This window comes from Anser brachyrhynchus (assembly GCF_964034855.1).
Source record: "Anser brachyrhynchus genome assembly, chromosome: Z".
In the NCBI taxonomy this organism is placed as follows: domain Eukaryota; kingdom Metazoa; phylum Chordata; class Aves; order Anseriformes; family Anatidae; genus Anser; species Anser brachyrhynchus.
Genome location: NC_137697.1, coordinates 36600917 through 36673005, shown reverse-complemented (window position 1 = coordinate 36673005; position 72089 = coordinate 36600917). Strand labels below are relative to the sequence as shown.

Below are 72089 nucleotides of genomic sequence, written 5' to 3'. Positions count from 1 at the left end.
TACAGAGGAAAGCAACTTTCAGCATGGAGGTGGAAAGAGCAATGCTGTGTTTTATATATCATGGTTTGATAATGCTGGCATGGCTGTTGCTGTCTGGACTGGTGTAATTAATACCCTTGTTAGTTTTCCCAATATATATTTGTAATATTTAGATAGAAATACAGAAATACTCAGGGAAGAAATTCTAAAAAAAAAAAAAAAAATGTTTATTTATTTATTCATCTATTTGTCAAAGGTTTCTGTTAAAGTTATCCAGGCTTAAAGTCAGGATCTCTCTTCACAAAGGGATCTACATGTGCACCCAGCCTATGGAGTAAGGAGTGTTTTGTGTGAAGAAGATGGAAGTGCTACCTTGCAAACTGCGCTAATTCAGCTGCAGCTCATTCTATTTTTGCTGGAGGCACAATTTCTCTCTGGCTATGATAATACTTTGCCATAACAAAATGCATACTTCTTCATTCTTTTAACAATCAGTATTTTATGAACTCTGTGCACTAGTCTCAGCAGATGCACAACAGCAACAGTTGAGCTATAGTGATTTACATCAGCTGAGAATCTGTCTTTTTCCCTCTGAGGCTCCTCTGATCATTGTTAAATAAAGACTCAGATAGAAAACCTGTAATATTAACACACTGAAAAGTTTTTGCAAATCTGAACATTACAAATGAGGGAATAGGAGAGAAGAAAGTTTAAAGAATATAGTCAGTATCATGCACCCAGCAAAATTAAGAACCTATGCTTGCTTTCACAATTTTCCCTATTGCAGAGGAAGTTAGTTGGGGTGACTATCCAGAAGAGACACAGGGAACATGAGAAACAAAATAAAAATAAAAGGTGCTGCTTTCACCTAGGTAGAAGCTTGTCGTCTGCATTGTTTTGTTGTAGTTGTTGCATTTTTTGGTTTGTTTGTTTTTTAAATTGGTTTGTCTCCTGTCCTGCCACAATAGAAGAACTCCCTGGTGGCTCTTCTGCTGTTTCTATGGTGTCTCTTTGCTAATAAAAGCTGCTGGGGCAATATATAGAGCCACCACAGAAGTGCACAAATACTTGTTTACATATTGCTTCAGGTTTAAAAAGGAAATAGAGAAATTATTTGCTCCTATTAGCAGTGAATGATGCTACCCCTAGGTTCTCTGGCTATGTTTTTATGGTACAAATGTAATTGGAGTAGAGCATTAAAGAGCTGTTTTTGTTTTTCTTGCTGTCTTTGCCAGAGAGTGTCTCATGCTCCAAAAGAAACTCTGTTACAGACACTTCGATAATAATAGTACAGAACTTCTGTGCTAAAAGAAAAGGTATTATTAAGCACCTAGCAATTTAGCAAAGTAAACTCTCAACTACTAGATAGTGTATCAGTGTTTTGCACAAGAAAAGATTAAGGTTTAAAATTGTGAGAGAATTTTTGTCTCTATCAACCTGCCTGATTCTTGCAAAAGTGTGAAATAAATTAATCTTTGCCTCTTGGAGGCCATGACTAGACAGTATGTATAGTGGGAACAATTCTAAGACTTTAACCTATTGATAAAAGTATATTCCAATGAATTAATGCCGTATCTCCCTCCTTACTAAGTAAAAGTGTTCATAAATATGTGAACATATAGGTACCATTTAAATACAACATATTTTCTCAAATGTCCACCACTAATTTCTCCCTTTGCCTTATAAATGCTTTCAGGTATAGCCTGCTTAAAAAGTAGACATGGTTTTGAAACAGACTTAAACCAGAAGTTTAAATCTATAAACAATCTGCTTGAGAAAAGCTTCAGAGAAAATCTGAAGTTTATATGAAAGGAGGGTATCAACAACCAGGTACTGAAAATCTTCAAAATAATGTTGCTTCCTTGGGTAACCTATGGTTTTGGGTGATGAATTCCCTGGACTCAACTTATTAATTCCTGTATGTATCTTGGTTTCTGGTCTCAGAGTTCTCTGAGAAAAACTGAATCCTTCCACCTAGCTGCTTGGTCCAGTCCGCTGCGAAATACCTTAAAAACAATCAGTAACAATTTTTTCCTCCCAGCACCCTGGTGCACTGGTGATCATGCCATGGTATTGCCTAAGGAGAGCTGAGTTAGGTGGAGCTGCAGTATTCACTTCATACACCTCACCTATGTCGTGGTATCTACCTCCTTCATTCCTCTCAGGCTAGCTGAAGCGAACTATTATTTAGGAGCCCGTAACACCTCATAAATGGCTCATTCAGTAAAAGGCTGAAATATGTTCTTCCAAACAGCTATGGGCAAATCACTACACAGGAGAGAAAGACCAGGACATATTCATGTGTATTTCATTTCAGTAAGAAACACAGGAAGAAAAATTAGGTGAATCCAAGTGGAAAAAGATAATTTAACATAAGAGGACATCTCCTTCTGCATGTCAGACAATATTGCAGGGTAAGAGAAACAAAGACTGTAAAACTATATGTCTTTTTGTACAGATACTGCTTATTTATGCTGTTAGACTACATGTAACTTTGCTAATGGAGAAAACTAGCTAATAGAAATGACTCATAGCAAAATGACAAAAACTTTAGTTTGTATAAGGTCCATTGCAGAGAAAACATTACTTTCCATTTTTAATCACAGAATTCAGGATGAGTCGGAGTTAACTTATACAATGTTAAATACTGTGGAATAGATTAGTTTTACAGAAATATTTCAAGGTAAATGTAACATTTCTTGGAAAAAAGACCTATACAAAATAAATAAATTAATAAATAAATAATTACAGGTACCTATTCTGCCAAAATGTGTTTGCAGGCTTGAGAAAGAAATTTGCATAGTTTACAATAATCGTCTTATAATCTGAATATTTTCAAAAAATAAAAATAAAAAATAACATCTTCCTATGACATCAGTAGCAATCATTATCTTTTTTTATTTACCATAATAAAGCTAGACCTATTTGTTATGTGGCATATAAAGGTGGCCAGCTGGGTCCTTCAGATTACTGATCCTTCAGACAATGTAGAAATTGTGCTCTCAGGATATGTCCAAAGTTTCCCTAAACTGTATCAAAACTCTCATGCTTTCAATAGCAAAACATGAGAAACGGACTGATAAATTTGAGTCTGTGAAAGGGAATATAAGTCTCTAGTGAAATATTTATTTAATTCATTCAATTTTCTTACATTTGCCTATGAGCTATCTTCTGGTCAGGATTGTATCTTTGCTAATTTGAAAACCCAGGAAGAAGGATTTCTTTCTTTTTACACCTGTGCAAACTCCTAAATATTTTGGCATCTATGATTTTCTGAGGTTTTACTGCATCCAAGACAACAGAGTATTGCATTCATCTTGAAGACAAACATCAATGACCTAGAATTTTATTGCTTGTTAGAATTCCTAAATGAAATCTCCATCTCACTGGTTGTGCTTGCCCTTTTTAGTTAGATAATTCTTGGGGACAGTTTTTGGAGGGTGAATTGTGAGCACAAATGCAGATACTGGTCTTGGGTTTTGCATTCCTGACCATACCTTCTGCTGAAACCTCATACGGGGTTAGGTGACTGTTGGATTCTGCTTCCACTCTTCTGGACATTTTCCTCTCTGATAAAACAGATAAAACCTCATGGTTGTATGATGGTAATTTCGTATTCTGGTAATTTCAGATGATAAAATTAACCCTAAAGACAGAAATGATACTGTAATATAATGTTAAGTAGGGTTAACCTATATAAGGATGGAAAGATCACTTTTGCTTCTGAAACCTTACCAAGTGTGCACAGGTACACCCATGTATATTCCAACCCTTTCAGCAGCCATGGCTTTTGTCCCAAGGGCAATGAAAACAGAGGCCCTGGCTGGCACCTAGTGTATGACAAAGAGAACAACTTCCTCTTGTGTCTGCCCCTGCATGAGTGCTGCCCCGAGACCACTGTTCACCTGCTTCCCAACTGTCTGACCCTACAGCCTGTTTCAGTGCCCATACATACTCTGTTCTCCAGACGCCCTTACTTCTCTGAGCCCAGAGAACAAATATCTATTGTATAGTGCAAAACTAAATTCCTGCAGTCAAGCATAAAAATATTTCCTGTTAATGAGTGTAAGCAAACCATCTCACACTCAAAAAGGTGAGATTGGTGATAATGCGTAAGTTACGAAATCCATCCCATGCACTAAAGTACTAGAGAGGCTACTAAACCAGCAGAAAACATGAAATTATATTTAAATTTGATCAATGCTCATCATTTGTAAAGTATGATAAGTTAAGTTCAAACTAATAAAGATGAGAGGTAGATTTCTCACATCTTCTTGTTTACTGAGAAAAAAAGGAGAAAAAAGAGCTTCCCCCAAATATTGTGAATCTTAGTTGCTTTTCTTGTCACTAACATTGTCATTCCCAACACTGTATTTTACATCCACTGATGTTCTTTCTCTGTCCATCATGATCTAATTATTGTCAAGCCAAATGTCTCATGTTGGCCATTGATGAGGTGGAGGGTTTTTATCATCTTTAAATTTTCTCCAGACTTAGAAACCATAGACAAGCTTGGATATCACAGAATCATATGATCATAGAATCATTAAGGTTGGAAGAGACCTTCAAGATCATCTGGTCTAACCATCACCCTACTACCAATGTCACCCTCTAAACCATGTCCCTAAGTGCCAGGTCCAACATTTCCTTGAACACCCACAGGGATGGTGACTCCACCACTTCCCTGGGCAACTTGTTCCAATGCCTGACTGCTCTTTCTGAGAAGAAATGTCTGCATTGTAAATGAGGGATCTGCATGTCTTTTTTGTTTTTAAGTGTTTTTTTTTTTCTTTTTGAGACATATGTGGCATAAACATGTGATTGTAGGCCATGACAAGTAATTTGATAGGCAACGTAAGCTGTAAAACTTAGGATATCCCTGCATTGTACATGATGTAGCTGTGATCCTCTTAGGATTCTGGACATATGCCTCTAAGGTTAATGTAGTAAAGACAACCAAAGGTAGGCCCAGTAATCAGGAGGCTGTAACACACAGGATAACCACGAAAGCAATAGAGATGAATAAAAAGGTATTTCAATATGAACATAAATTCATTTCTACCTAGATCTGTTTGTAAATGAAAAATATGGTGTGGAAAAGATGACTTATGTAATAGTTTACTTTCTGAAGCCATGGAAATAGAGTTGTTTTTATTTCTATGTCACACACACCAGATTAAACCTTCCCTGTCACAGACTGATAAAAAATAGTATGAAGATGGATTACTGACAGCAATGATTGGGATGCACCTGGGCAGACAGAGAGAAATAAAGCATGCAAATTAAAATAAATAAATAAATAAAAATTAATCTCTCTATATGCATATATATTCCAAATACAGAATAAAACTATTCTTCAGGAAATTACCTAACAGAGATGTGAACTCTTTGATTCAGGAGAGAGGAAGAGAAAAGAGGATGGCTCTCTGTAGCCTGGGTCCATAGATGTGTCTGAAGCTTTGGAGTATTCAGGTATTCAGTGCTGTGGGGAATTGCGGATAACTGAGCCAAATTCCTCCCCCTTCATATTCTCAACAAGGGAAGCAAGACTCAGGAACTGGGTGAGTGAAACTACCTGGAGAAAGCTGGATGGATATGAAGGAAAGCTATCATTCTCCATATTCAGAAGATAAATTTGTATCTTTTGATCATAGAGTATAACTTTTGTTCTTTTTTTTTTTTTTCCACAGCAAATATATATACATATATCTATGAAAATCCAAAGCATGCAACTATTTTCAGTGTTCACAGGAGCAAATGTGTGAATTATAGTTTGTATTCTTTCACCATAACCTGGAAAAAGTTGACTTTGGGGGAATATTTTCTCTTTTTATTTTCTCTGGCAAAAACCATTCTAATTATGCTTTTTCTAACTTCCCTGTCTATATAGCTTCATATTCCAGAAAAGCAGTGTTTTGCCTACAGTTTTAAATTGCAGAAAATATGTAGTTTGTTTTTTTTTTTTTTTTTTGACAGAATTGTGGCTTAGAGAATTAAATTACTTTACTAAATTACTTTTCCTAAGGTTACATAAGAAGTCTTTGACAAAACCAGAAACATAAATGACAGTTCATGAGTCTGTTCAGTGTCTCAACCACAGGACAATCCTTCCTGTCCCACATTGCATCTGTTAAAGGTAGTAATTAATTGTAGTATCCTAGCTTACCAAAAGCAGTAAATAAATAAATAAAAAGCATATTTCCTGAATGATTGAAATCCCAACTTTCAGTCTCAGTGGGTAAATATGATGCACATCACCTTACTCTGAGTAGTTTTATCAGGCATGATTGATTTGATAATAGGTGGGTTTCATTTTAATATCAGTGACAATGGAGGTAGAGGGGAATAAGAAAGTGGTACAGTATATCAGGTATTTAACAAAGACAGCCTGAAAATCAATAATAATCCTTCACTGGTGGCTGAAATTTTCAGACAACTTAAGCAGACGAATGGCATATAATGTCACTCAGTAGTATTAGTCTATTCATAGGCTCACTCTTCCAGTAAATGAAAACTGTTGTTGATTAAAAATCCATTCTAGGAATGCCCACCAACATATTAAGTAGTTCTCATCTTCCCAATGGAGTGAAAGCATCCTTTATTATTATTATTATTATTATTATTATTATTATTATTAATCATCATCATCATCATCATCATCATCATCATCATCATCATCCATTATTCTGCACTGTTGATCTCTATACACTTTGCTTTACCTTTCTAACTTCCAAGGATCACTCAGCATGAAATTTTGAATTCTATGTTCCACTGGTCCCACGTGACCATCAGTCTCTGCAGGTGGTGGACTGCTCAGGTGTCAAATCTTCCTCTTATCACAAGCTAGCCTCTACTCTGAGACATTATTTAAGGCATTTAGAGAGCCTCCATTGTAACATTTCATATTCCTGAGTGGAAGTGTTATCTAAGGTATCCAATGAGGTAAAGGACAAATATTTTTCTCCTTTTGCACATGAAAAATTGAGACAAAGAGCTACAGAGGGACTCACTCAAACACTTTTTTGTCTCTTTTTACAATCCCAGTGAAAATGTCTGACACAAGAAAACCAGTGAAATTATATGTTTAAAAAAGGAGACACTTCCATCTAAAATTGAACACAAAGTATCAGAAATCTGTTCTGCTATTCTAGTAATAATTCAGGGTGTTTATAAGCTGCAAGTATGTTTTTAGTGTTTTGTTTTGAATACTGGAATGTGATCATAGAAGATAAAATTTCACAGAAGGAATTCCCAAATTGCGATTGGCTTTACTAATTATAAACAAGTTCTTCACCCAGGTTCAGGATATCCTGGAACTATGAGAGCCATAAGCATTTTACAAGATGAAATTTAATCATTAAGTCCTTTGTCTATCAAGGGCATAAAAGCCATGTGTATTTTCATTAGCTTCATATAGTCTTGTTGATTTCAGTTAGATTGCTTGCACAAATGAAGTTACCCAGAGTTGTAAGTTTTTGATGATCAGGACCACTGGGAAAAGACATGGCATATAGAATGTAATGGGAAACGTAGAATGAGGCAAAGGTGAAGTTGGCAGTGTGTAATGACAATAGATGACAATAGATGTGGTTGTTATGGACAAGTAGGTTGCAAGTTTCATTTTTCTCCAATAAATAAGTATCCATCAATGATTTTTTTCCTAGCAGTCTGGCTGTTATCATTCAGGAACTCATTGAATAAAGTAGGTATTCTTGAGTAGGTTAAAAAAAAAAAAGTAGGTATCATTCATTTATATGAGTGAAGCATAAAACTCTGCAGAGATAGATAAAGAGAAAGAACAAAGTATTATTATGATGTCTGTAAACTGGAATGAAAGCAGGGATTGGGTAATGCAATTTGGATTGTTTCATATTTAATTAACTAACAGTTGATTGAAAAATTATGCCTGAGGTAAAATAGTACCAGGTATTCAACATCTCCAGTACTCTGACTACTTTTAGAATATCCTTATCTGACTGAAGTCAGGAAATAAAAAGCAATGCTTTTGGATTATATTTTTTTCTGACACTCCTTTTTATTGATCATAGTTCATTATGAGATTTTTTTCTATTGTTCAAATTTGCTTGTCCACCTCCAATGTCGATTTGCTAGTTTCCCTTGTGATTTATCGATAGCAGCTGCCAGCCAGGAGGTTATTATAGTTCAAGTGGAATTAATGTGGCGAAGGAGGTCTATGGGCTCAATGAGCAGAAAGATAGGATTGACTTATTACCCAGGAGATGGTGGTCTCACCCCCATGCAATGAATTCAGAATCAAGTTCCTCTGACAGCAAAAGGCCAGATTAGTGCTACCTGTATTTTTCCTACCAGCTCTAAACCTTTCACAAACAATACATTCAGTATTACTGACTCAAGGGGAAAACAAAAAAAAGAGACTTCAGCTGTTCATTGACCTGACCTCATCGTGTATAGAACATGGTAAGAAAAAGACACTTATAACAACAGTATATTAAAAATGAAGTGTGCTGAAGGAAGTGCTGAAACGAGTCAGGTGTTTTGTGAACCACTGGCTTATTTTGTAGTTATATTGGGAGACAGGAGCAAAATCCAGATTGCTCATTAATTTTTATTTATTTATTTATTTATTTACTTATAAATAAACACAACAGGTCAAAATATAGTAAATCAGATTCAAACTGCAAGCAACATCATATGTGGCTTAACTCAACTGAATGTGGTTACCAATGATTTACAAATCTGAAACGTAATAAAAAAAAATGTGTTTCTGATGAGTGTTGGAGACCATGCATGAAACAAAGACAAAACACCACATAAAAAAATAATCAACAGTTTTTAGCCTCTGCACATGGGAAAGAGGTCCATGGCTCTTAAAAAATCTAAAAAGGATAGTTGCTCACATGGGGACAAGTTGTACTCTCACCTCCTTGTGAGAGGGGTGTTCGTAATTTGCATGCTGAAGATCCCAGGTGTCTGTCTTTCCTGCTGTTTAGAGGGAATAATTTCTTCTTGATGGCATTATCTTGCCTCTGTGCCTCTGAATGAACAAGCTTGGTGGTACTCAGGAAAACTGAGAGGTAGAAGGTGATAACCTATATCGTGGTTATGTGTAACTTAGATTCCTACCAACCCTCTGCAATGAGTACAAAACCAGTACTTGGAAAAGGAAACGCTTCTTTTATCTGTTTAGGATGTGTGTGTGCTGCTGGCTGGCCAAATCGAAAGAGAAGGATTTTCCCCCAGGACATGATAGCATCTTTCTCTCTGTCCAGATGCCAATTTTCATGACACCTGTAGGATCAAGTACCTTGATACTCAAACCTGTTGACCAGTTTCAATTATATTTGACAGAAGAATATAAAAGTTATTAGGAAAGAGCAACTAGACAGGAGGACAGAGAGTAAAACTGAAAAATGTGGACTCCTAAAGAATGATACAACTTCTGCTGTAAGCACACATGAATTTTCAGGATATAAAAATAATTAAACAAGGGCATAAATCAATAAGTTGACAATAAATACTGTGGTGGCTCTTTTTCTTTGAGAAATGAGGAATAGATGAGGCAGCATGAGTAGTAGTAGTAATCTACTCTCCTCTAGTTTTTTTCCTAAGAAAGAGATTATACTTCATTATGCAATTTCCAAACCATCACAAGCATAACAAATTACTCTCAGATAAAAATCTTCTCTCTATCATTAGCAGATTGAATCTGGGGAATTAAATTGATGAGCTTAATTGTAATCCACCTATCCCCCATTTCTGGGTCCTGGATAATTGGAATAACAAGGAGTTCAAACTCCTTCCTGTTTTCTCAAAAGCACAGAGAATAGATAGTCAGCAGGAAGGTATTCTGCTGTAAAAATCCAGTCTTAATCATTGAATCTGAATATCCACCCCACATTTTCACATAACAAAAATTAAGGGAAGTAGGAAAAAGTAGATTTTACCATTTCATTAATATTTGAAATGTGTTTATATACTGCTGTATTACCTGAGATGGGCATGGTAAAATAACAGAACAGTTAATTTTAATTTAAAAATAAAAATAAATAAAAAGGGAGGGAATAACATCGGCTTACCCTGGACCTTAAAGTACTGGGAATCTTTCAAAGAATATCTGTTGGTTGCCACTATGTGAGCCGCTCAGCTCAGCTCAGCTCAGCTCAGCTATGTAGCTGTTAAAGTTTGACATGACTTCAGAGGAGTCTCAAGGAATAAGCTGTAGAACCAATTACTGGAAAACAAAAGAAAAGAGATGAAGATGAAAGTGAACTGACAATGATGGTAGTACATGTCACAAGGCATACTGTGAAGAGAAATAAAAGAAACGCTTATTTGAGAAATAATTGAAAGAAGAGTTGTATCAGAGTAAAATGGGGGTTATTTTATGAAGACTAGCAAAATTGTGGTACAACTTCATAAAAAAGTGAGGTGTATCTGCATAACAAATTCTCTTATGTCCTGATTTAGGTAAATGCTAGTTGCAGTTGCAATGAATTAATAGTTAGTTATACGAACAATAAGGTAACAGTCTTTTGGTATTGTGTGTTTCAAAAGAAACACCCTTTACCTCAAGATGGGCTGAAAAATCAGTCCAAGATAGTGGAGGACTTTTATCTGGCTGTTGTCACAAGGACTAATTCTTCACTAATGCATTTCTTGCACCATACATTCCCCAGCGGGCATGCTGTGGTTTCTGTTTACTTGATTCAGAAACAACTTTTATAATCCTACAGTCCTCATACATAATCCTGTTCTCAACTTAAGTGTTTCTTGATTGTATTGGTTGTTATCACATCCTATTGATTGTCTGTGTATGCAGGTATCTCCAGCGGGTGTTCATCTTTTTGTAATTAACAGCTTATTTGGTACAATGGTTAATGGATGTCAGGAGGTGTGGTTTCTTTTGTCATTGGGTTTGGGTGGATTTTTGTCCCATGTAATATCACTCTTTCAATTAGTTCCAGATATTAGTATGTATTAATAATTTTGTCATATTCATCTATATTTCATGTTTGTATTTGATTAACTTTACTTAGGGTTATGATGTTTTTGAGATGTATTTTCTCTTCATTTTGGAAGAGTCATAAACCATTTCACTTATTTGGAGATTCCTGGTTTGTTAAGGAACGCATGTTCTCTATTAGAATTCAATGTAAGATCTCAACCAAATTTCTTAAACTTTGAAAAACAACTAGTTTATTTATTTATTTATTTATTTATTATAGTTATATTTATTTTGAAGCAACTGGTTGGTTATGTTATGGCTGTGTTAACTATGCACCTTCTCATGCTTGCACAGGTCTTGCTTGGGCAAAATTCTCTTGCAGCTGATTTCAGATCCTGCCAATGGTTACAATAAGCTGTATCTACTAAGCTCAAAATACCACAGGCCTATTTTATTTATTTATTTATTTTTGGGTGGAAATATAATGTGCTACCATGCTTTATTCATTAATTGATAAGAAAAATAATGAATATATCCTAAAACACCAAATGTTTTACCTGTAAAAAAAAAAAAAAAGTTAAAAAAAATAAAGACAGAAATGTATTCTTTATTTATTTTTAGTTTTGACTTTTTAGGAAATGCCATCTAATAGAGTTGAAAATAGCTATGTTCTGTGAGAGCTAATATATTCCTTTTTATTATTATTATTATTTTATTACTTTTAATAGAAAATAAAATGTTATTCGGGACTCTCACAATCTCATGGTTTTAGACCTGAAATCTTAAGAAAATTATCAAATATTTCAACACTGACAATAAATTCATGAAATTTGGAAACATTGTGGAAACATACAATGGGCAAATTTTCCATGTTTTATCATCATTTCTACATTTGTTCACTTCTGAACAGCTGCCAGTGTCATAGGCATCGGCATATGTCACGGTCATAGGCAGACAAAGTGCTTTTCTTATTCACACAGGTCAAGTCTATGGCTGGTGCAAATCAAAGTCAGACGAAAGGGCACTTTATACCAGCTATATATTTATTTGCAAATAAATACTGTTGGTATCACTGGCATTGATTTAATTTTCTCAGTATTTACAAGAAAACTTTTGTAAAAATATGGTAAAGTAAAAAATAAAGTTTTAGTCTTAGCTTCTGTAAGTTAAATTTTGAGAGTGCCACAAGAGAATAAATCACATCAGAATAGATTGATTTTCTTTGAAAATATCCCTGCAGAACATCAGGATGGGCCATAACACTGCTTGTATTCAAGTCATTGACATCAGTACGAAAAAGATCTTGTTCAAGAGGTTTTAAATATAATGATCATATTGTCAACTTTTATAATGTAAATTTCATGACAAGTTGAGCTTTGCAGCAAATGCTGTCTTGTCAAATCCATTTCTTGAAATATATGTTAAGGAAATGCATTTTTGTTGTGTAGAAGGAGCATTCCAGGAATTAATGAAACTCTTCTTTCTCTGTTCCTTTTGATTTAAAGCACTAGCCTTTGCTGATGCTGAAATGGTAACTGAAGAGTGTATTGCAGGTAATGGGTTAAATGATATAGGCTAGTAACATCCTGAAAAAGTTTGAATGTTATGATGTTTAACTCAGGAAGGCAAAGCACTGACCTCATGGCTTCATCCATCCACAGCAGCACAGGTTCAGAAATTCCTTTTGGTGAATAGTAAATTATATTCTGTCTAGATCTTGAGCAAGCTGTTAATATTGAAACTCATGACTTGTCATAGGCTTGTGAATACCTCATATGTTCTATTCACTCAGTGCTTCATTTTCTGAGACTGGAGCTAAATGCATCTTTCTCCTAGCTCCTTGTAAACTAGTGTCTGCTAGTTATGTTTGTGGGTTGACCTTTCTTGTTTGGCATGTTTCTCTATATTTGTTTTCCTTATCATATATATATATATATTATTGAATTTGGCCACACTGCTGCTGAATCGTGATTGGTCATACATGGAGGTGTTTCTCTTTTTTAAATATAGAATGGGTTTCACTGACTTGCTTTTTGTCTGTGTGGTTTTTTTTCAGCCCATCTTTCTCTTTCTGTATGTGCTCAAAAGATATGTTTGTTATTACACCACTGCCTTCACAGAGAAGTTGATTTTCCTTTCCCTGATACATGAGAAACCGGGACAGTAACCTGTACTTTGATTTTCCCACATTATCATCTGATCTGCTGACTATATTGTACATCTGCTTACCCTTGGAGGTGGACATCCTTAGGAGCTCATTAGAGCAAGAGGTAACAGAGTTCATGAATCCCACAACATGCAGTGACTGAATAATGTTAATACTTGAAAAACTCTATCTTGTTCTCTAATAAAAATATTCCCAGAAGGAACTGAATATTCAAATTTGTTACTACTTTAGGCCTTGAACATGCAGAGACTGAAGGAATAGCAAAAAAATATTGGCTTCCACTGCAGGATCAGATTTTTAATAACAATTCAGTGACTAGGTAGGTTATGCCAAAGGGTTAATTAATTTGGAGTTAACAGGTGAGCAAATATAGAAGAAAAAGTAGTGTTCCCATGAAAAAGTGGTGTGGCCCATGCTAAATTTAGATGCTGGTGTTCTAATTTGTGCTGCACATTGCAGATGCATACTACCTTTGTATTTTCATGAAAATTCATGAATTTTAATTTTTCTGTAATATTCCAATACACAAACACTAATTAGCTGAATTTAAGCTCAAACTCTTTCCTAAAGAGCTTTAGCTCTTTCCTAATCCAGTAAAGTGTGGAAAGCATGAAAGCAAATGTCATTTCAGGCCCATGAGCAGTCCTATTTACAAAAAAAAAAAAAAATGTGACCTCTAAAGTTAAGTTTTTCCATAAGAATTTTGTAGTATTGTCTGTACCATTCACCACTTCTTCCCATTTCCTCATCTCCTTTTAGATTTCTTTCCTTCAAAATGCTTCTTTCCTTCAAAATGCTAAGAAGAATAGCAATCCCTGATACATTTAGTGAAGAACACCAAGAAAAAAATGTTAACCAAAAAAAAGAACAAAATAAAGGTGAACTAGAAGTGAGTAATTGACTTCACTGGCCAATCACTTCTTCATAGTGTGCCACTCACCACTGGTATTTTGCTTATTCCTATGAAAATTCCTTTGAAATAATTTCTTGCTTCCTGGAGCTATGAAGTACCTAACACATGGATAAAAAGAAAGAGAAAGAGAAAGAGGAGAGGGGAGGAGAGGGGAGGAGAGGGGAGGGGAGGGGAGGGGAGGGGAGGGGAGGGGAGGGGAGGGGAGGGGAGGGGAGGGGAGGGGAGGGGAGGGGAGGGGAGGGGAGGGGAGGGGAGGGGAGGGGAGGGGAGGGGAGGGGAGGGGAGGGGAGGGGAGGAGAGGAGAGGAGAGGAGAGGAGAGGAGAGGAGAGGAGAGGAGAGGAGAGGAGAGGAGAGGAGAGGAGAGGAGAGGAGAGGAGAGGAGAGGAGAGGAGAGGAGAGGAGAGGAGAGGAGAGGAGAGGAGAGGAGAGGAGAGGAGAGGAGAGGAGAGGAGAGGAGAGGAGAGGAGAGGAGAGGAGAGGAGAGGAGAGGAGAGGAGAGGAGAGGAGAGGAGAGGAGAGGAGAGGAGAGGAGAGGAGAGGATCAGTAAATCAACTTGTTTAAAAGAATTATTGAACTGCTGGTAAATGTGAATGTGATATCTGACATAACTTCCTATTTAAGTAATTCATTTCAGCCCCTGTAATATAATAGCCTGCTGATTTTTAAGCAAACTGCAGAATTTGAAATATTCTGGAAAAAATATACTGTTATGAGTGTGAATTTTCTTGCAACAGATCTTACAGCCAAGTTTAATTTTAATGTTAGAATGATTTGAAAATGAATCTAGGCATTCTAGATATGGAAGGAATGGTATGAAATTAGAAAAAGACACAACAACTTATTTTCTTCTGGTGGTGAAAAAAATAAGTAAGGTAGTGGTGAGACATCACAGGCTGTCAGATCATGTCATCTGATCCATGAGGTAGTATCAAAGTACATGCATATTCACTGGCTCATTCTCTGTTCGCAAGCATGGTGCTTAGTTAGATTAATGGAAATTGAATGGAATGACAAAGTGTGAAATCATACTTAAAATCTGATATTAATTTGGATCCTAAATATCTCAGACTGGGGAGAAACATATGACACAAAATGAGGAATTACGGGGGTTGGGGAATGGAATTTACCAAGACCTGAAAATAGCATTATATATAGCATATTAATTAGTTATCTTTATGAAAGACATTAATTTCCAAATTAACTTCCAGTTTTGTAAGTATTGCTGAGCACCCCAGTTTGTTCTGGCTGCTTAACTGGATTCATTTTCTTCCAGCATTAGATCCACTGTTATAAATCTCCGCCATTTTAACGTGAAAAGTTCATTGTCAATGACAGCAAAATAATAGCTATGGCATGTCAAACTATACGTTTTACATTTTTGTTAGTAAATGTAAGAAGAGAGGAAAGAAAGAGAGAACAAAGCCTTCAGAAATCACTAATGAAGGAACTGGCATGCAGTATTTACTGGCTTACATATAAGTAATGAATTTCTTGTCCATTATGAAGAAGAAAGATAATTAACAAGCCAAAGGTTTTTGCTGTGGGTTCCCCCTTTTCAGCACACGCTGCCAAGATCTTCTCAGCTAATTTAAAGTACCGCTCGCAACATAGGTGAATGATATTTTCATTAGTGTTAAGGAATAGGATATTTAAAAATTACCTCTAACACTTTTTATGGATGTTTGCCAAGTGTCATCACATTCATTACAAAATTAGGATCAGTAAGACCAACTGGGATGAACAAAGCAGGAAATGTATGAGATCTTTAAAAACTGCTGCAAAGAACTATCTGTGTTAAAAGGAGGTTTTCTTCACTTAACAGATTTGATGAAATTACCTGATGTTTAACGGTCTGGAAAAAAATCAAGATTAAGTCATTAAAGATTCAGGTCACAATACAATAATAAACTGTAGACATAACTGCACTAGTTTCAAAGTGTTTATGCAGACTTCTCTTTAAATGGTAAGTATTATATTTTCTGGTTTAGGGAGCTATGACTCCTCTCTTTTACCTAAATGAAGAGATTTTTTTTCTGTTTTCTCAAAATGCCATAATGTCTATAGCTGTGTGAAGAGAGAAATAATAATAGTGGCAACCTTGGCCATATTTTGTAGCCTTCAGGAAGAGGAGGTGTTTGAGTGATCAGGTCATCTGATTGAATATATCCAGGTACTTAGTCTAATCACCATGCTATGTGTACCTAGTGAACCTAGTCTAAGTGCAAGGTATTGCTCCTGGGATAGAACAAACAGGAATGGTTTTAAACTAAAAGAAGGGAGATTTAGATTACGAGGAAATTTTTCACTCAGAGTGTGGTGAGGCACTGGAACAGGTTATCCAGAGAAGTTGTGAATGCCCCATCCCTATAGCTGTTCAAGACCAGGTTGGACGAGGCCTTCAGCAACCTGATCTAGTGGGTGGCATCCCTGCCCATGACATGGGGGATCAAACTAGATAATCTTTCAGGTCTCTTCCAATACAAACCATTCTATGATTCTATGATTCTATGTAGATGAATAGTATCACATCTTTCACCTGTGGGTATTATTTAACAGGACAGTAGCCACAGCATTATTTCTGGAGTCACTGTTTTAAAAGCAAAAGAGCAATACTGAAAAACACACCTCCTGAATCTCTCTTTTCTAGAAACATTTTGAAGAATGCCCAGTTTGAGAATTCTGAACAAGCTTTGGTAGAGAAAAAATGTCCCGAAGACCAAGGATAGAACAGTCCCATGTGTTTACAGAAGGACATTCATAATTTTTTCTGCTCATGACTTAAATACCTGTAGACATTAACATTTTAAGCTTGGAAAAAGTTTAAAGGTTGCATACCTGTTTTTTTCCTGAATTCTATTTACACATTAAAGCCAACTTTGTATTATAGCTCTCATCTCTGTCTACACTGGTCTTTTACTTCTAGAATGGGGATAAGTGTACTTTTTGCCTCAATGGGATGTGTACATGACCTCATGAAGTATAGTTATATAATATATATATATATATATAAATATATATATATAATTCCTACATTGTTGGGTCATGTAGCTACCTAAATTCAGTTGTGCATTCACCTCCCATTGACAATACAAAATTGCAAGTGATCAAAATTCTCAGAACAAAGATAGAACGAAAGCTTTAATGGAAAAACATACTTTTTGTGAATTCAAATACTGTTTTAATTGACAAAAGTAATGAAAAGAGCTTTATTTCTAGTTCTTAAGATAATATCTGCTTATTTATCTGCCAATAGCTGCACAGGTGGCAGTCTGAAAACAATTTAATTTCTAATTTTTTTTGTGGTACCACTCAGTGGCTCTTCTGGCAGACTCTTCTCTCCGATCTGATATATTCACACATAGTTCTGTACAAAGATATATACATGTGGGAGGACAAAGACCTCTGCTCTGATAGGAGCAGACAGAGTGTTGAGTAAGGCCAGCAGGAAACTGATACTCCAGAGCAAGGGATGTCCCTCACACCTGCAGGAGCTCCAGTGAAAGATAAGCACACAGTTAGATCTTCGTCAGCTACCCTGAATAGGGCAGTTCAAAGATGTGACCTCCTGGTGCAGAAGGTGCAGCACTGGCTCATGGTGAAGGCACTTAGAAAGGCTCTGATAGTCCATACTTCACATCCTTTTATGGTCAGTCCTGATTGTAGGGATTGCATAGTCCTTCATCCCAGAGAAATGGGATGACAAGACTGCACTGTGGTCCAGTTGTAGAGCAGGTAAAAGAGGCCCTGAATGCAAGGGACAAAAAGGGCAGATACCAAGTCTATGCTTCTGCGGTGGTTCTCCATACAACATCCCACATGCATAGAGTAGGAGATCCTCATGGCTGTAGCCTCATTGGCTTTGCTCTCAACAGCAGAAGAATGCAGGGAGAGGTTGACAGGAGGTGATGTAACATTTTACATAGCTTGCTTGCATGTTCACAAGAAGCCTACAGGGCAGGTAAATAGGTGAATTGCTTGTGAGTTGGACAATGACCCAAAAAGGGTCAGCCCCATTGCCATAGTGTGCACTAACTCATATGAAGTACAGATTAAAACTTTTGCCTCAAGGTGTCCTAATTTGAATACTAAGAACGTCATTTAGCTCATGTGCACTCCTTCCTGAGAATGAATAACCAACAATCAGTCTAACTTCAGTATCTTGTATGGGATTTTCTACACTATAGAATCTACTCCATATTATGTGGTGGTAGATCAACCCCCAGAAATAGAAAACCGTAATATAGTGTCTGAGGTGTTATTCCAACAATTTTAGTTCAAGTTAGCAGCAGTGGGCAGAAGTCGAAACTTTTCAACACAAAAAGAGAGTCTGATTATATAAATAAGTTGTATGGACACATGAACTAAATAGAGACTGAAATTCTAATTCTTTATATATTGCATCCAGTGATTGGAGTTTTACACCATTTCTATCAAAAAGAGGTTTTCTATTTTACAGTTTCATTGTAAAAATAAAATTTCACATTCTCAGGCTTCAGATCCTTTTATAAAAGAGTAAAAGTATACCTAATGAAATCTCCATACACATTACAATCTATCCATAAAAACTCCATATGACAAAACCAATAAATATACAGAAAGAACTCTGCACCATCCCTTTTTCCTGTGAGTTCCCTGAGAGGTGCTGTTGAGTAGCACTTTTGAATATCAGAACAATTACTGAGGTACCTGTACTAGGGTTTTTGAAGTCAGTTTTTTTTTTTTAAGATATTTGAAATGTGAAAAAAATAAGGTTTTTCATATTTAGTCATAAAATATTCTTCCAAAAATCAGGAAGAAAAAGACTTTTGGTGAGAAAGAGTAGTTTAAAAGCCATTGCATGGGTGGAAGAATACAAATTAAAAGGCATCAGTCTAAATTACAGCTGCATGCAGGATAGTCTTAGTTGAAACCATGAAGTTCAGAGTGCTTTAAATAATTTAAAAATATTGAACTGAGTTTTCACATTTCATGGATAAGTGGTATTCTGAAATTAAGTTGTAATTTCATGAATGCATTGATCAAGCTTAGTTGATGTTGCCTCCAAAATCCCATATTCCTCCTCACATCATCTCTTCACTCTTACCCTGATGTTGAGTAGAAGACTAGCCTAATGTAAACAAATCATTATTTCTCAACCACTGATCTGTCTCACTACTAAGCAAGAAAGAGATGAGCAGCCAAGAAAGGAGAGTGTTTTTGACTACTTGCTAACTTGCATTATTTTTTCAAACTATGGCCTTAGCAAATTTGGGGATAGTTGCAGCTTTCTCTGAACTGATTCAGAACTAAAGTACTTCAATAGGTATTTTGTCTGCTTCTTCTCCACTCCACTGAAGGAACTCTGAACCCAAACACTCATCTACTTCTCTCAGTGATATCAACTCATCTCATGTCAGATGTTTTGCAATTATATATATATAACAAGAGAAAGTAGTATTTAAAGCTCTAGGCAAACATCAGATTTCAAACTTCAGACATCAGACCTGTGCATTTTTGCTCTGTATTAAAAAAGAGATTATTTAAGTTTTTTAATGAGAATGTGAATTTTTATTTTTCAACCATGTTGAACAAAAATATAGCTGGAGGGGGCTTTAAGAAATACTTACTTATGGGCAGAGATAAAAACTATGAAAAATTGCAGGCCTCAAAATTGAATTTTCCAGGGAGTCATGAATATGCAAAGACTAGTAAATATAATAAAAACTGTTTGCAATATTAACTGTAGCCCAGTGTTACCCAAAAGCTTTCTGTAATATAAAAACCCTAGTACATGAAGAAGAGAATATCACGCTTTTTTCTTTAGACAATCAATGACAATAATATTTGTGAAGAAAATGTCTATATTTCTCAGGTTTGTAGTGCTCTTGAATGCTCATTCAAGACAATTTCATGGAGGGTTTATTTCTACTGTCCTCGTGCCCCAGACAGCTTTCTGTTTCTTCTTTTGCATGTGGTGATATTTAAGCTTCTCTTTTTTTTTTTTCGTTACTTTGCAAAATAGTATGGTGTTGTTTTTCTTTCATTTATTTGTTTGTTTTCTGTCTAATTTTCTGTCTAAGCGATGGCAGAAAGTATAAAGTAGCTTTTTCTACTAAGCTATCTCTACATGATCATTTCTGCTGAACTAGTTGATCTCATCGTGGGGAAGAATCAGTTTAGGAGAATTCCCGCCCCTCTAAAGAAAGAAGCTGAGGACTGTTGCCGAGTGTGACAGAGATCATCTCAGTGGACCAAGTAGCCTACTTCCTTCTCTGTGCTTTTCCCCTAAATGTAGGATGGTCAGAAGACTTTTGTAGAGAGGCTGCTGTGCTTAAATGGTCACGGCAGTTCTAGATGCTTCCTTTAAAACGGATCTGTGCAATGGTTTTTTTTCATAGCAAAGCAAAATTCAATCACTCAGTCCCTTTATATTTGCCATTCAAATTTTCCTCTGGCCTAGTGCAAGCTGAAATCTTTTCTGGTTTCACAACTTCTGTACTGTTGGATCTGTTCCTGGAGCTACTTCCATGAATGGATTTGTTGTAGTGCAGGACTATACAAGGCCTGAATTGGGTGTTTGTGCATGGTGAAGGGAAAGAGCTGCTATTTTCTTAAAGTACTTTAAATCAATGTGGCACTTTCATTTCATGACATTAAATGAGATCTGTGTATTAAGAAAATGTACAATGTATTTGAGAAACCAAGTTTGTGTGATTACTATGTATAAGTACAATGGCTTTAAATAGGTGTATCAAGTAAATGAATCAGTGCTTTGTTTAAAAAATATTTAAAGAGACAAATCTAGATGATAAAAATAATCATCTTCTTTATTTTGAATGTGCTATATTGGATCCCTTTCACTGTAAAGAAAGCAAGGATGATGAGTTGTTGTGCTTCCCCATCTAGTTCACTTCCTGCAGTCGAGTGTAGGTGGCTATAACTGCACTCACGTGAGCTTCTCCATGCTGATTTAGATGACCCAATCTGAGCTTCTCCTCTCTGAGTGCTGATGGTAGCTCAAGCCTGACCTTGAACAAGACCTAGTGGATAATGGTGAAAGAGTAATTATTGGCCTTGTCACAGTTCATGCTCAGCTATTGTGCTCTAAGCATGAATCCCACTTTGGGAATACCTTAAAACAACAGCAAGGTTAATATGGAGATTTGCACTGTGCTGATCTTTTCCTTCCTTGTCTGCTGGACCACGTTTTCAAGTGGAGGTATTTCCTTACAATAAGAACTCTGAACATATGGAGCATATGGTAAGTCTACAGGCTACTATATAAGAATGTATTGCTAGTTAAAATTTAGGGGTGCTTGAGCCTAAAACTCATTATTAATTAGCAGGATGTACCAGCTAAACGCCTTGGAAATATGTCTTCCATTTTAGAAATATAGTCTTTGTACATTGTTGATTTCTTTCGGGGGCTTGAATTTTTTTTTAGGGGGTGGAGCTAACCAACCATATTTTTAGCAGTATTGTAAATTCATGCATTGAACTTATTCAATTAATAGTTGTTTTAATGGATTGGACAATTCTATCCTAACTGGAATTTTTATTCATTTTTTCCACATTAAACAATCTCTTAAGAGGATTTCACTTGAGTTAGAATATTTAAATTACTGTGCAATAAATCTATTCTTTAAATGAGTTTATTCATTTTTTTAAGGTATTAATTAGAACACGTTGTGGAAGTGATAGATACAGCAAATGGATAAAGTAGTGTCCAGGCAAAAGGTTAAGGATTTTCTGTCATTATATGAAATGAAGCTCTTTCTAGAGATACCTCATTAATGGAAAAACCTTCCTCTTTTACATGCACCAACAAGAAGTTCATTACTCAGTGAACCTCTGCTTATCAGGGATTATTAGTTCTATTTTCTTTTAAGAGAGAATTTATCCTCTAGTAACTAACATGTCCATGCCTATGGTATGATCTTGCTTAGTGATGTGAAATAGTCATGAATTCACATTGTTTAGCCAACAGGTTTCCTCACTGGACAGAATGGGAGGGTGGAAAAGTAAAGGACAACATCAGCAGAGAGACAGATGAACTTTCGAAGTGAAAAAAAAATCTTGCAAATTTAATTCGCAGACTGGGAATGGAAATGTCATTGCCTCACTCAGAGGGTTAATCACTTTCTAATTTAAACTGGCAAATTTTATAATGACACTGTGAAATTAGCAGCATTTTATTGTGTTAATTATCTGCAGGACACTACATCATTTCTTCCAATAAATGTAAATGAGATTGCCTCTCCTAGGACAATATAGAGGCAAGGTGAATTTTTATTGGCTATTTACTGGATTTGAGACAAGTTGATACTCCCCACCCCCCACCCCTCCCTTAAGTAAAGCATATTCAATATGGTTTACTGTGCTGCCTGTTTTTCTGTGCATTTTTAGTCAATAAACTATACAGTGGGATTTTAAAGGTCATTATAGTTCCTTGCTATTTGAGCTAATTTTCACTTAAGGCAAAGCTGAAGGTAAAAATCACAACAGCTGTATTAGAACTAAGATGTGGGATTGTAGAGTTTAAGTATATCAATAATTGAACTATAAATTTTTTTTTTGACAGACTCAGGATGTTTACTAGCATGTGGCTTTGTCAAAACAGACAAGAGAGTGCCTTTCCAGCAGGCCTGTCACTCAGCATGCTCGATGCTGCAATGTTAGGCAACGCAAAGAATGACATAAGAGGAATTTAAAAAACTACACTAAGAGGCAAATATGTGGAGAGTTCTGCTTTTACTTAGACATTTTTAGATTGTGAGACAACAGAAAACATGGGTTTTGCACTAACAAATGTGAAACTAGAGTAACATTCCCTTTCTGAATAGACAGTTTTCTTCACCCAAAATATATAAAGATTAATTATGGTTGTTAGGTGATCTGGTTGGCATGCTTTCATATATATATACATGTATTTTCACCATTAAATCGAGATCCACACTCATAAAGTCTGTATGAACAAGTCAATGGAGATACTAAAATTTTCCATGATGGGACTCATGAAGTTTCTGACCCTTTGACTGTTTATCTGATCCTTCTGGCTACCATTATTTTCAATTCATGTTAAGAATAGCTGAAAAAAAATCAGAAACAAAAAATCTACCAATCAAAGAATGAGAGAGTACATTGATAGCACAGTCCCTAAAAGAGTTTGGTGCATTTCTAAAGCACAATCACTTCCCTCCAAATCGCTGTCTTTATGCGATGCTACGGAAATATGACTCCATAAGTTTGCCTGATTACTTAGTAATGCTGCCTTGACACTCACTGCACTCTGAGCAAAGACACCTCTAAACATAGATGCTAAGCAGCCTAAGATTTGAATGTGCTGTCTGCTAATAATACTCGTGATTGCTTTATTGATTGCTTACGATAATAATGGCCGGTCATGAGTCTTTTGTGATCTCTTTCAGGTGTCACTACACAGGGAAGCATTTCCCAAATTGCTGTGGTGTTTAGGACGGCTGCACTACACTCATCTAGGTGGGTCATGGCTCACTGTGCCTGGTTCCTTGGGAATAACCTCCTTAAGCCTTTTCCCCTTGAAAGCATCTGTAAGCAGCTGAAGGTCATGATTGTTCACTCGGAAGATCAATATACCATTAAATTGTGACAAAAAGCACTACCAGACTATTAAGTCCTGAGTCATAACCTCGATAATCTTGATAAAATGATGAACTATTTTAACCTCACAGTGACTGTTACACTCTTTGCTGGGTTGAAAACTGGCTGGACGGCAGGGCTCAGAAAGTAGCAGTGAAACAAGTGAAATCCAGCTAGTGAATGGTCACAAGTGGTGTTCCCCAGGGGTCAGTGCTGGGGCCCATCCTCTTTAACATCTTTATTGATGATTTGTATGAGGGAATTGAGTGCACCCTCAGTAGGTTTGCAGATGACACCAAGTTGTGGAGGAAGTATCAATCTGCCGGAGGGTATGAAGGCCCTGCAGAGGGACCTGGACAGGTTGGATGGGCAGGCAGAGGCCAGTGGGATGAGGTTTAACATGGCTAAGTGCTGGGTCCTGCACTTTGGCCAAAACAAGCCCATGCAATGCTACAGGCTTGGGGCAGAGTGGCTTGAAAGCTGTGCAGAGGAAAAATATCTGGAAGTGCTAGGTGATGCTTCCCTGAACATGAGCTGGCAGTGTGCCCAGGTGGCCAACAAGGCCAACGGCATCCTGGCTTGTATCAGGAATAGTGTAGCCAGCAGGACCAGGGAGGTGATTTTCCCCTGCACTCAGCTCTGATGAGGCCACACCTCGAGTACTGTGTTCAGTTTTGGGCCCCTCAGTACAAGAAAGACATCAAGGCCCTGGAACATGTCCAGAGAAGGGCTACGAAGCTGGTGAAGGGCCTGGAACACAAGTCCTGTGAGGAGCAGCTGAGGGAACTGGGGTTGTTTAGTCTGGGGAAGACGAGGCTCAGTGGAGACCTTATTGCTCTCTACAACTACCTGAAAGGAAGTTGTGGGGAGCTGGGGGGTCAGCCTCTTCTCACAGATAACTAGTGATAGGACTAGAGGGAATGGTCTCAAGTTGTGCCTGGGGAGGTTTAGGTTGGAGATGAAGAGACATTTCTTCTCAGAAAGAGTAGTCAGGCATTGGAATGGGTTGTCCAGGGAAGTGGTCTTACTGTGGTCTACCTTGACTTCAGTAAGGCTTTTGACACCCTTTCCCACAACATTCTCCTCATGAAACTGGCTGCTCGTGGCTTGGACTGGCGTACGCTTTGTTGGGTTAAAAACTGGCTGGATGGCCGGGCCCAAAGAGTTGTGGTGAATGGAGTTAAATCCAGTTGGAGGCCAGTCACTAATGGAGTCCCCCAGGGCTCAGTACTGGGGCCAGTCCTCTTCAATATCTTTATCGATGACCTGGATGAGGGGATCGAGTGCACCCTGAGTAAGTTTGCAGATGACACCAAATTAGGTGCGTGTGTCGATCTGCTCAAGGGAAGGAAGGCTCTGCAGGAGGATCTGGATAGGCTGGAGCGATGGGCTGAGGCCAACTGTATGAAGTTCAACAAGGCCAAGTGCTGGGTCCTGCATCTGGGGCTTAACAACCCCAAGCAGAGCTACAGGCTGGGAGAAGAGTGGTTGGAAAGCTGCCTGGCAGAGAAGGACCTGGGAGTACTGGTTGATAGTCGGCTGAATATGAGCCAGCAGTGTGCCCAGGTGGCCAAGAAGGCCAACAGCATCCTGGCTTGCATAAGAAGCAGTGTGGCCAGCAGGTCTAAGGAGGTGATTGTCCCCCTGTACTCGGCTCTGGTGAGGCCGCACCTCGAGTACTGTGTTCAGTTTTGGGCCCCTCGCTACAAGAAGGACATGGAGGTGCTCGAGAGAGTCCAGAGAAGGGCAACGAAGCTGGTGAGGGGTCTGGAGAACAAGTCTTATGAGGAGCGGCTGAGGGAGCTGGGGTTGTTTAGCCTGGAGAAGAGGAGGCTCAGGGGAGACCTCATCGCTCTCTATAGGTACCTTAAAGGAGGCTGTAGAGAGGTGGGGGTTGGTCTATTCTCCCACGTGCCCGGTGACAGGACGAGGGGGAATGGGCTAAAGTTGCACCAGGGGAGGTTTAGGTTGGATGTTAGGAAGAACTTCTTTACTGAAAGGGTTGTTAGGCATTGGAATAGTCTGCCCAGGGAAGTGGTTGAGTCACCATACCTGGAGGTCTTTAAAAGACGTTTAGATGTAGCCCTTAGTGATATGGTTTAGTGTAGGACTTGTTAGTGTTAGGGCTGAGGTTGGACTAGATGATCTTGGAGGTCTCTTCCAACCTAGACGATTCTGTGATTCTGTGATTCTGTGATGGAGTCAGTGTCCGTGGGGGTGTTTAAGGAAAGACTGGAGGTGGTGCTTAGGGACATTGCTTAGTGGGTGGCATTGGTAGTAGAGTGATGGTTGGACCAGGTGATCTTGGAGGTCTTTTCCAACCTTAATGATTCTATGATTTGCTTGAAAACCCAGCCCATTAAGAGAACATTGAGAAAAACTATGGGAATGCTGCCTTTCAGACATTTTTGCTCTAAAAAATACACCTTATTTGCTTTCCACCCTTACCTATAAGAGTTAGAGTCGTATGATTTGGCTAATCCTTGGTACAAAAAAGACAGGGATCTCCTGGAAAGAGTCCAGCGGAGGGCGGGCCACAAAGATGATAGGGGGCCTGGAGCATCTTCCCTATGAGGAAAGGCTGAGACCTGGGTCTGTTCAGCCTTGAGAAAAGAAAACTGAGAGGCGATCTTATTAGCATTTACATATGCCTTAAGCATGGGAGACAGATGGATTTGGCCAACCTCTTTTCAGTGGTTTGTGGGGACAGGACAAGGGGCAATGGACAAAAAAATGGATCACAGGAAGTTCCGCACCAATATGCCAAAGAAGTTCTTCACAGTAAGGGTGATGGAGCACTGGAACAGGCTGCCCAGGGAGGTTGTGGAGTCTCCTTCTCTGGAGATATTCAAGGCCTGTCTGGACGCCTAATTGGGCAACCTGCTCTAAGGAACCTACTTTGGCAGGAAGGTTGGACCCAATGATCTCTTAGGGTCCCTTCCAACCCCTACAATTCTGTGATTCTGTGATAATGCCACTCAAAACAGTGGTTGGGCATGAAGTTCAACAGGAGCCTTTTTTATACATCTCCTAGTTCTGGGCTAATTTCCCATTTTTTTGAGGTCTGCTGTTAATAAAGTAACATGTTTTTACAAAAGAATTAGAAAAGTGTGCCGTCAACACCTGAAGATGTGTTGCGATAAAGATTTTTCTGGGTGAAGAAGCAGCCGCTATAGGGGAAAAATGCCACAGCTTTACCTACTTGCAAAATCCAACTGTGGCTGATGCAAAAAGAAATGCAAATAAGATCCATCCATTATTTCTGTCTATGATGGTATACCAAAACATAGCTTATTAGACAAGATACTAGGCAGCCCACTCTCAATACAGTTGTATCAAATAAGCTTCCAAATGAGAAAACAAACATCTGAAAACTACCAGATGTTCTGGCAGCCAAGGAAAAGCCCACTCAGTATGAACTTTAGCCACTAGACCTCCCTACTCAGTTCTCCCTTGATATGTTAATAGCCTAAATGTAGGAAAGGATAGGAAACAACAAAGCTTCAGGTCAATTATGTTTCCACTGGTCTAATGGTGTATCATATGTAAAGAAACTGCCTAAAATCTCCTGGCTGTATCCTAGATACTTAGATACTTTAATTAGGAAAAGAGACCCTGTTTTAACAGTCTTAACAACCTCATCTAATTTATCTTCAGTTTTGTTAAAGGATAGAAAGAAGCAGATTTTAATTTCATTTGCACTTCCCTGACTTTTCTAGTATTTCAGGTCATCCATCCTTTTATCCCACTACAATGCTAAGGTTTCCTAGGGCACATAAGCCTTCCCATTAGTAAGGTGCAGTTCTTGAAGAAGAGGGAAGAAGGGAGTCTAAAATGGCCTTTTGCAATTCATTAAGCAGCAACATGACAACGAATTAAGAGACAGAATATATACACTTTCTGCTAATATGGAAGACAGTGTCACAGAAAGTCCAGGATCTGCCATAAGCAGAGGGTCTGCACCATATGGTCTGCACCGGCCTGGCTCAACAGAGAGTTGCGGCTTGTGCTTAGCAGAAAAAAGAGGGTTTATAATCTTTGGAAAAAAGGGCGGGCCACTGAGGAGGACTACAAGGATGTAGCGAGGCTGTGCAGGGACAAAATTAGAAAGGCCAAAGCTCATCTGGAGCTCAACCTGGCTACTGCCGTTAAAGACAACAAAAAATCCTTTTACAAATATATCAACGCGAAACGGAGGACTAAGGAGAATCTCCATCCTTTACTGGATGCGAGGGGAAACCTAGTTACTAAGGATGAGGAAAAGGCTGAGGTGCTTAATGCCGCCTTTGCCTCAGTCTTTAGCGGCAATACCGGTTGTTCTCTGGATACCCAGTGCCTTGAGCTGGTGGAAGGGGATGGGGAGCAGGATGTGGCCTTCGCTATCCATGAGGAAATGGTTGGCGACCTGCTACGGAACTTGGATGTGCGCAAGTCGATGGGGCCGGATGGGATGCACCCGGGGGTACTGAAAGAACTGGCGGAGGAGCTGGCCGAGCCGCTTTCCATCATTTATCGGCAGTCCTGGCTATCGGGGGAGGTCCCAGTTGACTGGCGGCTAGCCAATGTGACGCCCATCTATAAGAAGAGCTGCAGGGCAGACCCGGGGAACTATAGGCCTGTCAGTTTGACCTCAGTGCCAGGAAAGCTCATGGAGCAGATTATCTTGAGGGTCATCACGCAGCACTTGCAGGGCAAGCAGGCAATCAGGCCCAGTCAGCATGGGTTTATGAAAGGCAGGTCCTGCTTGACGAACCTGATCTCCTTCTATGACCAAGTGACGTGCTTGGTGGATGAGGGAAAGGCTGTGGATGTGGTTTACCTTGACCTCAGTAAGGCTTTTGACACAGTTCCCCACAACATTCTCCTCAAGAAACTGGCTGCTCGGGGCTTGGACTGGCGTACGCTTCGCTGGGTTAGAAACTGGCTGGATAGCCGGGCCCAGAGAGTTGTGGTGAATGGAGTCAAATCTGGTTGGAGGCCGGTCACTAGTGGTGTCCCCCAGGGCTCGGTACTGGGGCCGGCCCTCTTTAATATCTTTATCGATGATCTGGATGAGGGCGTCCAGTGCACCCTCAGTAAGTTTGCAGATGACACCAAGCTAAGTGCGTGTGTCGATCTGTTCGAGGGCAGGAAGGCTCTGCAGGAGGATCTGGATAGGCTGGAGCGATGGGCTGAGGCCAACTGTATGAAGTTCAACAAGGCCAAGTGCCGGGTCCTGCACCTGGGGCTCAACAACCCCAAGCAGAGCTACAGGCTGGGAGATGAGTGGCTGGAAAGCTGCCTGGCCGAGAAGGACCTGGGAGTATTGGTTGATAGTTGGCTGAATATGAGCCAGCAGTGTGCCCAGGTGGCCAAGAAGGCCAACAGCATCCTGGCCTGTATAAAAAGCAGTGTGGCCAGCAGGTCTAGGGAAGTGATTGTGCCCCTGTACTCGGCTCTGGTGAGGCCGCACCTTGAGTACTGTGTTCAGTTTTGGGCCCCTCGCTACAGGAGGGACATGGACGTGCTCGAGCGAGTCCAGAGAAGGGCGACCAAGCTGGTGAGGGGTCTGGAGAACAAGTCTTACGAGGCGCGGCTGAGGGAGCTGGGCTTGTTCAGCCTGGAGCAGAGGAGGCTCAGGGGCGACCTTATCGCTCTCTACAGTTACCTTAAAGGAGGCTGTAGAGAGGTGGGGGTTGGTCTGTTCTCCTACGTGCCTGGTGACAGGACGAGGGGGAATGGGCGAAAGTTGCGACAGGGGAGTTTTAGGTTGGATGTTAGGAAGTACTTCTTTACCGAAAGGGTTATTAAGCATTGGAACAGGCTGCCCAGGGAGGTGGTGGAGTCACCATCCCTGGAGGTCTTTAAAAGACGTTTAGATGTAGAGCTTAGCGATATGGTTTAGTGGAGTACTTAGTGTTAGGTCGAAGGTTGGACTCGATGATCTTGAGGTCTCTTCCAACCCAGAAATCTGTGATACTGTGATACTGTGATATGCAGTGGTACCCTGTGGAAGAGATGACTAGAATTTAGTGGTCTGAACTCTAACCAACATTGCATCTCTCTCTCTTTTTTTTCTTTTTTTTTTTCTTTTTTTTCTTTTTTCTTATTTGAATACACAATGGCTTATCTAGTTCTCAAACTGACAAATTAAACCAGAAAGTAACAACACACTTGCAAAAAAAAAAAAATATTTGTGATAATTATTATGTACTACCATTACAGTTGGTATGCCTAATGTAACTGCTAGACTCTGAATTAACTATACGAATCTTGTATTTAAGTTATTTAAATGTCTAAAAGAACTAATCACAAGGATGTTTTATTTCTGCCTCTATGGTAGCCTCATAATCATATTTTAAATTATGTTGTTATTTTGCAAAGTCCTCTTGAAATCTCTCAACAGCATGTCAAGTATCTGGCATTGGATTGTTTCTACAGAGAACGCTTTTGTCTACAAATGTTAGCAACCAAATCACATAACAGTGTGCAGCATTGGTCTCTACTGCTTCAATGCATACATGAAGCAGTTTTAAAAGACTTATTACTTGTTTACTTGTCCTTTCTTTCAATCAGTGCAAGCAGGCAATTGTGAATGAGCACTTAAAAGTGTAAATTTATGCCATTCTGTATTTTCATGAACCAGACTATATTAAAACTTGCCTAAAAAGAGAAAAATATTTATGTTTGTATTTGGAGAGCTGACATGCCAATTTAACTAAACAAATTTTTTCATAAAGAAAACAAATAAGCCCCAAACTCTGTCCTTAGAGAATATTTCTGTAGGTCACAAGTAATGGAAAATGCAGTTTAAAATACTCCATATAATCTTAAAATAACTGGTGTTGTTGGCTAATATAGGAAAAAATTACTGCCTTGCATGACTCAAAACTTATGGCTTATTTTACAGAAAGTCTTATTGCACTAATACTTCCTAGTCAGGAAACAAAAAATGTCCTGCTGTATCAGTGCTGAGGGAATGCAGACAATGACACTACCTTGTATCATAACACTCAAAACTTAACACAATGAAGTCAGTGCATTTAGGGCTATATTGTCAACATTTTATCCTACTGTAATTTTTGGACCTTCCTCTATTTGTCCCACGTCTTCCTGTAGAATTCTACATTTGAGTCTTGGTCTCAAAAAGATGATATTTTCAGTTAGCCACTACAGTAAAAAATAGCATGAAATGGAAAATGGTTATGTACTGATAAACAGATCCCTCTTTTGTTCGTAACACATTTCTATCGCTGTGAGTTCAAACAATAGTATTATTATAAAAAATGTACAAGAATACACTTTTACAACTTGTTAAAGCAGAATCAAATGATACTTTGAACACATATTTTGTTGACTCCATTATATCAATGAGCTCTGTGTATAGCCACGCAAACTAACATTCATTTCCTTAAATAAGACGTTTGCATTGTTTTTACTGCTTAGACTAAGAATGTCATTCTAACTGTCACATAACAAGGCTGCTTGTGCCAAGTTATTTGCTTATTGTCTCTGAACTGTTGGCCATCATGCAAAACAAAGCTGTCCTGTCCAACTGTAACTTCTTCACTGAAAGTACACCATCACCTTAAATTTCTCTTAAATTTCTCTTCCCCCCAGCCGCCCCCATTTTTCTGAAATTTGATGAGGTCATAGGTAGAGAGGAAGAACATTCGCTGCTGGTTCCCTGTTCTTGATGGAAGATCACAGGACCTTTGATCCTGCTGTTCTGCAATGGACAGATGAGGGTCAGGCCAGTATGCTTAACATGCGCTGGTTCCCTTCTGTGTCCTCTACTTCCCTAATGCATAATAGGAGGAAACATAACCAGGGCATTTTTGTCCCAGAAGGAAAAGGAGGCAGTGGCAAGAGAATAAAGTAAAGGAGTGTGAATTGCATAACAGAGCTGTCTTTTTTTTTTGGGGGGGGGAACTTCTCACCTAGACAAATAGCCAGCTAGGAAGATAGTATGACACCACTGATGAATAACTGAATGGAAATAGATAGAATGATCTTTAGGACTATGTCTGTTATATGTGATTTATTTCAATGCTGTTGATTTTTGGCTGAACAAATTCTTGTTGACCATCTTTTTAGCAGTAAGCAAATCTCAGGGTGTTCACAATTCTGCAATTCCTATGAAAACCTCTGTGGTGTGAGTGTCAAGCAGAAAGTTAGACAAAACAGTATAATTTGTTGTTGTTTTCTACTTTGCTTCAAAAATAAAAGTCAGGTTGTTTCTACATGGAAGCTTCTGAGTGCTCTCATTCCAAAACTCAGAGCTTTATTGGTATCTGGTTTAGGTATAAAAAGCATGTGTGTGCATGGAATAAAAATTGAAGAAATTAAAGAAGATACTAATTTATTTTTTATCTAAACTTTCCCAAGTTTTTACATTAATTCTTTCTTTATTTTTGATATCACTTTGTAATATAAGAAATTGTGCACTGAAGAAAAAAGAATTATTTAATTACTCTTTTTTCTTTCATTGAAGACATTCAATTAAAATTCAATTTCATTCTTTTTTTTTTACCTGTTCTTTTTAAGATAAATTGAATTAAAAGTTTATCTATTTCACTATATTCGTAACTACAGTTTACTAAAGATGTATTTCATAACCTTGTCTACATTGCTAAACAAGATTTGAAACAGAAAATAGTTCCCTTAATACAACATAACATTACCACACCCCTCCCCCCAAAAAAACTGTGTGCAGCTTCTTGTTTTTGAGACATTAAAATAATTATTATAGTAACTAAAAAAACTGCTGACTAAGTACAGAATTTGAATTCTTACAAATGCTGATTGGATCTCTAATGAGCTAAAAGTGCATGTTTGAAAATTGGCTATTTCTGAGAAAAGTAATTAGCAAAAAATATGTAGCTGTATGTATGTTAGCCAAGTGTAGAACAACACTAAGAGGATCAATGCTGCAACTGGGGATATATGCTGTGTGATATTATCACTATGTTGCTCTTTGTTTACTTAGAAGTGCAGGGTCTGACTGGTAAAGCAGGTGGATTTCATTGACAAGCGGCTGTTATCTAGCTCCTAGTGGGCTTGTTCCCAGCCCATTGGAAAACCATTGAGCCATGTGGGAAAAATATGCATGATTAGAGCTCTACTCAGCAGAGCACCAGGTTGGAATAACAGTAATAGAGGTCAGGTCCAGGATTCATTTACTGAACTGTGAAGGAAAGCTCGTCTGATTTCTGCTCTAACCTGTATTATATATGGGCGAGTTGCTTCAGCTAAATTAAGAAATGATTCAAATAATCACCACTTCCTTCTAACCAAACAAATAATATTTGAAGAAATATCCTTATCACAAAAGAATAATTGGTTCCTGCCTTGATGCCTCTGGAAAAACTGTGGAGCGACTAAGTATAGGAATATAATATTTTATAAATAACATGCACAGGAACCTACATTTGGCCTATATCTAACCTAAATCTAGTCTACTGCTAGCCTACAACAGAATGGAATTGAATAGAATAACATCTTGAGTTGGAAGGAAACCACTAGGATCATCCAATCCAACTCCTATTATAATCTTCCAGTTTACACACTTTACGCAGGAACCATGTCACTTTTCTAAAATGCAGATATTTTGGGGCTTGAATGTAGTCCTGATGCTACTGCCCATTAGGCTAACTATTAAATGTCTCATTTTCGCTCTAGTCATTCTTGCTGCAATTCTCTGCATCTTTTCTATTTCTGCTACTTCCTGTTGGAGGCAACCAGATGTAACAGTTTTAAGAGTGAGTGCATATTGCCACTTTATATAATAGCATCATAATATTTACCCATTTCTTAGTGCAACCTAAAATTCCATTGGCTTTTTTTTTTTTTTTTTAAACCTTTGTAACTCATTGAGAAGGAGTTTTCATTATGCAGTCCCAAATTGTGCTTAGTTGTTATAAGGCTGGCTCCATTTACTAACTACTTAATATTTAGCGGCTCAGGACTTTTTTTGCCCTTTCAGCATGTGCTGCCTTGTGAGCTTCTGTATCTACTATTGTACTGAATAAACACATATGTCCAATCTAACAGAAAAAAAAAAAAAAGCAGAAAGGGTCTCCTTCAAGTTAGGCAGATGCCTTAGGCAAATGTTTTGGGAACAACTGTTAATCGTCTGAATGAGAAAAAAAAAGTGTGCCTAGATAAAAATGTTCATTATTTGTTGTTCACTGTTTTACTGTTTACTCCATTGAGGGAGTATGAAAAAATATTATAAGCCTTAGACAACCAGCAAAGTATCACATATAACAATTAGTCATACCAGCATTTACTTGATTCACTTAATAAACTAGAAATTATTCATCTAAACTATGTAACAAATATAAATATGTATTACAGTAGGCAAAACAAGCACCTATTTGCAAGTTATTCATTAATTGGTGTTTTTCTAAAATTACAAAAATGCTTCTGAAATAGATTGACAAGTTCTAATTTTACCTTCTTTCTTATATGCTTCTTGTTTCTCTTCTTGAAGTTTTGGTCTCACATTTAAACATCAGGATAACACATGTAAATTTACATCCAGATGTTCCAAAAGTATGCACTAATTCCCTAAACCCGTGTTTTTCAAATCAGTATAACTGTCAGTGCTTATAACCTCTAGAAATCAAGCCTTACATGAATCACATGAACACGACAGAAAAACTGAGCCTTTTTAACTTCATAAGCTTAATGCTGGAATAATTGTGTCTGAATCTAGGTTAGTGTAAAACACATGCTAAATAAAAGGGTTGTTCAACACATTTTGCTAATAGAATTATTCCAAAAAACTTTTCTCTAAAAAGGTTAAGGAAGGTGGATATGCAGACCACATCAGATGGATCAGTCCATGTAAACAGCAAATTATAAGACTGTTTATAAGACAAATTATAAGACAATATTTCCTTTTCTATTTTAGTTATAGGAGAATGCAACCTCAGACATGAAATGAGCATGCAAACTAGCATAGTGAATCACAACTAAAGTGTGGCAAATCTGAAAACTAAATGTAAAACCGAAAAGAATCATCACAAGTATAAAATGTTAGATGTCTTCCTGAAATGCATAAGAGCATGTTAAGTTCTGTCCAGGTAGAAGTGGTTTGTATAATGGGGTTAATATGAGACAACAAGTAATGCTGAAGCCAGTATATTGTAGCACATTCAGAGCAAGGGACTCAAAGGCCAAGTTAAACTTTTATAAAAGTAGTAAGAGACTGTCAGGGAAGTCTGTGTGATGAAGTCAGTTGAGAGGACTTGCAAAGGCACAATATATGAAGGGAATTAAACAACAAAACCAACAAACATACAAACAAGACCTACCAAGCAGTGAAATCAAAGGCTGGCTTTTATGTTCAAAAATAAATAATATTAAGTTAGAAAGAAATAGAAGCTGGAGGCAAAAAAATGTAAGAAATAAGGATGCCAGGTAAGGAAAAAGACTAAGCTATCTATATTTGGATTTGAGAGTCAAGACAAAGAAAATGACTTTTGCTAAGATAATATGTTCAAAGAATGCAGATAGACATTCTAAATATTTGAGGGAAAGTTTCATAGGGACAGAAACAGGGAAATGTAGAGTAACTATAATCTTCTATTTATACAGCAACCTGCATTACAATTGCTGCTAAAGCATTCTTGATTTTTTTTTCCAAATCAGTGTGCCTGTGTACGTGCATACAAGCGTGTGACTGCACAAATCGCTTAAATGCAGAAAGCAGCGGAGCGGAACAGAGCAGCTGTTTAGAACTGCACAGCAACAAGACATGGCACTTTAGGACAGGAAGTAAAGGAGAACACAGCATCCAACTGAAGCTGCAGAAGGGATTTTATGTCAACAGAATGCAATTACCAAAACTGGAGTATTTCCAGGACAATAGAACTAGCATAAGGGGATAATCATTATTGCCTGAAATTGAATATAATAAAGAAATTAGTTAGACAGAGATAACTTGTTCAGAAAAGGGAACAAGATGAGATGGCAAAAGAAATTGGAAAGGGTTGTAAAAGGCATGATCTCCTAACAATGAGAGATTGCAGATATAAACTAGGTCATACTGAATAAAGGATATGAATCAAGCAGTTCTATGGACGTTGAAATGATTTGATCTTTTATACTATAAAGAAGGGTAAGAATTATGGCCCAACCTTTCTCTCCTCACTCATTCCATGAACTATGGATGTATGAGAGAGAAAAACAGCATCTGGCTAATAAAAAAGATCTGATTCTTGCCATAGCCATGAGTAATGCATGGATATGTGATAGTAGACTCAGAGGCAGGATCTCTGCAAAACAACCACAAGCTGTTAAAGTTTGTCATTAGATCTTTAGACAACCCCTGCTCACATCTTGAATTTTTCTGTGTGAATTTCAGGACAAGAAGACACTGGAAAAACAAAAGTTTAAGATTTAGAATTTTACAAGATTAAATGATTGTCTGTTGCTTATCTTTTCAACGGATAAGATAGAGCTATAAAAACTATTAAAACAACAACAACAAAAAAATGAAATGTAGACTTTCTTCATGTATCTCATAAATTTTTTTCAACCACTTTGTCAATGGATAAAATAGGGGCTCAATTTCTCAGCTGCTGTAACTGTTCATAGTATCTCCACTGTTAATTTAATTCAATTGAGGGCCCAGATGGGGCATTTAACTATGTGCTTCATTCTGCCTGTGCAGGCAGCATTGTAAATGCACCTTTCAATGGAGTGTGTGATTAGAAAGGATTGATAATACATGCATGGTGTTACCCTACAATGCCAGAGAAAAAATGTCATAAGATTTGCTAAAGTTGATGAGCTGTGATCTTTCAGAGTCATAATAGAAATCACCCTTTCCTGAGATGTTTTGTGTTATTTTGCTTTATGTTTTAATTCTTTGAAATCTTAAGTAACTTTTATGAAAGTGATCATCAGAAGATTAAAAAAAAAAAAAAGAGAGAGAGAGAGAGAGAGAGAAAATCAACACAGAGGGCTCTCCATGATGTATTTGACTTAATTAAACATAAATCAGCTTGAGCTCACACAGTGTGGTCATGCTTAACATATCTGAAAGAACTGTTTGAGTAAGTATCTGAAAGGCTTGACAGACGGAAAGCTACGGGCATACTTTACCTGGATTTTAGCGAAAGCTCTTGATACAATGCCATACAGGAATCTAATCCACCAGCTAATCATTAAATTTATTATGAGGTGAGCTACTTGACTGGATTAAGCCCTGGTGTGTGAGTTGATTTGGTTTAGGGTACAAAGACTAGTGGAATTTAGCAAAGAAACAGGCTCACAAGGATGTGGCACTCCGTCTCTTTCCTTGACCCTGTGATGGAGATTAAAGAGAGTGAAGAACATCAAATTAAGATTGAATTTCATCTTTATGCTGGCATGCTATGCTTCTTTCATGGAGTCATGAAAATATTTTCTTGAAATCAAAATTAATGAATTAGTCTTGATTTTTCACAAACCATATATTTGTTGTTTCCAGTAACAAAATTTCCTTGAAAACAGCCTATTTATATTGAAACAGCTGGTACTTCACTACAAAGTAATGTTTTGTTTTCTTTTTTAAACAAACAACAACAAAAAAAACACAATGTGAATAAAAATATATTTATTAAATACTATATTTTTTCTTTGTGATTGCTCTAATTTATTTTTCTGTTACAGTTATACACTTTTCCCAGTGGATCTCTCACAGATCAGGTTTAGCAGGCATAGCTATTGTAGGTGTTATATATGAGTTTTATACATCTGCAGAAAAGCATACATGAAGTTAAATATACTTCCAAAAGTATGTTTCTATTCTTGGAGTGTTTATGGCTTCATTGAACTAGTGAATATTCAAGGCAGGACTTAGTTGTTTTGCAAGTTAATGCAGTCCTTCAAGCTTACTGCTGTGAAGGTGTTAACGGAGATTCATACTGCATTATGCTGCTCTTCATCTTAATTTTAGATGTTTCCAGAGATCACCATATTTCAGTAGGATCCTCATCACTTTCATGTCAATATATTGTCCCCCTCTTAATGATATATGGAGATATAAATGGTAAGCCTATATGTAATCAGCATGAATTTCTGTAGATTTTCCTATGATTCAGTGAACTGTTTCCACTGTCCTTGCTTGTTGGCTAGCTGGTAATGCTGTTGTACTGCACTACTCCTGTGAAGGTTGTACTACTGCTCAGACTTTATTTTGAACAGACACACGATTTTCATTTTCTGCCTGTATAAATCACATCAACCCCTGGCAAAAAACAAAGGAACATGAATGTGGTTAAAGTTTTTTGTTTCATGCATTCATGGTACCTTCCACATTCCTTTGGGTTCAGATTCTGCCCAGTTTGCCTAACCAAAATAGAGCTCATCCATCAGTCTGTGATCACCATTCATTTCCAGTGACCTTCAGTAATTAATTGTGTCATGTAATGTCAGCTCCTGGTGTAATGATAAAAAGAGGTTTCAGAAGTGGTTAATTCTTTAAATTATCAGTACAGTGTTTCTTTTTATATGAAGGAGACATACTCTCTGTCCTTTCTTTTTTAACCCCAGTTTTTAAAAAGGGAAAAAATGGAAGACTTGGTAAATTACAGACTAGTCAGTCTCACCTCTGTGCCTGGCAAGATCATGAAGCAGATCCTCCTGAAAGCTATGCTAAAGCACAAGTAAACAAAGAGGTTACTGGTGACAGGCAACATGGCTTCATCATGCAAGATTGTGCCTGACAAATTTGGTGGCATTCTGCAGTGGGGTTACAGCATTGTTGGATACGGGATGAGCAACTGATGTTACCTACCTGGACTTGTGCAAAGCATTTTTCATGGTCCCTCGTGACATCCTTGTTTTTAAAATGGGGAGAAATTGATTTGACAGAGGGACCATAGAGTGTATAAAGAATTTACTGGGTACTCGCATTCAAAGAGTTGCAGTGACAATGACAAGAAGTGTTCCTCAAGGGTCAGTACTGGGACCGGCACTGTTTAACATCTTTTTCGGTGACATGGACAGTGGGATTGAGTGCGCTCTCAGCAAGTTTGTTGATGACACCTAGCTGTGTGGTGTGGTTGACACGCTGGAGGGAAGGGATGTCATCCAGAGGGACCTGGACAGGCTTGAGAGGTGGGCCTGTGTGAACTGCATGAAGGTCAACAAAGTCAAGTACAAGATCCAAGCAGAAATACAAGCTGGGTGAAGAATGGATTGAGAATAGGCCTGAGGAGAAGGACTTAGTGATGGTTCAACATGAGTCAGCAATGTAGTCTTGTAGCCCAGAAGGCCAACTGCATCCTGGTCTGCATCAAAGGAAGCATGGCCAGCAGGTCAAGGGATGTAATTCTCCCCCTCTACTCTGCTCTCATGAGTCCCACCCGGAGCACTGTGTTCAGCTCTGGGGCCCCCAGCACAAGAAGGGCATGGACCTATTAGAATGATTCCAGAGGAGAGCCACAGAGGTGATCAAGAGGCTGGAACACCTCTCCTATGAAAAGAGGCTGAGGGAGTAGGGATTGTTCAGTGTGGAGAAGAGAAGGCTCTGGGGAGACCTTACAGCATCCTTCCAATACCTAAAGGGGGTCTACAGGAAAGCTGGGGAGGGACTATTAGTCACAGAGTGTAGTGATATGACAAGGGGTAATAGTTGTATGCTGTTAGGGTAGATTTAGATAAGATATTGGGAAGAAATTCTTCACTCTGATGGTGGTCAGGTACGGGAACAGGCTGCCCAGAGAAGCTGTGGATGCCCAGTAGCTGGAAGTCCTCGAGGCCAGGATGAATGAGGCTTTGAGCAACCTGGTCTAGTGGGAGGTGTCCCTGCCCATGGCAGGAGGGTTGGAACCAGGTGATCTTTCCTGTCCGTTCCAACCCAAACCATTCTGTGATTCTATGATTCTGTGATTTTATACATTAGGTGTTTATGGAGGTATAACAAAGAGAAACAGAGAAAGAAAAACAAAAAAAAAAAAAGAAAATCAATTATAACGTTTGCATGACATGTTTGAAGATAGGATCAAAAATAAATATCAACTTGGAATCCATTTCTGATCCCCAGCAAATTTCAGGGTGTCATTTGTCTTTAATAACACGACAGAGCATTTTGCAGTTTGCAGGATGTGGCTATCACTTAAAAATTTTCGTCTCCTAAAATATAGGTGTACTTGAATCCTGCTGACTCCGAAGCACTTGTTTTGTGCTATTGTGTTGCCTTCATATTGATAGGTCAGGAAAGAAAAAGGTAAAGCATGCTAACTCTAACCAAACATCTGTGCCTAATGTCATGTTCTGTAACCTGTTACAGGTGGCCATTGACAGAGCACTGAAGCAATCAGGTATTGCATCTGAGGACACTGTCCTCTGTAAGGTCACCCATGGATCCTGTAGCAGTCATTCTTACATGGTGGGATTTATTCAGTGTTTATGTGCTGTAAGCATAACTCCTGCAGGAGAAACATTTTCTGATATCAGGAGTTGGCAGAAAAAAACTCCTCTCACTCACCTGTAGAATTATTAAACAAGTCCTCAGTCTTACTTATTTATTGCTGACACCCGCAGTTCTCCTTCTTCCTCTTTCTTGACTGGCAAATAGACCTTTCTACAGAACATGAGCCTTGCAATTCTTTTTAGTGTTGGAAGCACATATGTTTTATTCAGTTCTTATATCTTTGCCCAGAGCACAAAGCAAGTCCTTAATAATTTAGTCTTACAGATGACTCAGAATCATCATATCCCAGGCTTACCCTTAAACCAAAGCTATTCATGGTCTGAACTTAGTATTATAGCTTTTAAATTCATAACTTTGGGAGCAGACAGTACTTATAAAAGCACATCGTATATATTTCTGTGCTAAATGTCAAACTATTAAGGTTTATATTTCCTAACTTTTCCAAAGATTAGGGGAAATACAACTTAGTTGCTATACTTCACAGGGCTGAGAAAGCCCAAGAATAGTTTTTGTGATTTCAACCTCTCTGCTGTAGTCTTCCTAATGCTGCAAGAAAATTACTTCAAAGTACTCTTTTGACAGTCATTCTTGGATACACAGCAATTACTGTCGTGCATTTTATGCAATCAACCTATAGCGTTTGGGTGTGTATCCCTACTGTGGGGTCCAGGATTTAGTCTCACAGTTTCATCAGAGAGGATGACTCCTTCGGAGCTGCTCTGCCAGAAATATCTTTGAATAGATAACTCATTCTCTTCTGGTGTAAATCATCAGGTTGGATGTTAGGAAGTAAGGTTGGATGTTAGGAAGTACTTCTTTACCGAAAGGGTTATTAAGCATTGGAACGGGCTGCCCAGGGAGGTGGTGGAGTCACCATCCCTGGAGGTCTTTAAAAGACGTTTAGATGTAGAGCTTAGCGATATGGTTTAGTGGAGTACTTAGTGTTAGGTCGGAGGTTGGACTCGATGATCTTGAGGTCTCTTCCAACCTAGAAATCTGTGATACTGTGATACTGTGATTAACAGTAGCCAATTCTGTAGTCATTAGGGAAATGCATAAAAAACATAGTGCTCAAACCATGCAACTTCATCAAAACTGAGTGACATATCTTTCTGATCCCAGGTAGTGATCTGTTTATGCCCTGGTGCCTGAAGATTATTCTTTTTTTTATCTACCACACATACCTGCAGATATTGCTCTTACCATGTGACCTTCTAATAACATTTAGAAATATTCTGAAGTGTTCACTTTAGTCTCTTTAGATTAATAATAATTAATAGTAATAATTATTAATAATTCATCCATTTGCAAATATTAACAAGCAATGAGTTCTACAGATCAATAATGTGTCTGATTTAAAAGAGGGAGAAATCCTATCTAGTAGCAAGTAGTAAGTTTGGTAGCAAATTTCTGGAGGATTGGAGGTATTGTTTCTGATTTGCTCTTTATCTTGAAAAGTCTTGGGGATGCACTGTAGAAAGATTACAATCACGATTCCTCACCAATGCCTGAATCTTTAGTGAACAGCTGACTTTAGCTTTATATATTCATAACCTGGCAAAATCAATTCTGTTTAATCTTTCTGTTGCATACTAACAAGTTTTCTCAAGGTACCTGATGTGCTTTTGTATCAGTGCAATCTCACAGGAACAAAACTAAATGAATTAAGAAAATCTATTTTAAATTTGAACAAAGGTGGATGTTCATGTTGCATAATAGTGGATGTCTTATGTAAATATAGCTAAAGGAAAGGACAAATGCAAACAGAGATTCCTTTTTTTAAAGGCATCTTCCTCTGCTTGCACAGGTGTGAAAATACCCTATTTAAAGAGAAACAGCTAAGGCTCCTAGTAAGATAGACAGCCTTCATAAAATGTCTCATTAAACTGTGAGAGGATCTAGGCAGGTGCTGGAGTGACTAATTTTGACCATGCACATGACTGATAGGGCTCAGACACCTGGTGCTATAGCAAGCCTGGACTTTTTTGCTTGGTAGATAATGACTGTCCCCTATTTTGTCAGTACAATTTTGCCTACATTCAGGTGAAACAGTCTTCAGAGCATGATGATGTCTTGGTTGACTACCAGAAGTTCTGCTTTGCTCCTGTTGTATAAAAGATTTTGTGTCACAATGTGATGAAAATATTTTGTTTTGAAAGCAAGAAACCATTTGTTAGCTACGTCTTGCACTAGATTTTGGTTCATAGCAGAATGATTTGATTTTGCTTCAGTAGACATCATGAATAACTAGACCTTTTATTCAGATAGAATAAAATCAACAAACCACAGTAAGGCCACTTTCTCAGCCAGATCAGGATGAAGGACAAAGGAACTCTGAAAGAACAGAACTAAAATCAGGTCTCTCATTCATCTTTGGTAGGGAAACCATCACAGAAATGTCACAGAATGTGGCTTGCTCTCAGCAGGTGATCTAAAGAACAAAACAAGTAAATTTCTTGTACTTATTTTATCCTGGTCTAAGCTGATCAGTGGCTTACTTAATATATGTTTATTAAGGTGATGTTATAGATAACCCCCCAATATGGACATACTGCTTTGCTGAGAACATGCTTTGGCCACTATCAAAAATGATTTGCGAGTTGTCTTTGGGTGGTGTTGCCCAGGGTTAATCTTATCTGACATTAGACAAATTGACTGGTAGGATCCTTGCAGAGTTGTCAGCACCTCAACATGATAATCAGGGATGTGAAGTGCTGCCTGTGTTCGTATTCACCCAAGTGCAGAGGTGTGCAGTATGATAACCAAACATTACTCACGCAAATACGCCACGTCACTCAAAGACATTTTTGTTAAAGACTGGCTTGATGAGTAAATGGTAAAGAAATACCATGCAAGAACCATCCTTATTTCTAGGTTGAGTGGAAATAATAATAAGAAATTACCTAACTCTTTTTATTAAGCCTTTGCTTATTGATCTCTAAGCAGTTCATAAATTTATTTCCCTTTTATTGTCTCAGTTTCACAGTAATGAAATGCACTATCAGACAAACCTGCTATTGTTTCTAATTCATTGTGCAATTCTCTATAACTGTGTTTACCTTTTAACTATAGGTAAACCAAAACTAGTACCATACTGTCTGAGGGTCTATACATTTATTTTATCATTGCTGTTGTACCCTTAGATTCACTTGCTGCAGCATGACCATTTTCCTGGGTGCCATACAAACACAGAGTTAGAGACTTCTTCTCTCCTAAGAACTGAAGTTTATTAAAAAATGTTTATAAAACAAAACCAGGAATAGTTGGCAGCTGTGCTGTGTCTTCCCCAAGCCAAGATGTTAGACCAAACATCTCCTTTCTTGTGTATAGAAACAAAAGTGTAGTTTGAGAGAACACAATTTTCAATGAGATTAAGATGTATATACGTATTAAAAAAAAAAAAACAGTCAATCAAAATATACGTCGATGTGAAACCAGCAGAAGGCGGAGTGACAAAAAGCCTGATTTTCTTCCTGTGGCCTTTCCAGGAGAAAGAGCCAAACCAAGAGCTTAAATGAATGTCTTTAAGTGAATATGTTTCTATTTGTTAGCATTCATTTTCTTTACAGTTTCTTATAGCAATTTTTTAGAAAACAGTTTATATTTTGAAGAAAGGGTGACATATGCTTGCTATGTGCCAGGTAAGAACTGGAATTAGCATATTTGTTGCTTGTCCCTGGAAACTTGAGATCAAACACTGACTTGGATCAAAAACAAAAGTGGGCTTGGTGGCAAAGTTCTGAGCATGATCTAATAAGGTCATTTCAGGGTAAGGCAACAAAATGCATCACTGTATAAAATTTCATTTGTAAGACCTGATTATTAAAGAAACTGATTACTTTCTTTGACTTTTGGATCTCCTTCAATATGTTGGAAGTGTGGTTTAATTGCCTAATCATAGGTGCAGATATGGTAGGGTATCTTAGTTTAGGATTTGATCCCTGTTCATCACAGCAACAAATGCATTATGCGTGCTGGTAAACATAAGAAGTTGGACCTTGAATACTCTTTTTTGCTGGCATGTCCTAACTTATGCAGATAAAACAGCAAGGGGAATGATACAAAGCACATAAAGCGGCAAGGGGAATGATACAAAGCAGCTGGCTGTTTTTGTTACTCCTGGTTCAGACTGGGGCTGAACTAGGGGTAAAATCTATGGGAAAATCTCTCTGCTAACTGTTATGTGGATGTGTATGCTTGTACTTATGTGTGTCTGTGTGTAGTTGAGACCAGAATTATTTAGCAAATGTTGCAAGTTATTATTGTATATTTACTTACACTTATTCATTTTTACTCACACCCAAATGGATGTACGGGTAACTGGATATGTATGTGCATACAGTCACGTTGTGACACCTAAATGAGATGCAGTGTCAGGGAACATGTAAATGCAGTAATGCAGCTATTCCTAACAATATGTACAAGAGAAAAATCAATGATATATAATAGTAAAAAAATCTAAGGGCAGTGTTCTCTAATACTCAACTATTTCTTTGTCCATTTTTAACAAACTATTAAAACTTTAAAGTATCCAAACATTAAGTATCCAAACACTTAGATTTTAATAAATATGAAACCAAAATGAGAATAACTAATTTTTGACAAATATTAGGAAAGATTTTTGTTTAAAAGAGGGATAGTTTAAATAAACAAATAAAAAGCCTTTCTAGATGGCTTCCAAAACTAGGCTTTCTTTTTCTTTCTTTCTTTCTTTTCTTTCTTTCTTTCTTTCTTTCTTTCTTTCTTTCTTTCTTTCTTTCTTTCTTTCTTTCTTTCTTTCTTTCTTTCTTTTCTTTCTTTCTCTTTCTTTCTTTCTTTCTTTCTTTCTTTCTTTCTTTTCTTTCTTTCTTTCTTTCTTTCTTTCTTTCTTTCTTTCTTTCTTTCTTTCTTTCTTTCTTTCTTTCTTTCTTTCTTTCTTTCTTTCTTTCTTTCTTTCTTTCTTTCTTCTTTCTTTCTTTCTTTCTTTTTCTTTCTTTCTTTCTTTCTTTCTTTCTTTCTTTCTTTCTTTCTTTCTTTCTTTCTTTCTTTCTTTCTTTTTCTTTCTTTCTTTCTTTTCTTTCTCTCTTTCTCTCTTTCTCTCTCTCTCTCTTCCTTCCTTCCTTCCTTCCTTTCTTCTTTCTCTCTTTCTCTCTTTTTCTTTCTTTCTTTCTCTCTCTCTCTTTCTTTCTCTTTCTTTCTTTCTTTCTTTCTTTCTTTCTTTCTTTCTTTCTTTCTTTCTTTCTTTCTTTCTTTTCTTTCTCTCTTTCTCTCTTCCTTCCTTCCTTCCTTCCTTCCTTCCTTCCTTTCTTCCTTTCTTCCTCTCTTTCTCTCTTTCTCTTTCTTTCTCTCTTTCTCTCTTTCTTCCTTTCTTCCTTTCTTTCTCTCTTTCTCTCTTTCTCTCTTTCTCTCTTTCTTTCTTTCTCTCTCTCTCTTCTTCTTTCTTTCTTTCTTTCTTTCTTTCTTTCTTTCTTTCTTTCTTTCTTTCTTTCTTTCTTTCTTTTTCTTCTGGGAATGTATTTTATCGTCTGTCAGTTTTGCCCTATGATATGTCCTCTTAAATTGGATCTGTAAGCCCTTCATAAAGTTTAATAAATCTTCAGCATTTCACCCTAAGGAAATTATATTAAAAACCTTCAAATGTGAAGTTGGGCCCGCAGACACACAGCACTGGGAATTATATCACCATAATCAGCTTGTAATGAAAGCCTCTGTCGCTGTTCTCTCCCAATCATAATCTGCCTGTCTTTATGAAAAAAGGGGGGTTTGTCTGGGTTCATCTGCAAGCTTTAATTGGAAGATGTCTTCATTTCATTCCAGCCTACTGGGATAATAACTCAGCCCCATGTTTAAACACAGGCCCTTGCCGCTGATATTTTTTCATTTAGTAAAGCATGTCTCTTTAAATGATTTAGCAAATCACCATGAATGCCAAGGCGGGATGATTGGCAGCTCATTGGTGGTGCACCATTTGCATGACATTTGTTCTTCAGCCCAGAAAGCTGCGGCAGGTAAACAAGCAGGCCCTGTACCGACTCCCTGTGAGTCCTTCCCTGTTTATTTTCTCATAATCAAATGACATTTATGGAGAGGCAAATGCAGCTGCACATATATGGAGAAAAAATGCAATCAGGCCAAACATGATGACTTCATTCAGGTGATATTTTGATTAGAGAAAGGACATTTTTATGGCATAGGGTTTCTTGCAAAGAAGTCGGTCAAATTCCATTTTACAATCTCTATTTTTTGAATATAAAGGTTAGATTCAAATAATTGATTGCATTCAATGGCACTGTGAGTGTTTCAATAGAATATATAGAAGTATGGAGTTCTGAAAATTGTAGGGATTCTCTTCTGCATTATTCTGAGTAAAAATATTTTCTAGGGGTAAATCTCTCTTTTTCTACATAAAGCTGTTCCATTGCATCACTGTAGCTTTTTCCTAAAAGAGATTTCAGAAAGGAAGGTTATTTCTGAAGTTAAATATTTTAAACTTATTTCCTAGCATATCATGGTGTCAGGAGACTTGGCAGAGAACAAATTGAAAGATTAAAAAATATATGTAATATACAACATATATATATATATATATTGCATCATATGGTGCTTGTACTACAACTGATAGCATCCTGCTGCTACAGAAGTTTCACTTCTATTTCAAAAGTACTTTGGAAACAGAAATAAAAAAGAGCAATTACTGAGCATGGAGAGGAGAGTACTGCGAGCTGGATGCGGCCACCTTAAGTGGCTATGCTTAGTTGCTTAGTTTTTTGGTAAAGAAGTACTTCCTCATCCATTTGCTGAAGGAGGTAGACCTCTGCGTTTGCCAAGTTTTCTGAAGATTTTAAGTGAGAGGAGCCATGGAATTTGATAGAGCCTTCAGTGGCTGTGTAAGAGGAGAAACAGGGTCATAACCATATAGTACCCACACAGCTTGACCCAGAAAAGTTGTGAGTAGAAGGCAGAATTTCTTAGCCACATACCAATTATTTTGAAGCAGTATTTAGGTGTAAAGCTCAGGTGTTTTTAAGTGGTATAGGGAGGGAAAGGGGAAGGGGACTGTAGTGTGTTCTATATTTAAAAGGTTGTTAATTGTTTGAAAAGCTACTGACAAATGTCCCAGAAGATGTTGATAGGGCTCAACCTGTTCTGAAAACTTGGCTATAGACTAAGAGAAAAACTTGCTTTGGCAGAAAGGAAAGAAAATATGTTCCATAGAATTGTTTTCATCTTATCTTTCCTCAGAAGAAATTGTTCACATATTTTTGTGCTCACTCTCTACTCTTTTGCACAGACAAACTCTTACAACTCTAAAACAGCATGTAAGTATTGTTATTTCAATATTCAGGGCTGAAGTGACTGTCATTTACTGCAGCAGACTTTAAGTAGGCACTAAATAATCTGTAGACAGCACCCAAAATCAGACTTGCTAATTGGGCTAATAGGCTTTCCTGTATAATTCCTGTGTAGTGGTCCCCATACAGAGCAGGGGACTACTGCTTAGGCACTAGCTTTATTTCCTAGCATCTCAGGCTTATGAGTTTTTATACAGAACAACTGGGTTCAGTGTGAGAAAACACAATATATAGAGTGCAGCCTGAATTGGAAAGGAATCACTAATGTGGCTCAAGAAATTGCTGGACCAGGTAACCAGAAGGAGAGCTGGAATAACAATTGTGCAGAGGTAATTGGCCCTGCAATTGGAGCTGAGGTGAGAGAGAGAATGGGAAATACTGAATCTCTGCTCGGTAGCTGGGAAACTGTGAGAGAAAGAGGGCAGGGATCTACAGAGAAGCAAATGTGACAGCAAAACTGATGAATCGGTGAGTCACTTGGATAGCCTGGCTCTGTCTAATCTAGTGGTGAGATGGCAACTCAGTTGCAGGGTTTGTGAGGGATAAAGGTGCTGAGAATCACTGCTCAAAGGGGATGTGACTTGGGAGACCAACTTCCATTGCTGCCAAAGGAAGACCACTAAATCAGAGAGTGGGGACAGTGAGAAAAAATAATTAGAATTGCCAGTAGTTGCTAGCTATAATGATTTGCAGACAACAGAGGTAGTCTAACAGGCGGAACTCAGGAAAGCAAGGACCTCCTTACCTGTTCTTCCTTAGTTATGCATTAAAATTAGCTGCCACATTTCCAAATGTTTTACATAATATGTTCTTTCAAAACTCTTGAAGGAGTTGGTGAATCATTAGATTTGGGGGAAAAAAAATAAATAAAAAACAACAACAATAACAAACCCAAAACACACCTCACTCTTATTTAGGGATCTTTCAAAAAACATAATGCAGCTGTCTATGCTTCCTGTTTTTATCATTCTGATTTTGAATTTTAGGCAGAAAGAAATGCTTTAGCTTGTGTGGCTATTATCAAATTAAGGTATAGGTTGTCTAATTTAATTCTGCTACTTGCTTTACCAGAAGCTTGATGGTGCACGTGATTTTAATTGCTAATACTTTGTTTTTAATTCATTACTCTAAGAAGAATCATGTGAATAGTTGTGAAAAGATATTCATCTGAAATAAGGATAAGAGCCTACAAATTACTTCTGCTTAAGGATATTTTCAAGCTCTGGAAATCTGAAGGCACTTTGCAAAATTAGTAAGTTTAAAGATAAAAATTCCACTCCCGCAGCCTCTTTATGCCACTTCACCCCATACAGGTGACAGGAAAATAATTCCTGGAAAAATGTGTGAATACAAGAAATCTATCTGGCAGTTGTCATGACTTCAGTGCAGGGGTCAGGATACTGGGGAAACTGTTCAGGTTACCCTTTTTATTATTAGCCTTCCAGACTGCAATGAGCAGAAAAGTCTTGTAGAGAGCTGAGTAAGCATCAACTTAGTGTTTGACAAGACTGACAAGACAGTCTCCCTGGAGCTGTTTTACTCATTGTGTGAATCCACTTTGCCTTCTCAGGTCAAACCCTAGAAAACATCAAAAGATCATTATTATCTTTGCTTGCTGTGTGAATGAACGTTTTGTTCTCAAAGATATTTGGAGAATGGCTGCTACTATTTCTCCATTCACATGTGCACAATGTCTGCTGTTTTCTATTTATTATGCATAAAAATAACTTTGCTTGGCCACGGAAAAGAAAAATACCCCTAGCGTAAAGAATATACTCAGCAGAACTAATAAAATACAAGTGAAAATTAAGCCGTGTGCAAGCAACACATAGATTTAATCCTGTTTTTCAGACTAAACAGTAAATAGACATTCAGAAATTATAACTAGAAATTTGGGAGCTAAATGTATGTTGCATAGTAACTGCTGGCAACGATTTGACTGCCTCCTGCAGGAAGAATGCACATCTTGAAACACAGTCAAGATGAAGTGTCTGTGATGTGGGATAGGACTGTCTATGGCATCGTATAGGTTTGGATCAAATTCAAATATTTTCCAAAGATTAGGGATAATTGGATTAGAAGATCAGTTTTCAGTTCTCCTGAGATGATGTCCAGATTTGGTGAAAACTTCTCCAGAGAGGGGGTGGTGAGAAAGGGAGGAGGCCAAAAGTGGAAGGGGAAAGGGATAAAAGAAAAGGAAAAGGAAAAGGAGAAGGGGAAATGGTGAAGTGGGGAGGGGGAAATGAGAATTGTGGAAGGGAAGAGGCTGGGCAAAGGGGAAAATGGGAAAGGGAAAGAGAAGGTGAGGGTGAGTGGAAGGGGGAGAGAGGGAGGGAGGAACAGAGAGAGAGAGGGAGAGAGGTAGGGAGGAAAAGAGGGTACTTGTAAGTTCATGTTCTATTTCCTATTTCTCTCTAAGGAGAACAGAATTGTCCTCTTCCAGTTTTATGAGGAACAGTAAAAAATATATATATATATATCTTTTTTAATTTTGTTAAATCTTCTGTCTCTCAGAGACATTAAAAACTAGTACTGCAAACTGAATTTTAAAGAAGGTTCATTAAAGAAACTGATTCATAAAGAAAAGAAAAAACTTTTTACAATTTAGTACTTCATTTTGAAAATCTCATTGAACTAGGTTTGCTATTGTTTGCAACTGGAATTCTTTTCATTCAAGACACCCATTTTCCCCCCAAATTTATGTATTGGAATAATTTTCAATATTACTTTTTGTTAAAATGTTGTGGACAGAGTTCTGTGTAAGATGATTTCTCTGAAATTTCAATGAATGTAAAAAGGAGAGTACAACCTCTCACAACATAAGTGACTGAAAGAATACAAGTATATCTCTACTGTTAGGCTTTATTGTAAAAGATATGAAAATTGGATTTAATAATCACATAGGTATTTCTGTTCTAAATATACGAGATCCCAGTAATCGATTTTCTATTCTCTAAATTTTTATAACGACTACTTTTTCTTCATGAATTTTTGTACTCTATGAGTAATCTCAGCTTCTAGATGTTTTCAGATGAAGAAAATGTGTCTCACTGTTCTCATTTTGTGAAAGCAGTGGAAGACCATGTGCAGAAAGGATAAGGATGGCAATGAAAAAAAAAATATTAAAAGACTTATTTTTTCTTCTGGAAATACGTTTGAAAAGGAAGAGATTTTATAATGTTATAATGTAGAAATAGTTCCCAAGGTCCAGTTTTAGCTGGAATTCTTTGAATGTTTTAGTCAGCTAAAAATCATGATGAAATAAAAAATATTCATAGTCTGCAAACAATTCATATTCTTTTGATAGAGATGCTAGATGCATTTCAGGCATTCTACAGAGTACAAGGTCATATATCCTTTTTAACTTATCATGGTATAATTTGAACACAAGACAGAGAGTCGAGGAGATTGGCAGTGGCACTGTCTGGTCTGATCTGTTCATAGTAAATAAAGCTGCTCAGGGATGTTCTACTGAAATATTTTTTTAATTGAAAAAAGAATCATCAGACAAAAGATTTATCATTTTTCATGAATTTTTAACCAAACTCTGTCTGAAATGTAAGAAATAGACTTTGGCAGGACAATACTTCAACAGCATACCACAAGATGTCTGGTAGTGACATCATCTAAAATATGGAAAATTCTGGTACCAGTTCCCATATCCTAGACAGGTAGTCTAAGCTGTTTCTTCATCTGAGGCATATTATTCTCTGCTTGTTGTAATGGAGCTATTCCCCTCTCCTAACTAAGCACTGAAAGAAGAAGGGACTTCTGTTTGCTGTCATTTCTTCACCAATAGACTTCACGATCAGTCTTCCTTCCCGTTTTAGTTTGGTCCTGTGGTTACTTATTCATACAGATTAGAACAGTTTCAAGAGAGAAGTCTGAGGACAATTTTTCTCCTTCATATCATAACCCTAATGAAAAGAGGCTCATGTACAGGTCATAAAGCTGAATTTGGGTGGCTGAGGTTGAAGACTTTGTATGGTCCAAGGCAGAGCAGAGCCTGGGATTCAAGTCTTTGTACTCAGCAACATGTTGATGAGTGGATTCACTTTCTCTCATATCTTGAAGGGTGTGAGTTTCACAAGCTGAAGAACAAGAAAATGTTTGAAACATCTAGACTGTAGCAGTTCAAAATATATCAGTGAACTTCCTGGTGATATGTGGTTGACCCTCTACTATTAGAAATCAAGCCTAGTGTGAAATGCAGTGCATAACATTTGCTTAGTCATTTATCTATTTCTTCACTACAGTTTGAGCCACAGTAACCCCATCCATTTTTTCATAGTGATTCGGTATGAATAGTTAGAAAACAATATATGCTGCATTATAGACCCACTCACTTTTATTGCTTGTGTTTGAAACCACTACACAGATGTTATACTCTACTTATGTACAGAGGCAGAATCAAATACAGAAACCTGGTTTGTGTTACCTCCTGACTAAGAAAACTGTGTTAGAACCACATTAAAGTCTCTCTGTCTCCATTTGAATCACTGTAACCATGTTCAGACAGAGAAGATAAAGAGAAACAGGGAAGCACTGTTCATTTCCAGAAATGGAGTGAATAAACAAGTTAATTCAAAACATGGGCAATAAGAAAAAATAATCTGTAACAAACCTCTTTATAGAAAAAGAGAATTTTGGATTCTGGAGTGCTGTGTTCAACTCTGGGGCTCCCAACACAAGAAGGGCATGGACCTATTAGAATGATTCCAGAGGAGAGCCACAGAGGTGATCAAGAGGCTGGAACACCTCTCCTATGAAAAGAGGCTGAGGGAGTAGGGATTGTTCAGTGTGGAGAAGAGAAGGCTCTGGGGAGACCTTACAGCATCCTTCCAATACCTAAAGGGGGTCTACAGGAAAGCTGGGGAGGGACTATTAGTCACAGAGTGTAGTGATATGACAAGGGGTAATAGTTGTATGCTGTTAGGGTAGATTTAGATAAGATATTGGGAAGAAATTCTTCACTCTGATGGTGGTCAGGTATGGGAACAGGCTGCCCAGAGAAGCTGTGGATGCCCAATAGTTGGAAGTGCTCGAGGCCAGGATGAATGAGGCTTTGAGCAACCTGGTCTAGTGGGAGGTGTCCCTGCCAATGGCAGTGGGGTTGGAACTAATGATCTTTCCTGTCCTTTCCAACCCAAACCATTCTACAATTCTATGATTTGCTGACACAGAATCATTAAGTTTGGAAAAGACCTCCAAGATTATCTGGTCCAACCATCACCCTACCACGAATGTCACCCACTAAACCTTGTCCCTAAGCACCATGTCCAATCTGTCCTTAAACACCCCCAGGGACAGCGACTCCATCACCTCCCTGGGCAACCCGTTCCAATGCCTGACTACTTTTTCTGAGAAGAAATGTCTCCTCATTTCCAACCTAAACATCCCCTGGTGCAACCTGAGGCCATTCCTCTATTCCTATTGTTAGTTATCTGTGAGAAGAGGCTGACCTCCAGCTCCACACAACTTCTTTTCAGGTAGCTGTAGAGAGCAATAAGGTCTCCCATGAGCCTCCTCTTCTCCAGACTAAACAGCCTCAGTTCCCTCTGCTACTCCTCATAGGACTTGTGTCCCAGGCCCTTCACCTGCAGTCTACCAAATTTCTTAAGGTCACCAGCATTGATGATTCCCACAGTGCTGGATTTGGCAGCTGTAACTATGCTGTGTTTTTTGAGGGTGTTGTTTCAATACCTGTGCCATATAAGCTAGGATCACAGAATGGTAGAATCATAGAATCATTTAGGTTGGAAAAGACCTCTAAGATCTTAATGTCCAACTGTTACTAGTGTAGCACTGTTGAGTCTAATCTACGTGGGTTCTGGTCTAAATACTGCCCCAGGCAGGGTCTTTGGTGTCCTCATGTCCCCAGCACACAGCAGCATGCATGGGCCCCCACTGGATGTTGCCTGGCCCCAGACATCTAGCTGACCCGCTCTGTGATGTGATGATGGGGCTTGTCTCATGTTCTGCCCCTTCATGTTCTGGGCAGGACACAAGGAGATGGAAGCACTGGGAACTCTTGTGCAGATACGGGCAGGAGGGTGCCTGGAAAGGATGGATAAAACAGCTTACCAAGAGACAGAAAGGTAGAGGACATTTAAACACAGAGTAGGGAAGAGAACAGAGGAGAGAAGAATGAAATTTGGGGAGGAATACGGATGTGCTAGTTGTACTGACAGATCATCATTAGGTGATGCTGGATGGTAAAATCACCATTGTAAATACCCATACATTTGCAGCCTCAGTAATAATCTGCTGTTTCATGGTGATTCCTTATTCCCAGAGGCAGCCATAGTGTGAAGCAGCTGGTCAGCAATAACAGCTTATCTTCATAAATAAGCCATCACCACTGATGAAGAGGTTCTCCTACATCCTCACGGCTGATGGATGGGGACAGCTTGCTCCAAGTAGTAATTAGTTACTACCTTGAGCTAGACAACACTAATCCCACCAGCAGAAATTTGTTCCTGATGGTAAGAATCAAAAACTTCTGTCTGAATTTTCCTGGAGTTCAGTGCTTTGTGGGTGCATCCTTCTTCCTTAGCACCCACAAAATCCTCAATAATACACTGATGGTATTGATTTGCCTGGGCTTTCTCTCTGCTTGGCACAGTCATTTAAGTTAACCTGTGCGACTTAGCTGTGAAATGGACTGGAAGCACTCGCACAGTCAGTTACTAGGTAACAGCTGAGAAGAGGCAAGGATCAGCCTCCCAAATAGTTTCCATATGCAAGTCTTCTGGGTAAAAGGTCTGGGCCATTCCCAAGAAAGCTGATTTAAGTCTTGAGGTCTGAGTGTTGGTATACTTCATTGGTGACTGTAATTACCCTGTGCTCAAGCTCCCAGTTATCATTTTAGTTTCAAGAACATTTGCCATGTGGATGCTTGGAGTAGCAAGCCTTATATTTCAGCTCACTGGCATATTGTGGCAATGCTTAAGCATTTGTCCTGAAATTCCCCCTGCCCAGTCCAGTAATTCTTCATGGTTTCAGCATTTTAATTCAATAGTTACAATAGCGCATACCAACTCCACCTCACAGACAAAGCCACTTGCACATGCCTTTTGTACTGTAAGTCCACACACCAGGTCTCTTTCCTTGCAACATTTTTATCCAGATTGCCTTAATGACACAGACCACTGGTTCATACAGCTTTATATATTCCACCTCTGTACAGTGTTAATTTATATTAATGGAGAAAAGGTGTGAGTTCTGTTAAATAAAAATTTGGTTCTGTATGCTCAATTTTTTTACTGTAAAATTTATCTATGCCTAAAGGAAGGAAATGTTTCACCAATTTTCTTGTTTTATAGGAAAATGACATTATGCAACAGAGTTTGTCCTGCAGGACATGAAGAATTTTAAACTGCTGAAGCTGTAATTTCTCTGTGGTGATTCCAGGATGAAACTAAGAGCAGCTGCTCTCATACAGAACTTTGATATTATTTTCTATCGACAGGAGTATAAAGTAAAAAGAAATGATTGAAAAATTATTGAGTAGACAACTCTAATGTTATTGACTCTAATCTAGCAGATGATGTAAAATGGAGTACTAATAAATCAATTTATATATTATGCAAGATGAATTGGAATGATCTGAAATTTACTAGCTGCCCTCTTGTCTTTATTGAAAAAAAAAAAAAAAAGAGAGAGATAAGGTATGGCAGGCTGTGAGATTTTAAATACCTCTGTTTCTATGTAGTTTTTATTATTTCCTCTGTTTTTGCCACAGCAGTGACCCCATGCTACCATGTGTCTTTTCTGGTATATTGTGTTCTGCAGGTGACTCATTTTCCAGCAGGACTGTCAGTAACTACTGCTACTAAAGTAGTTACATTAATTTCCAGTGTACTTTATGTCTACTGAAGGACAGGAAAATGATATCTCTACTACCCTCTTCATCTTCCAGTGTGACACTCTACTTCCATTTTGTTTTTGCCCACAGAATATGTGAAAACTTGCTTATTCTTGCTGGAGTAATTACAGGATGGTTTGATTATCCAAGGTACCAAAGGTACAGGGTAGGAACAGGAACCACCCTTCAGTTCTCTGGCATAAGGTGGTGCTGCATAGGGTGATGTGTGACACACTTTCCAAAGGAGTGTGCTGGTGAACTCCTAAATCTTCTGCTGTTTCTCAGTGTTATTTTCCAGCCTGCCAGTGCTGATATCAGTGACAATATCTTGACACAGAAGCTAGTGTTTTCTTAACACAGAGCTCTAGACATAGAAGCATGCTGGATGCTAAAGACAAGGTAATGTTGTTATGTTGACATGACTGCTTATTATGTTCACTTCATTTTCTTTATTTGGTCTGCAGAAATAATCTATGACAATGGACTAGCAAAATATTAGCATGCTATTGAGAGAAATGCACAAAATATGTCCCTCAATTGAATAGTCAAATTGGGTTGGTTTTGCTATTATGGAGGTAAAGAGCAAATTAAGTCATGAGAATATTTGGACTGCTTTCTGAGAAAAATACTAGGCCATTTCTAAGAAAAAACAATCTCAAAGTAAGCCAAGCTACTGATATGTCTAACCCCAGTGTAAAACACCCACCTAAAAAAACGTACCCCTGCCCCTGCCAATCATAGAGACTGTGTCTAAATATACATATCAAACAGCTTTTCAGTTTTCAAGCAGGGTTTATTTGCATCTATTATGTGATATTTTGCGGCTTCAGGCCACCCAGATCAGTTTATTTTCCACTGCCTAATAGTATCTTGAAGTGCCTAGGTAGTCTTTTGATTAGTCAGCTTTCTTAATCCTTTTGAACAATTAATTCTGAAGACATTTTAGACTGCTCTGTTATAAATTGCCTCCAGACCTCCACTTTCTTTGTATAATATGCTCAATTACCTTTTTATTTGTTTGTTTGTTTGATTTACTTTTGGCTAGGTGGAATTTGTGGTTTTGAAGGACCATGCTGTATTCATTTGGAAAAGGCGTTTTTCTTCTAGAGGGCAAAATGGGAAATTTTGGACAATGTTTTTTCTTTCTCTGTTTAGGTTTACATGGAATACAGTAGAAATGAATGACAAACTGCTGTTCAAAGTAATGTGGGCCTGCCCATGGATACAAGGCCTTGTGAGTAGTTAACTAATATTTTAGGACCTTCTTTGAATCATTAGACTAAGTAGATAGCTGTCAGATAAAAATACATATTGGCAGATGAATCATTACACATTTTGAAACTTTTTAAAGTAAATTTGAAAATTTGCACCATTTTTAACTGTGAGGGTTGCACGTAATAGAAACTGAGTGAAATTGAATCTGTCTGGGACACCATCTTTAAGGACAGGGTTTTATGTATGACCTGAATGGCCCACATATGGTCCAGCTCATGCTCTGGTCCCAGAACCTGGCTGAAAAACACCATCTCACCAGCACCCAGCATCAAGCTTCAACGGCCAGTTCATATGGAATTGTAGCTCCTAGAATAGTGAGGTAGGCAAGCACTTCTGTTAGTTTTCTCGTGACAAGATTTCAAGATTTCCTCAGTTTACTAAAACCAGCCAGTCTGAAGAAGCAATATCAATGACTTGGAGCAGAAGACTTTTGCTGTAATCAGATGAGAAAGAACTTTGTCTGGACTAGTGCTGTAAAGGAGAATTCTTTCTAACAATTAAAAAAAAAAAAAAAAAAAAGCTTATTGTGCACCCACTTCACAGCAAAATTAGACATTTAAATATTCAAAGGACTCTCATCCATTTTTTTTGTTTGTTTGTTTTCTTTCTTGCCTTAACTATTTTTGCAGTCTTCTCCTTATAGGACACTGTTGGCTAATCAAAATGATCATCTTTGTTGTCTGTTCACTTTCTGCACATCCTGTGTACTCACATTGTTTAATCACAGGACAAGCTCGATTTTCTCACCTTCAGAAACCAACTAAATCTCCATAATCAGCTTCATCTGACTACTTTAAGTAGCAGAAATCCATGATGAGGATCTAAATATTTTAAATAAGGGATCAGAATGGTTCCATATTAAGAATTCTTTAGAACTCGAGTGTTGTTTTTTTGTTTTTTTTTTTTTTTTGTTTGTTTTTTGTTTGTTTTTCATTCAGTAAATTGTTTTTAAAATTAACACTACATCTACATAATTGAAAAATGAGTTCTCAAAGTGTGGGAAATGGTAACTTTTTCTGCTTCTGGAATAATTATATGGGTATATATTCTGATATGGTTCTAATTATATTATCCTATAATTTTCCCTGGAGCCACTGCCCAGAAGCTAAGGATCACTGCAGTTTTCAATGTTGTTCTCTCCTCTGAAAGAAGGTAAAACTAGACTGACCTGTACAAAATTGGTAATAGAAAATAATCTCACTAAACCAAAATCTGTATGGTATACATAATTCTATATCTATGGAGATGATAAAAGAATAAATCATTTAATATTTTGCTAGTGAAAGGTACTCAGGGACCATACTAACATGGTCAATATATGAAATCTAAAGGACAGATGTCAACACTAAATAACCTTTTCAAGTCACAGGACTTCTGTCCTCTGGATGACCATGTGTGAAGATGAACTGCCACATGATGGAACTAATGTATTCCACTGTTTCTTGCATTCCACATATTCTACTGAAGTTAAGACCATGTGTTCAGAGAATAAAAACTGCCAGAGCAAAAATTAGTCACAGAAATATAATCAGTTTTTCTCTCAAAGGACACCTATCTCATGCTGTTGACTCCCTGGAGGGATGAGAGGCCTTGCAGAGGGATCTAGACAGATTGGAGCATGGAGCAATCATCAGCAGCATGAAGTTCAACAAAGGAGAATGCCAGGCACGGCACCAGTGACAGAGTAATGCTGGTCACAAGTACAGACTGGGAGATGAGTGGCTGGAGATCAGCTCAGCAGAAAGGAATCTAGGGGTGCTGGTGACAGTGTGCTCAACACGAGCCAGCAGTGTGCCCTGGCAGCCAAGAGTGCAAACCTCATTATGGGGTGCATTAAACACAGCATAACCAGCTGGTCAAAAGAGGTGATTCCCCTGCTATACTTGAATTTGGTGCCTCATCACCTTGGATATTGCATGCAGTTCTGGGCCCCACAATATAAAAAGGATGTTAAGATACTTGAGAGTATCCAGAAGAGGCCTACAAATCTGGTAAAACAGCTGGAAGGCATGTCCTTAGAGGAGAGGCTGAGGACACCTGGATTGTCCAGTTTGGAGAAGAGGATGCTGAGACACAAGCACTTTGCTCTTTACAACTTCCTGAGGAGGGGAAGTGGAGAGGGAGGCGTCAGTCTCTACTCCCTGGGAACCAATGACAGGATGCATAGGAAGGACACAAAGCTGCACCAGGGGAGGTTTGGACTGGACATTAGGAAAAATTTCTTTATGTGAGGATGGTCAAACACTGGAACAGGCTACAACACCCAGAACACCTAGAACAGTTAGGAGAAGGGATTGATGCCCCATGCCTGTCAGTGTTCAAGAGACATTTGCATAATGCCCTCAATAATATGCTTTAACATTTGTTTAGCCCTGAAGTGGTCAGACACTCGGACTTCATTTTTGTAGGTCCCTTCCAGCTCAACTATTCTTATTGTATTGTACCATACTGTACTGTATCGTATTGCATTGTATCATATTGTATTGTATCATATCGTATCCTACCCTGTCCTGTCCTGTACTATCTGTTGGTGCTTTTCAGGATAAACCATGGTTTAGTGACTTCATCTGGAAGATGGATGAAACAAAGTTTTGAAAGAAAAGAAATGATGGTCCTCTTGAGGCAGACGGATGTTCTTCAGGGAATGTCTTACTCTATGATTCTCCCAATAAATTTGTATGTGATCCTAGGCAAGATTTTTAAATCAGTTTCTGCAGGGGGTTAATTGAGTATGTACTCATTTTCTTATACTAATTTAAGATTCCTAGGGCTTGATTTGTAGAAATGCTGAGCACTCACATCCGCAACTGAAATCAATAGAACTTGAATTTTGAAAAAGCTGTATACTGTGGAAAAAGCAAGACATTCTGTTTTAAGTTGCTTACACTATACTGATGGACACTTTGATCATTTTGCCACTACTGTCCATGTATCCTGATTTTTTCATTGTAAAATCCATATGGTAATCATAGCAACAGCTATGGTACTCTTTGAAATAATAAAATAATTAGGTCAGACTTTCAAGAAGGTCAAAACCCAAAAATGTATACTAAAAATATCTTTAAAGACTTTTGTAAATGTCCCACCTAGATTTTGAAGCTTTAGAAATACCCTATAATATTGAAACAAATGTTGATAAAATTAATTTAAATAAGAGTTTTCAAATATTTTCATTTGAAACACAAATTCTACAAGACAGTCTCACCTCTGTGTCAGGCAAGATCTTGGAACAGATCCTACACGGAACCATGCTAAGGCACATGGAAAATAATGAGATGATTGGTGACAGCCAACATGGGTTCTCTAAAGGCAGGCTGTGCCTGACAAATTCAGTGGTCTTCTACAATGGGGTTACAGCGTTGGTGGAGAGGGGAAGAGCAACTCTTGTCATTTACCTGGACTTGTACAAAGCACTTGACTCTGTCCCGCATGATATCCCTGTGTCTAAAATGTAGAGTCAGTGGCTCAATGTTGAGGTGGAGAACAGTTACAGTAAGAGTTCTTCAGGGCTCAGTACAGGGACTGACAATATTTAACATCTTTCTCAGTGACATGGACAGTCGGATTGAGTGCACCCTCAGCAAGTTTGCCGATGACACCAAGCTGTACCATGCAGCTGACATGCAGGAGGGATGGGATGCCATTCAGAGAGACCTGGACAGGCTGGAGAGGTGGGCCTTGGTGAATCTCATGAGGTTCAACAAGGCCAAGTGCAAAGTCCTGCACTTGGGTGGGGGCAATCCCCAGAGCAAATACAGGCTGGTTGGAGAATGGATTGAGAGCAGCCCTGAGGAGAAGTACTTGGGGATGTTGTTTGATAAGAAGCTCAACATGAGCCAGCAATGTGTTCTTGCAGCCCAGAAAGCCAACTGTCTCCTGGGTTGTATCAAAAGAAGCGTGGCCAGGAGGTCAAGGAAAGTGATTCTCCCTACTCCACTCTGAGTACTGAGTTTCTTACTCCCTATTCTACTCTGAGAAGGGAGTTTCCTACTAGCTCTCTGCTCTCATGAGACACCCCTTCGAGTACTGTATTCAACCCTGAGGTCCCAGCACAAGAAGGACATGGACCTATTAGAATTCAAGTCCAGAGGAGGGCCACAAAGCCGATCAAGGGGCTCTCTGTGAAAAGAGGTTTGGGGAATAGGGGTTTTCAGCCTGCAGAAGAGAAGTCTCCAGGGAGACCTTACAGTGGCCTTCCAATACCTTTAGGTATTAGGCTCTCAGGAAAGCTGGGGAGGGACTCTTAGTCAGGGAGTGGAGTAATAGAACAAGGCGGAATGGTCTTAAACTAAAAGAGGAGAGATCTAGATTACAGGGGAGATAAGGGAGATAAGATATTAGGAAGAAATTCTTCACTATGATGGTAGTCAGGTACTGGAATACATCGCCCAGGGAAGTTGTGGATGCCCCATCCCCGGAGCTGTTCAAGACCAGGTTGGATGAAGCCCTGGGCAACCTCATCTAGTGAGTGGCATCCCTGCCCATGGCAGAGGAGATCAAACTAGATAATCTTTCATGTCCCTTCCAACACAAGATGTTCTATGATTAGATATAAGGAAGAAATTCTTTACTCGGACGGTGGTGATGCATTGGAACAGGTTGCCCTGAGAAGCTGTGGATGCCCCATCCCTGGAAGTGTTCAAGGCCAGGATAGATGGGGCTTTGAGCAACCTGGTCTAGTGGGAGGTGTCCCTGCCCATGGCAGGGGTGTTCAGATTAGATAATCTTCAAGATCCCTTCCAACTCATAACATGCTATGTTTCTATGATTCTATGATAATTTGAAAATACAGAAAATGTTTTACATTGAAAATATTTCTCTTAGTAAACCCAAAATTCAAATGTTAGTTTTTTAATAATTAATACAGTTTATTTTTAAATGTCTCTCAATGGAATATTTGTGTTTCAAAATCTGAACTTTTACAAAGAAAATAAATTTTGACTAAAAGATTGTAGTCAGTTCTGGCATTATAATATCAAACAGCAATGCTGTGAAGTTATGAGTGTTTTTATTTTTAGGCCTTTATTTTATTTTCGTTGTTCTTTTTGCTTTTTTAAAGTGCTATGGTTGTGATGTGCTGTGTGCTTCATAAAAGAGGATGGGATGTTCTCATGTGTTTGGCCATTTGTATTTTATCCCAACTCACCATGTAAGCAAGGACTCTAGATACCTCAGAGGTGTGTTCTTTAATGTTTGACTGTTTTAGATAATGATGTTGTTTTTTGTGAGAGGTTTCCTAGCTGCTCCTGTCCATTACAAGTTCAATTTAGTCACCTCCCACTCTGTCTCCCTGTATTATTTGTGCTGATATATTTTCCATCTGAATGGTGAATCCAACTGGGAAAATGATCGGCCAAACACCAGCCAGTTTTTTGGAACACTTGTAACCAAGTTTTCTTCCCTAATACTAGGCTGTGCAAATATGTTGTTGGGGTAATTGAGGGGCACTGGAGAGGGAATGGTGGCTGGAAAAATCAGCTGGATGTTGGACAGGGAACATGGGGTAAGAAATGTTTCCTTAAACAAATGCCTGTGTAACCTAGGCATTTGAGACAAGAACAGAACAAGAGATAGAGTCTTTCTAAGAATAAGGCTTACCAATTCTTTTAAATAATGGATTGCTTTAATGTCACTCAGGAAAAAGAAATAAAAAGAAAGAAAAGAAAAAGAAAAAGTATCGTTAGAGAACAGAGCTGTAAATACCCTCAAGCACTTTCATATGGAGAAGGGAAACAAAAACAAAATGAGGAGTCATTGGCAATATGAACCTCTACTGATTAAATTTGATCTTATGAGCTCTGCTGGGAAACACACAAATGTTACAGAGCAAACTTGCTTGAGAATAAGTTGCAGTGTTGAATACAGTTTACAACACTATGAAAGGTCTTATTAAGATAATGTAAAACAGCACTTGCAAAGACCGCTAATAACATACTCTATGTGTGTTATAAAACCAGCAAAAATGTAGAGTCCAAATGCCCTCAGACTCCTTTTGCCTTAGTAAATATTAAGGGTGCTTGTCACCTGGTAGGATTAAAATCTACAGGGATTTTTATTTATTTATTTATTTTATTGTCTGCATGTTAAATACCTTTTATCTCATAGTCCAAGGAAAGTTGCTTCCACAAAATTGTGGAATAATATTGTTTAATATTCAACATGTCCATCAGCATATTTTAATATTGTAATTTACCTTCTCCCCAGTAAAATATTTCTAATGGGCTGTACTGCACTGTACAGCAAGTAGATAATCACTCTTCTTCAAAATGTACTAATGACATTGTATTACCCATAATTAAGAAAAGGAACTCATTTCAAGCACTGTTTATTTTACGGGGATTCATCACTTTCCTGTGGAATAAAACTGTTCTAGATTCTTCTAGATGTTAGACTGTAATTAATTTGGGGTCTGAGGTACCAAACACCAATGTCAGAAGAATGTGGGAGTTCTTAAAATGAGCTGGTCCTCTTCAAACATCAGTTCCAGTTGTCCCACATTCCTTCCTTTATTTCAATGCAGTTATTCAGCCTATGTTCCAGTCAAACCCATTGGCAGTTTGCCTGCATAAGAGGACTGATCTTAGATGATGAGTTTGCAGTGCAGTCTACAGCATGACTCTAAAATTTGTGGATATAGTCCTAGCTTTGCTCCAATTGTTGTCGTTACTCAAGATAACATTAATAAAGTTTTAGCTGTGCATTAGCTGCCTGAAGCTGTAGTCCAGGTTCCAGGAAAGTTAGTGCAGCCTGCACAGGAAACCTATCTTACTGTTGCCACTGCCATACAAATTGTACCTAAACTAGCCATAGGTATCTATGCATAAGCTACAGGCATGTTCTCCCACTGCAGTCTAGACAAGCTTCAGCTACTAGAAGGAAAAAAATTCCAAGGAACATCTGGTTTTAATGCATCAGATGGTCTCAGCTGACTGAAGGTATTTGATGGCTGAACAAGGAAGAAGATGTGTGGGTAGGGAAAAAGACTGTGGTGAGAGAAAGATGAAATATAGTGTATTTAAAATATATATTTTTTTAATTGTATACTATATATGTGGGTATAGCTTATATAGACAATTGGAGTACTTTGATTTTATTTAGCACTTCAATGTGCAAAAATAACAATAGTGAGAAATACATCTTCCAGAATTTTCACATCTTTTCTCTGAGAAAATATGCACACAGAAGAGTGGAGCATTTAATTTCTGACTCTGCTGTTTACTTCTTCTGGGATAGCTGGGAAGTAGCTTAACCTTGATCTGTCTGTAAGTTGAAAAGTTACAGTGAATTTTATGGGAAACGTGGCTAAGTTTACTTAATTTGGTAACATACTTTTGATATCCCCAGTTTACATGCATTTGCATTACACGAGATAATGTAAAATCATAGGAGACATTGGATTTCATTGCCCTACCTAAGCATGACACAGTTCCTTTATTCTCTTTCTATTACTTATTAGTAGAATTTCAAAAGGCAGCTGGTGACTTACTGTATTTGATGACCCTCCATGTAAGACACCAGACAAGCATGGTCAGAGATTATCCTGATCCAAAGAAATAACATTTAATACAAATTGTCAGAGAGAAATTCAAATTGTGTTTCTTCAGCTGAATTTCTGATCTGGACTCTGGTGTATTCATTCTAAAGGTCAATAAGTAAACTTTTAATGAATGTGTAAACAGTAACACATGGAAAAGTAGAATTCCTATCAATGCAGGCATATAGTCCTTTTCTTTACTGCATGAACTAGGCCACATCCAGCAGCACAGGTACAGAAATTACACCTACTTAAGCCAGCAAAAGTTCCTGAGCCTCAGGAAAGATAAGTCTGTACGGAAAACGCACCATCTCACACATCACTTCTGTTGGTTTTCTTTTTCCATACAAGCTTTCATGGCAGAAAGTCCCAAAGTGCATTGCTGGATCAGCCAACTCTTGGGATGTTTTTGATAGTCCCATCCCTTTCCAAAGTCCCTGGATCACTGTTCCTGTTGTGAACCTGGAGCTTCCAAAGACCTCTTTGCTGTCACTGAGCTGCAGGAACCTGGTAGGTGTTCCAGCCCTGAGGACTCCATGGCTCACCAACAACAGAGACTAGAGTCTAAGACATCTAAAACCTCTCATTTTATCAATTTCTAAATGAAAAAAAAACACAAACAGAAAACACCTCTGATGTGCCAATGGACCTTACTAGGGGAGAAAACAAAATACCTCTTTGTGTGTGTGACTGTGATACCACAACCCTTATGCCAGGCTGGCACTTTAGGTATGGCCTAAAGAGCCCTATAAGTAAAAAATCTTTGTGCAACCCAACCTTTTTGGTTTAACTGAAGATTTTCTAGAATTCTCCAGAACCCTAACCTGTACCAGAATTTGAATAATAAAGACAAATATTCTGCAGGGGTAATCCAAAGGAAGCATTTTCCCTGCAACTGGAATAGTCTTGTGCTTACTTCCATTGAACTTAACTGAGTATCCCAGTGGCTGGGATTTTATTTTATTTCATTAATCTGAAGATTCTGCTGCATTCAGAGGAGAGAAAGAAGATGGCTTCTTAAAATTGGATACTGTTGATAAAGTGTGGAAAAGTTCTCTTCCTGAAAACAATAACCTACATCTAATGGTAAGAAATCACCAGCAAATTCCATTATGTTTGTGGGCTTGACATGTGGTGCTTATTAAATGTAGGAACAAAGCCACTTTATACATCATAATGTTCACATTACAAATTCACTGTTCATAATGGTGCTGCAAGTGTGTATGCAATTTTTCTGAACTTATGAAATATATTTCTGACACCTAAGGTATTGATGTATGCATGTGCGATATTGTCCCAGTGCAGTAAGGGAGACTTAACTGATGTCTGCAAGATTTGATTTATTACAAGTAAATATGATTGCCTTCATAATCTGATTTTATTATGTTCGGGGCTCTCGCAGGTAAACTTTTAGTAGAAGGAAGAAGACCAGTTTTATTAAACCAGTCTATTTCTGCAAACCAAATTGTTTCTTGAAAAAAAAAAAAAAAAAAAAAAAAGGTCAAGGAGGTGTAGGATAAAGGATAAATTTTTGATGCCAAACTTTGTTCCCTCAAATGAATATTTTGGAATACTGAAAGGTATTTTCTGTCTCTGTTAGTCAAGAAGGCAGAGAACCGACCTGTTCATGTCATTGAACCTCTCTAAGATCAAGGTGAATATTGGTACTTGAATTTCTGTAGTTGCACTATTACTTGAATATTGCCTCAGAAGGCAGTGATATAAAATGTGGTATCAGCTGCTAGAGTATTTCTTTTGCACTGTATGATACCAGAGCTGTGCAGAAGATATGTTGTACATACTTTTGTGCATCATTTAGCATTTTGTTGTTGTTGTTTGTTTTTGCAATATATGAGCTAGCAACATTGAAAATAATGTTTATTACCTGCAGGTGATACAAAATGACCCTTTCATAAAAATATTTTTTTTCGCATGCCAATAAACCAATTAATGCTCATATTGTTTGCAGTCTTATTCCCCTTTGCAGGCTAAAAAGATTTTCTTCATACTGTCCGGTTATTCCGTGTAGAGCAAAGAATGTTTTACTTTCATTTATGTTAATGTAAATAATGAGAAACCCACTGAAGTGAGTATATTTGTGAGTATCTGGATTGGGTTTGTGTGACAAAGATTTGGTAGCAGGGGGGCTGCAGGGGTGGCCTCTGTGAGCAGAGCCCAGCAGCTGCCCCATGTCAGGTCAGAGCCTGCTCCAGCTGGCTCCAAAAGGGACCCACTGCTGGCCAGAGCCAAGCCAGAGAGCAACCCTGGTTGGTCTGGTTGGGAGAGCAGACTGAAGAGAAGGAAAAAAAAACCTGCTGTGCAACATCAGCTGGGAGAGAGGAGTGCAAACCAGCCCTGCAGCCCCCAAGGTCATTGCAGAAGGAGGGCAGGCACCAGAAGGCTTCAGGCACCAGAGCACAAGTTCCCCTGTGTCCCATGGGGGAGCCCACAATGGAGCAGGGTACATCAAGTGACTAACTGAAAGGGGTGTACAGCCAGTGTTTTAGCTGGAGAGCTAGTGGATGGGTGCTCTCCCTAACGTCCATCCAGTACAAGCAGGCAGCAATTTAAAAGTTGTTTCATCAAAGCAATTGTTTGATCTGAGAGGATCTGTGATGACATGTTAGTTATTGTGAGACACGCTTTCCCAGTAAGAATTTGATATTCCAGATGTGCATCCTGCTATATAATGCTGTCTGGTTGTGTGGCTTTCAGAACTCGTGCACTTTATGGCTCTAAGTGCTTATTTTTCCAAATCTAGCATGATGTTTTAACTAGAAAAAAAAATATGTGAAGACAGAACAGAAATATATATTTCAGGGAGTTGGCTTCTTTATTGTTTTGCTCATGTTTTACAGAATGTAGTAACATGGTAAAATTTCAGTTTGGCTTCTTTGAAGTGAACTGGGGCTTCTGTCCCACCTGATTACTTATTATCAGGCTCCCTTTCAAATGTGAAAATTGGCACAAAAGATTGAGATATTACCCACATCATCCAAAGGAAAATCTGCTTAGCCAATCTAATCACACTTTATGGCATTTCCTTATGGCACTAGTTCTAAAGGAAATTGAACCCTGTGCTTAAACTAAGAAAATCAAGATTGGAACAATATGATCAGACAAGTGTGTAGGTTTTAGAAAGGGAAAAGGAGTTCCTCCTTTGCATTGTTGCAGCTGTGGGTAGTAGGACAACTTCAAAAGAGTAGAGATAGTGAAGTTTTTTAGTGATGCAGCTTAATTTCTTTCTGTGTCCCTATATGCAACTTACTGCATTTTGCTACTCAACAACATTGTGTAGAGATGACTTTTTTTTCTCACCTGTATTGATTGGTACTGTATTCGTGATCATTTGTTGCCAGAAATAACATGCAGACCTATTTCCAGCAGATGTATTTGTCTGAGATTTGGCTTAATTATTGCCATTCCATTTTGCTGTCCTGTAAGTTGAAATGGTGGCAGCTAAGGCTCTACTGCTAAATCAGGGACAAAAGCCTAATTCTGTTTCATGGTAAGATTGTATGTGTTGCTTTTTAGGGAGTTAGTCTTACACCACAGCAAGTCCAGAATCACATTCAGAGAATGAAAAGATGTAAAACCCCAGATGTATAAATCTAAGGCACAAAAATTCCATCATATCCAGGGGACAGATGAACTCATTCCAGTAGCTCTCAGAAATGGACTAGGAAAAACACCACATTATTAATGTGCGTGTATGTGTGTGTTTGCTTGTATGAAATACATATTTAGACCTTGCCAGTGGGAAATAAAACCCAGCAATATATCTTTTTATTTCTTCAATGGTATTAATTTCTTCAGCAAAGGGTAACAAAAAGTTTAGTTATTCTGTAGACATAAGTCTCTGATATGGTATAAATATAATACGTGATGGTGGACAGTGTAATGGAATTTTATTTTCATCCAGTAGGGGTGACTGTACAGAATCCATTAGTGGCTTTGCTTTGCTCTGCTACCTGTGAGTTATGCAGTCATTCCTAACTCATGAAAATGAAGTATGCTGTCCTTCCCACCATCACAAGCCCTATATTTATGAACATACACAATGCAGAATATATTAATGTGTATGGTTTTGGCTTATCTGTAGGTCTTCAGGTACAAATGCATACACGCGTGAGAACATATACAATATGTACATGAATAGGTCTTAAGGAGTGTCTATGCATCCATAATTATACAGGTTCGAGGGCACCATTTCTAGAATATGAATGAATAACTTAAACTGAATATATGCCAAAAGATGTGTTTTTACAGGGAACACAGCCAGCAGGTACTTGCCAATACATGAACAAAGACAACACTTTCTCTTCTAAACACTCAAATTGAAAAATTTGGAATGTCACATAATGCAAATGACACGCAGAGTCATAACAACACATTATTATCATTTATATTACTTCATTTCATGACACAATCACTGACAAATTGAAAGCAAAATGACAATAGCATCGTGAATCTCTCTTTCTCCCCCCTCTAAATTTTTTTTTGGTAAATAGAATCTTGGCTAACGTATGAAAGAATTCATCATTTCTTCATTTGGTAATTTCTTGTGACTTAAAACACTGTGTGACAGGAGATTTTTTAACACCAAAAACAAACTGTTTGAATAGAAATAAAATTGTTCTCTGCAAGGTGCTTGTTCCTTGTCAATCTAGTACTTTTCATGTGCACTAAATTCACTTGAAGAGAAGAGTCCATGGGAATTATATGTGAATTCTTGAGGTGACTTGCTATGCCTGTTTTTGAATTTATCTACAAAATATTAACCTCTTTCATAACATTTGAACACAACAGATATTTGATAAAACAGTCTTCAGGATCCTGTTACAGGATAAAAATGCTGTAGTACGGTTTTCCATAAATGTGGCACTGTCCTTGTGGCAGTGTACTCCCCCTGGTCCTCCCTAACCTGACCTTTCACCTGTAACCCTGCTCAGGTGATAACCATCAGTGGTGGCTGTGATGAATGTGTCTGGTTATGACAGCCGAACTGGGCTCAAGGAGGATTTGGGAAAGTAGATCCAAGGGCTACCAGAGCATGCAACAACTAAATATGTCTGGTATGCAAATAAGACTAGTAGTCTTATACTCATCTTACCCTGTAAACAGGGAACAGCCCAGAGCCCATTGAGCTTTCCTGTACTGCAGCACGGGCTGCATGCCAGGATCTTCCCCTTGAGCAGGGATGCCTCTCAAGGGTATTTCTTAAGGTTGAGAGATTCCTTTTGTGTGACAAATACTTGGTAAGTGGCTAATAGCTAGCTTATTTAAATTTTGTAAATAATTTGCTAAGCATGCTGAAACTTTTTGATCATAGTTAAATTCTATAAAGGATTGTTTATGTGTTTAATCCTTTAGGTATAAGCCATTAGGTCTGGCATTGGGATAGGATCCATTCTATTCTCCTTGGACTTTGGACAGCAAAAGGGACTCCATTCTGAACTTCGTGACTCAACATGAGGGTCTCCCTATGTTTTCAGTCTGACCCTGTCCTCTGTGCCATAAATAATCAAGTGACTTTGCTGTCACAAATCTTGTTAGTGTCACATTTACCATTACAACTTTGTTAAATTGCTCTTATCACAATTAATCCCTGTTAAATCAGTGTTTTCATCAATAAATATATTGCTGCTTCTCTCTTATAAGTCAAATGCATAATTCCTTTTGTGACAGTCCTACATATACTGTGGCAAGCCATGTTTTTATTCAAAAGGTTTACACTCAAGCCTTTCATATGTTGCCATAAACTAGGAAACATCCATCACATAAACCAGAGTGCATGACCAAAAATTAAGGGAATGAACATCCTTGGCAAATTCTTTACTGCTTGCAAATGGAAGTGGGAGAACCATCCTAGCTTTTAGGTACAGCTTTGTTCAGTGAGGTAAATAGATCTTTTGATCTATTGTGTTTGGATATTTTGTGATAAACTACGTGATAAGATAGGTGGTAAACTTGTCCAAAGATACTAAAACTGGCTCACTACAGCATTTTGCTTAGCATTCATTGATGTCTTGTAGCTTTTGATGGAAAGTGAGGATGTTGTGGTGACTGCTCTGTTCATACTGACAACAGTAGTAGAGATGCAGATGTTGTGACTTAGGATTTCAGGGAAAAGCCAAACAAGGGATGGCTTTTTCATTCAAGGGAAAATGACTGTACCTTGGCATACAATAGATTCCTCTAGGCAATACAATATGGCTCTCCACTGTGTGTTTTTGACAAGTTGGGGAGAGGAATGGGCTCAAATGAGAGGGTATGTCTTACTTCATTTTGCTCTGGATGTTGTAGTGTGCTGCCTAATCATTTCCTTCTCTTCATTGGTTGGACTAAATTCTTTTTGTATTAGATGTTTTTGTGTTTCAATAGTAGTGCTTTCAACCACCTTAGTCTTTCTCTAAAATTAGGCTTTCAGAACTAAATTGACTGAAATTGAGAAAATACTAGTAAAATACTCAAATTGCCTGTAAGAAGAGAATGCTTTGAACTTTATATGACTGCAAGTATTTTAAAGATTTTTGAATGTAAAGGGTTGTCAACACTGAAGCTCCTCCTCCACCTCAACATACACTGATAAAAATGAAAGGAAAATTTACAGAAAAAGGTCTATTGCAACATAACTTGTATTGGTCTATTGTAAGATAATTTACACTTTCTTCAGATAAACTGATTAACTCTCTAAAAGTATAATATATGGAAAACCTTTGAAATGGGTATAAATGACAACTCACTAACATCACCCATTTTTGTTTGCATTGCAAGGCCTATAAAATCACAAATCTGTAGTAGAAACAGGAAAAATGCCTCAGAAGCTTGCATGTTCTCTTGTATTGCTTTTGAAAATGATTGGTCAGATATTGATATCAATTGGTGTAAGCTGCTTTAATTTGTTCACTTTCAATGTTTCTGTAATAGCTTAAGCGAAGTTATGGGGCATAGCAAGAGTATATGATCATTCGGATATATTTTCTGGCTCCATCTAAAAGCTGTCCAGATTCGTTGCCCTAAAATATTACTGGGCAGCTACAGAGGTATGTGTGTATATGTGACTTGCTAAGGATGTTCGAAAGGGCTATTAAACCTCAGTTTCTTAGTTCTGCTCTTGCCACTGAAGCTGATGAGCCAATCATTTAAAAGGTAACTGCCAAAGTTCACAACCTACAGCCAGTTGTTATCATTTCTGTTTCCAGAATACACCCAGATAGAATGCCCTTTTCCAAGATCTAGAAAGTAATCTGCTCTGCCCCACTGACTTTTCAAATGAAATGTGACCAGAAATATTTGCCTGAATGTTGTTTGTTTGAGGTGCTTTGCTGTGGGAGAGCATTGTGAGGCTGGTGGATAGCTCATAAAATACTGGGAAAACATTTACTTGTATATCCATTCTAGGACAAGACTAATTTTTTTTTCCTTGATCTAATTAATTTCGTTTCCTCCTTTAAGGTCTTCTAAGGACAGGTCCACACTGTCTGTTTTTGGAGGGTGTAGGCTTGCTCTTCACAGGCTCTGGATTGACTGGAAACTGTGAATGGGTTAGCTCAGAACTAACCCAAAGCTAATAAAACCTTCCTCTGTGTCCTGCATAATTGACTGGACTTTTTGCAGTGTTGAAGTGTTATCAGTGCTTTCCATTCACATTGGTTTTATGAGGTAAAGGAGAGCATAGGTAGACCAAACTTGCAAAACACTTCAAACTCTGTCCCTCTTGGTCACAGTACTTAGTCAAAAATGCTGTTTCTGATAACACTGTACATAAGAAAAACTTAAGTCTAAATTTACTTTAATAATTTAATCAGAAGGGACTCAGTATATAACTAATGTTTCCATATTTTTTTGTAGGTTAGGACAAAAGTAAGAGAGCACAGCTCCTAAAAACACAGGGGAGTTTGAATAGGAAAACTTGACCAAACCTTTTACTGCATTGCCCATAGACACATAGAAATTTTCTTTGCAGTTAAATATAGAAAAGTGGTAAGTGACTGAAAGCTGGGACCATAAAATGGAAAATATCAGGCAACCTTAACTTGGAGCAGCTTTATGAGTACTGTGTAGGATACAAGCTGAGGATTTG

At 38.1% G+C, this 72089-nt stretch overlaps 1 long non-coding RNA gene across 1 annotated transcript; it reads left to right on the top strand.

The window, feature by feature from the left end:
• The first annotated feature begins 21100 nt into the window (after positions 1 to 21100).
• On the top strand, positions 21101 to 55060 carry LOC308185025. The gene is made up of 4 exons (XR_013943076.1): positions 21101 to 21228; positions 23396 to 23465; positions 53623 to 53812; positions 54653 to 55060. It is a non-coding gene; the product is annotated as an uncharacterized lncRNA (long non-coding RNA).
• Positions 55061 to 72089: the final 17029 nt, after the last annotated feature.